Raw genomic sequence first — 72,089 nt, 5'->3', positions numbered from 1 at the left:
TGTTTTCATTTTTTACAGTAAAGTAAGAAATAAAATAAATGTGATGTTTCTTATTAGCCAATTTAGATGATATAGGAAAGTACAAAGAAAAAAGTAAAAGTTGTTGCTACCCAGTTTATCAGAGATTGCCTTTTATTATATTGGATGTATTGCCTTTCATAGTTCCATGAATATTTTTATGTGTGTGTGTGTGTGTGTGTGTATATTTCTCTTCTTTCCAAAAATTGGGTTTTATTTGGCAGTTGTGAGGTTCTAGTAAAGATCTTTCTATTCAGTAAACCCATCACTTTTAATGTCCTCATAGTATTCTGTCTCTAATATACTACCTAGAATCTAGCTAATCCCTAATTTTGAGTACCTGGGTTGCCACATTTTTATTCATTTTAACTGTGAAGAATGCAGTAGAGAATGTTCTTTGAAGCTGTCTTTGGGTGCCTCCATTTTTCTCTCCTTGGGGTAAATTTCAAGAAGTGGAATTGTTGCCTGATAGGAGCAGGGAAATGTTTGCCTTTTATGATATGAAGTATTTGGCTGGACATTTCAGGAAAGAAAGATGCCACCCAAGCGCATAGCTAAGAGAAGATCACCCCCAGAAGATGCCGCCCCCAAAAGCAAGAAAGTGAAGGGTAAGTTGGTTTTGACTATGACTGGGGCAGCTATGTGGGTACAAGTGGTTTCCTGGAACTCCAGTATATGGGACTGGGCTCCTTTATCTCTGATAATTGAAGCCTAGGGGTCTGGATGTCCAGAGACCTCACTCAGCTGAAGTATCTTATATAGCTCATAGACTTCCACCCTTTGGGAATCAAGCATCTAGGTAGTTAGTGTTGGAAAAACTAGATCCTTGGGCTCAGGGCCCAGGCAGTAATGCAAAATGGTTAGGACCAACCCGGCTCTTCCTGCCGCTTTTAGGCTGTGTGACTTTGGGCTAGTCAGTTAACTTTACTGAGCTTGGATTACCTCATTCATAAAATGGGAGAAGAGCACCAACTTCACTGGGGTGTTGTGAGGAGTAAATGAAATAATGCCTTGACAACATTTGGGAAATGGCTGGTTTCCCTACCCCCTGGGACCCAAAAGGTGGTAGGGAGGAAAGAATCCATCCCTAGCCCAGGGGAGGAGGGTTATGTGGGCCCGCTGCATGCTCAGACAGTGTCTGTCTTTTGCAGACCCTCGTAACCAGGCAGTGAGGGCCACCGCCTCCCACCGTGTTCCCGGCGCCCACTCCTGCCCAGGTGCCTGTGGGCCGAGCCCTCCTGACCAGAAAACCCGACCAGGTGGCTCCCTGCCCAGCGTAGTCTCTGCACAGCCGTGGCCAGACCCCCAGGGTGGGGCAGAGGGCTGGACGCCAATGGCTGTCCGGGGTTTTGGGCGGCTGGCTTCCATTGGCCAACAGCAGGTCCTGTGCCATCCTGCTTGTTCCGAACCTCTTCGCAAACGCATATTCCTCTTAATTACGCCTACCCTCTTCTCTCCAGCTTTCTGTCAGTTCAATGATTTAAACCCAGGAGTTTAAATCACAACCTGGGGGTGGGGGTAGGGTGGGAGGGCTAGGATAGAGGCTGAGGACTGTGCTCTGACCCATGCAATGTCCCTTGACTTTGGTGCAAGCACTACTACTTTTTATAGCTGAGTGATCCTGGGAAGAGCACAGCACTAAACAATAACGAACAACAAAGCCTCCTAAGGAGCTCTAGTAGCATAGTGGTTTGAGTCGACCTGCTAACCTCAAGGTCAGCAGTTTGCAATTACCAGCCATTCCGCCAGAGAAAGATGAGGCTTTCTGCACCTGTAAAGATTTATAGCCTCAGAAACCCTGTACAGAGTCCCTATGTGTTGGAACTGACTCTATGACACACCAGTACCACCGAAGTCACTTAACATTAGTGTAAGCTGTCAGTAAAGGGTTGACATTATATCTGAGCCCTGACTTGATGGCACCATGGCTCCTGACCAAAAACTTGAAAAAGTTAATCAGGTTTGGTCTGTGTTCTTGTGCCATTTTCCCTTCCCTCCAAGATTCAGTTCACAATTTTGTGTCTCCTCCGTATCATATTAAATAATGTGCTTAGTATTCATCTTCATAAAAGCCCTATGAGATAGGTACATTTTGCTCCTGGTGGTAGTGGTTATGTGCCGTGGAGTTGGTTTTGATTCATAGCAACCCTGTACAGGGTTTCCGAGGCTGTAAATCTTTATGGGAGCAGAAAGCCTCATCTTTCTCCTGCGGAACAGCTAGTAGTTTCGAACTGCTGATCTGGAGGTTTGCAGCCCAACTTGTAACCACTACACTACCAGAGTACTATGAAACAGGATCAGGGGCTTGAAACCCGGTCTCTATGACCCCAAAGCCCATGCAGTGATTTCTTTCCATCTGTCATCCCCTACACTCAGGTGTCTTTTTTTTTAACTCCTCAGTCTCTCATAGATCCCACAGCACAGAACCAGGCATGGTGCTGACACTGGGCCAGGGGGACGTGGGCCAGCTGGGGCTGGGTGAGAATGTGATGGAGAGGAAGAAGCCAGCCCTGGTACCCATTCCTGAGGATATTGTTCAGGCTGAGGCTGGGGGTATGCACACCGTGTGTCTAAGCAAGACTGGTCAGGTAGGTTGGGGTGGTGGGACAGTGGTGGACAGGGCTTGGGGTGGGCATGCTTGGGGCAGGAGCTTTGAGCCTCACACATTTCTCTTGAGATGGAGCTAGCTAGCCAAGCAGGTAATGACCTAAACAAGAAGGGACTGAGAGCTAGACCTTGTACTGATGTGTGCATTCTGGGCACAGGTCTACTCCTTCGGCTGCAATGATGAAGGTGCCCTGGGAAGGGACACATCATTGGAGGGCTCGGAGATGGTCCCTGGGAAAGTGGACCTGCAAGAGAAGGTAGTACAGGTATCAGCAGGAGACAGCCACACAGCAGCCCTCACTGAAGATGGCCGGGTCTTCCTCTGGGGCTCCTTCCGGGTAAGCCTGGTTTGGAAAATGGCATATGGGGCCTGTGGGCAGAATTCACTAGTGGGATGTAAAAGATGGTCTACCTCCATTCCCCCATGGTGCTGCTGGTGAGAAAATCAAGGCACATTTCTACCCACCTTGTCCACCCAATCTGACTGCTTTCTTGGCTCTGATGTTAGGAAGTGGGCATGTTAGATCCAGGGAGGCTGTTCCCTTCACCCATCTCTCTGCCTTTAGTCTGCCCCTCTCCTTTTCCAGCCCTTTGTCCCATCTCTCAAGAGGTATTGTCATATCTCAGAGTTTCTAAGGCAGAGTAGGTAATTTAAAAAACAGATTCCATATTAAAAATGCTTTGGCATTTAATTTATTTCAAAATATCAAAAATAAAGGTATCTAATGAGGTTCTGTTGTGGTGTGTTGTAGGATAAGCACTGGTCTGCTAATTAACTGCAAGATCAGCAGTTCCAACCCACCAACGACTCCTTAGAAACCGTATACAAGGTCACTATGAGTCAGAACTGACTCGATGGCAGTTAACAACAACAACAATGTGATTTTTCTATTGTGTAACAAATATCTATAGAGAATTTCAGACACATAAAAATGATCAGAATAATATATTGAACCCCCATCTACTTATCCACACAGATGGCAACAGTTATCTACTCATACCCAGACTTGTTTCATCTCTACTCACTTCTATTCCCCAACACCTTTGTTATTTTAATACAGCTCCAGACCATAAGTGCAGTTGATCCTTGAACAACATGGGGGTAGGTGGGCAGTGGGGGCTGCGCTAGGGACACTGATCTCCCTGGCAGCCAAAACTCCGCATATAACTTTAAACACTGCAAAAATTTAGCCACTGTTGATAGTAGGAAGGTTTCCCTTAACATAAACAATTGATTGATACATACCTTGTATGTGATATGTATGGGGAGGGCTGTGGCTTTGTAGGATAAGCACTGGACTGTGAATCACAAGATAAGTGGTTCAAACCCACCAGTCATTCCATAAGAGAAAGATATATGTTTCTTTTTTCTTTTTACAATAGTCCATAACAGTAGGTTACTTTATCAGATGACCCACAAATGCAAACCTCAGGCTGTGGTACATATCAAGCAATTCAACTTTTTCTTGTAATTCATGGCTTTTCTCTGCTGCTTGGTAGCATATTCAGCAATCACTAGTGGTACTTTGTAGGATCCCATGGTGTTATGCAAGGTTTTGCACTAAACACAATGAAAAATACTAAAGAACCTTGAGAGATTACTTTTTACTATCATTTGCAACTTACTGGAGAGATGAACTATTCACACAGAGATAATTAGCATCACATAGCATTCAAAAACCAAATTTGCATTTAAGTGGACTCACACAAAGTGAACCTGTGTTCAAAGGTTAACTGTGTATCGCATGTGGCTCCTGCTCACATCTCCATCCCTGTTCCACCATTGCCCTTCATGAGACACCTCTGTGGCTGCCTATATTCCTGAATTGGGCAGTCTAGGGGCAGGCAGTCAGGGCTGGCTGATAAATTCTTTGCCCCGTCTTCCAGGACAATAATGGAGTGATTGGGCTTTTGGAGCCCATGAAGAAGAGCATGGTACCTGTGCAAGTAGAGCTGGATGTGCCTATGGTGAAGGTAGCCTCAGGTGAGTCGGTACTTGCCCTGGACAGGAGCTGGGGAATTGGTCTGAGAATGGCCCAGTCATGAGCCTGTTAAACCTTGTACCCCTCACCTTCCTCTCATCCTCAGGGAATGACCACTTGGCGATGCTGACGGCTGATGGTGACCTCTACACCTTAGGATGTGGCGAGCAGGGCCAGTTAGGCCGTGTGCCTGAATTATTCTCTAACCGTGGTGGCCGGCAGGGTCTTGGTAGGCAGCTTCTGACAGGGTACCCCTAAGTCAGAGCCCAAGGCAGGACAGGAGAGATTCCCTCTGATGTCAGACAGACCTAGGGTCGTGGTTGAGAGCTCAGATTTTCAAACTAGTCCACCCTGGGCTTGAATACAATTCTGTTGCCTACTAACTTTGGAACTCTGGATACAGTCTCCTCATCTCCAAAATGTGGATAATATTAGTACCTACCTCATGTTGTTGTGAAATGTAAAAAGTTAGTATGAACGACGAGTGCCTGGTGCATGCTAAGCTGCATGTCAATGCTAGCTCGCTGGCTGTGGAAGGACGATGTTGAGCACTAAGGATAGCCATTCCAACCCACCATTGGATCTGTAGGAGAAAGATTTGACACTGCACTCCCATAACAATTTTAGCCTAGAATACCCTATGGGGCATTTTTTATCACTGTGAGCTGAAATGGACTATGGACTCATTGTCACCTAACAACAGCAATGGCTATGGATGTACTAGCAAGACACTTGTACTCTGTTGGCCTCAGTTTCCTCTTCTGTGAACAGGGATGAGTCTATGATTGATTCCCCTCCTTTGTTGTTATTAAGTGCCCTTGAGTCGGGTCCCACCCATAATGACCCTATATAGAGTTTCCAAGGAGCGGCTGATGAGCTTGAACCACCAATCTTGTAGTCCAGCGCGTTAGCCCACAATGCCACACCAGGACTCTGATTTCCCTCCTAGGACTTTTGTAATTGAGAGGAAAAAGGAACACAAAGGAAAAAGCACTGTGTGGGCCAGTCTGCCACTAACCCTAGCATGCTTTCTGACTATAGAACGACTCCTTGTCCCCAAGTGTGTGATGTTGAAATCCAGGGGAATGCGAGGCTATGTGAAGTTTCAGGATGTCTTCTGTGGTGCCTACTTCACCTTTGCTGTCTCCCATGAGGGCCATGTATATGGCTTTGGTCTCTCCAACTACCATCAGCTTGGTGAGTGGGGAGTTGGCTTCAGGCATCACCCAGAGCAACCTGGGTTCCACTCTAGCTCCTCACCTCCCTCATTGTGTACCTTTGGTGGGATTATATCGCCCCTCTTTTTGTCATCTGTAATGTAAGACTATTCACATCTGGTGGAAGGGTGGCCTCATTGGGGAGGGTTTGAGAAGGGTTGATCCTTGAATACCTTTACCCTGATGGTTCTTTCTTGGCCTTCTTCCGACTCTACCCCCCAGGAACCTCAGGCACAGAATCTTGCTTCGTACCTCAGAACCTGACATCTTTCAAGAACTCCACCAAGTCTTGGGTGGGCTTCTCTGGTGGTCAGCATCATACAGTCTGCATGGATTCAGAAGGTGGGACCTCCAGGTCTTTCCTAGGTTGAGGGTGGAGTGTTCTCTGGACCTGGACCTGGCTAGACACCAAGGGTTGGGCTAGATATAGGTCCCTGGGGCCACCTCCTTGCTCCCAGTGTCTGGGCTCTTCCAAGTGTGTACCCATTGGAGGCCTGTGTGTGGGCCTCCATGGAGGTTCTCCTAGACAGATCCCCCAAACTAGAAAGAGACTGAAGTTCTCTTTCTAACCACCCTGAAAGTGTAGGCCAAGCTCCCACAGACTTGAGAACTCACTTGGCCACATTGCCTAGTTTGCCTGTACCTTGCCTTGCACTAGTCTTCATCTCTCTCCTTCTTCCACAGGAAAAGCATACAGCCTGGGCCGGGCTGAATATGGGCGGCTGGGCCTCGGGGAGGGTGCTGAGGAAAAGAGCATACCCACCCTCATCCCCAGGCTGCCTGTCGTCTCCTCAGTGGCTTGTGGGGCCTCTGTGGGATATGCTGTGACCAAGGATGGTGAGTGGACTGCCCACAGTTGGTCTAAATCTGGGATTGGGGGTCATGATTCTTAACCAGACTCCCCAGCAGTCTCATGTCCACTATGAGATAGCACTGAGATGAGGAAAGCAGTGTTTGGGATCATGCTGTGTTCCTCCTGATTCTCAATTCTCGCTTTGAAGAACAGAAAACAAAACCGGTCACTTCAGTAAAAGTGATTTGTTCTATAAAGGAGAAAAAAGAGTAAATGGGGGCACATCTCACAGAGGCCACAGTGGTTGTGGGACTTGAACCCAGGTCTCCAGACTACTAATCCAGGCTTCTCTTTATATTGTCCACCATGGTTGCCTCTATATTTAGCAGTCTGTTTCAGGGAAATTTCCTTAGAATCTTATTAGGACAAAGAAGACTCAATGGTCAGGGTCCTGGCCAGCACAGCAGGGAGGGTGTGGACAAGTAGCCACTGGAGCCTGAGTATGTGCATGAGTGTGCCAGTGAGGGGGTTCCCTTAGTCTTGGTGGAGGGCTGCTTCCTAAGGAAGTGAGGATTCGATGGCATCTATGCACCTTGAAGGTTCATTCCATTATGAGAAACAAAGGAAAGCATCGTATCCAGAGCTATCTCAGAGGGAATGTGGGATAATGTTGGCAAGTGGTGGTGTTAAGTGCCATTGACTCAGTAGTGACCCTGTATAGGGTTTCTGAAGAGCAGCTGGTGAATTTGAACCCCCAGCCTTGCCATTCAAACCGACCTTGTGGTCCAGCGCCAAACCAAGACTCCTCTTGTTTATCTATCACATCCTTGGCCTCTTTCAGCTCTCCTGAACCCTTGGGGGCTGGGACCTTGCTGACTGACACAAGCTTAAGGCCAGAATTCACCGCCACACCTCAGACGTCTCACAGAAGAGTAGGCTAAGGTTCCTGGAGATAATTGCTCCTCATTTCTCTCTCTGCAGGTCGTGCTTTTGCCTGGGGCATGGGCACCAACTATCAACTGGGCACGGGGCAGGATGATGATGTCTGGACCCCTGTGGAGATGACAGGCAAACAGTTGGAGAATCGAGTGGTCTTATCTGTGTCCAGTGGAGGCCAGCACACAGTCTTATTAGTTAAGGACAAGGAACGGAGTTGATGAAGCCTCTGAGGACTTGGCTCCTGACCGCCTCTACCTCCCCTTGGATCAGGGAAGCAATGACAGCCTCAGATTCCAGCAGCCCTCCCCTCAACCCTGAGCATTCTGTCACTTCCTGTCATTTTTCTCATCAGCAGAACAGAATCCCTTTCTTCTTTTTATTTCTTCCTTTGGGGAATCATCCTGGGACCTACAGGATGAAGGGCCTGATGGAAGAGGGGATGGGGCTCATGCCAGAAGGAACATTGCTCAGTGAGCTATGTGGTTAGGCCTTTTTCACCACATCCCTACCTCTCATGGTCTTGGCTGGTCTTGACCTTGCCCACTAAAAAACAACCTTCCTCCCTTCGGGGTTTGGTGCCCATACTCTATAAACAGTTTGGGTTCTCTCAGGCTCCACCCCAGTCATGTGGTACTCTCCTTGTCCCTAACAGTGCACAGGCAGACACATGGTACAATCACCAGACCCAGCTGTCATGGCCCCATGCCTAGGGTCAACTGGACAAGGGGGCAGGGCTAACCAGCCGTGGGCTATATATACGCAGCCAAATATTTGGCTCTGAACAGGTGTCTGAGAACAAAAAGGATAATGATGGTTCACTAGACTGAGAACATACCAATTAATCATTCTCCCAGAAGCACAAAGCATTCTACCCCTTAGGCACTGCCTGCTTACCCAACCCATTGGACCTTCTTCGCCTGCAGCCAAAAGCCAGGAACACAGAGGGAAACTAGGCAGGGCAGGGCAAAGGGGAAAGGGGGTTGGAGGATTTTAAAAAGCAAACATATGGCAATATTGAGGATGGGGTGGAGCCAGGTAGGGGAAGAGGATTGGGAGGGGACAGGGAAGGGCTGGTCCCAAGAAAGGGAAGAAGTAGTAACTTGTACAAGTGACTGAGATCATAGAAAATAATTTTGACTTTTTTAAAATGTAAAATATTTTGGAGGTGAGTGAAATCTTTTAAAGCTTTGAATAAATGTAGAGTTTTATAAAAACAGACCCCTTGTTTTCTACATATTCCCTGCTTTTTAAAAGGAGTACCTATTGTGTGGAGCCCTCAAATGGTCTGTGGATTAAAGCACTGGACAGTCATTTGAACCACAAGAACCTCAATGGCACTTAACAACAACAACAACAACCCTATTGTGCGCTGGATGCTGGGAAGGCTAGGATAAATCCATGTCTTTGAACCTGATACCAAGACTAGGACTTCTGAGGTGGTGGTGTGTGCTGCTCAGCTGCTGATGTAACTGTGCCAAAGACTCCAAATGCACACAACTGAAGTTGATTGAGTTGTTTGATTATTTGTGTTTTAGGAATCACTGGTTTTGTTTTTTAACTGTGCTGCATAATCAAGAGAAATGGGATGGATCTTTTATTATTCCTAATTCCAAGATGAGATTCCTTTTTTAGTATTGTTCATCTCTAAAAATGCGTACTAAACGTGACGTTGTATCAACAGCTGATTCAAATTTAAAAACGATTACACACTTGTTCTTAAAAGACATCCTAGGTAATTTAATTTAGGCTGTTTTCACAAGCATTTGAGCACCCAAAGCATAGAGTTGACCTGTCCAATATGGTATCCGCTAGATACACGTGACTATAATTATGTACCATATAGCATCCATTTAGGCAACATCCAACTGCATATACGTCCATGATCCCATCAGTTACGAGTTTGGAAATCCTGATCAGAGGAATTGTGGGTATAAATTTGGTCATAGTAAATGTGCTTCTGGTACCTAACATAACACTTAAACCTTGCTTCTTGTATATAAAGTGATTTATGCTTCCTTCCCAGATTTGTAATGGTACAGTATATATATAACCTGTAAGTCTTAATGTCTATGCTATACGTCATGTATGTTACTGGTTTATGTATGTACTGTACTTGTTACTTCAATAGGAACTTTCACTACTTAAAAAGTGTATCATGTAACAGTATATGCTTCAACTTGAAGGCAGTAGCATCCAATCTTGTATCTTGGGTCTTGAGTGTTGTAGAGATATCTCTCTTTAATTTTCTTTAAAAAACACATGAAATGCATCATAACTCCCAAAAGCTGCAAAAACCAGTACTAGTAATAGCAACAGCAAGGGGCAAAAAAGTTTTTGGAAGTGAAACAATGTTATTAACATGAAGGTAGAAAATCAGTGACTATTATTGCTCACAATTAGGCTTGTTTATACATCCCAGTCACATCACATCCTATTTCACAGGACATACTGTGAATGATAAGCAATGAATGATTGTATTTAAATCCTTTAGAAATCGAAGGCTAACTCTTAGTTGCACTGTAGACATTTCAAGTGCACAGTTGTTAAGTGCCATTGAGTCGTTCCAACCCATAGCGACCCTGTAGAGGGTTTCTGAGAAGCAGCTGGTGAGCTTGAACCACCAACCTAGCAGTTCAAATGACTTTGCAGTCTGATGTATTAACACAAAGCGCCACACCAGGACTCCTGCAGCCACATGTAACTAGTGACTAGGGCATTGGGCTGTGTGAATATAGCACATTTACATCACTAGAAAGTTACTAGGGTCCATGCTGATGCAGAGGGGCTGGTTATCTACAATAGGAGGCTTATTAGTACCAGGAAGACTCTTAAAATATGAATATAATATAATTTAAATGCATTCTGTGATTTGTTTTTCTTGAACTAATGCAGGCATGAAACATTATCAATTGACCTAGGAAAAATCACTTTCATTATAGTCGCTTCTTTGTCTATTACCCACTTCTCCCACCCCTCAAATAGTCCATTTGGATTATATTTAATTCCTGGTGTTTTCCCTTCCCTTGTGACAATACCGTTGCTATTGACAATACAGAAGGTACATAAGTACTCTGATCTTAAGAGCACCATGTATTGAGCACTTAAAACAAGCATTGTACTGAATACTTTATATACATCAGTGTATCATCCCTGCAAAGTAGGAATTACTACTTGCATACACATAGAATCCCTAACAGTTGAAGTGACTTGCTTGAGGTCAAAAAGCTACTAAATTCACAAGCTAGGCTGAAATCTAAGTTGGCCTCCTGAACCTCAAACCTCAATTTCTTTTCTTTGCGTTGCATCTAAGAGTTTTATAAAACTAACTCTAGGTGCTTTTCATAGAACAGTGCCAGGCACCTAACAGATGCTCTTTACATCTATTAAGATTAATGGTTATGTGCCTTGGAGTCAGTTCTGTCTGATTCAGTGTTGCTGTATAGGGTTTCTTAGGAGCCGCTGGTGGGTTTGAACTGCTTTCCTTGTGGGTCAAAGTTCAGTGCTGATCCACAGCACCACATTGTTAAGTGCCGTTGAGTCGACTGACCAATCACGACCCTGTATAGGGTTTCCAAGGAGTAGCTGGTGAGCTTGAACCACCCACCCTGCAGTTCAAACAACTTTGCAGTCTGATGCATTAGCCCACAATGCCATGCCAGTGCTCCCAACACCACATTTGTTGTTAGGTGCCATCGAGTCAGTACTGACTCATAGCAACCCTATGCACAACAGTATGAAACACTACCCAGTCCTGGACCAACTTCACAATTGTTGCCAGGCTTGAGCCCATTTTGCCATTTTGCCACTTTGCCAATCCATCTCTTGGGGGTCTTTTTTTCTCTGACCCTCCACCTTACCACTACATTACCACCCACAAATTTGTAGTAAACCGCTTACAAATATTTACAAAGTCATAATTAAATTGAGGGGAAAGATGACTAAGGCTGAGCAATGGCTTCCCAGGGTCCCGGTGTTCTACAAAAGAATTGGTGAACGGTGGGGCTCCCAAAAGGGTGCTTTCCCATTTTAAAAATCAATGTGCTTATATTTGTAACTTAAAATACTATCATCAGCATTAGCCTAATTTATAACATGTTTGTAGTTAGCCTAACTCATGCCATGTTTGTCTTATTCCTTACCCTAGCTTCTGGAATTTTTATAGCTTTCTGTATTGTTCAAGGTTACATAGATGTGTCAACGGCAGTGGGTTTTACAATACTTAAGTTGTACTGTGGGGGCTTGTGAGTTGCTGTGATTCTGGAAGCTATGCCACAGGTATTTTAAATACCAGCAAGGTCACCCATGGTGGACAGGTTTCAGATGAAGACAGACTAGGACAAAGGAGTGATGAACTATTTCCGAATATTTAGTCACTGAAAACCTTATGAATCGCAGAAAAACACTGTCAGATAGAGTGCTGGAAAATGAGCTCCTCAGGTGAGAAGGCACTCAAAATGCAACGGGAAGAGCTGCCTCCTCAAAGTAGAGTTGGCCATGATGACATGAATGGAGTAAAGCCGGCGCGACCTTCATTTGCTGATGGGGCACAACTCAAAATGAAGAGAAACAGCTGTAAATAACCATTAATAGCAAAGTGGCAGCATTAATGGGCTCAAGCATGGCAACAATTATGTTGGCCCATGATCAGGCAGTGTCTCATTCTGTTGTACATAGGGTCGCTATGAGTCGGTACCGACTCGATGACACCTAACAACAAGAAGTCACAACATAATCATAAAATGTAAACGTCAATTATGACATTCAGATAAAACAGTAAGGGCAGCAACTTGCCAATCTTTGATGTCTTAAGACCCTCCAGACAAATGTCCAGATGGCTGCACATATATGCCCTTATATGTTGTTGTTAGGTGCTACTATATCGGTACCAACTCATAGCGACCCTAAACACTGCCCAGTCCTGCACCAACTTCACAATTGTTGCTACATTTGAGCCCATGCTGCTGCCACTGTATAAGGCAGTTCAAACCTACTTGATATAGTCTGAAAAAGCATGAGACTCCCCCAGACTGTGCATTCTAGGTTTTTGTTAACTGTTGTTGCAGTGGTTTCCACTTAAGTTGTTAGGTGCCATCGAGTCAGTACGGACTCGGCGACCCCATGCACAACAGAACCAAACACTGGTCCTGGGTCAACCTCACAGTTGCTACACTTCAGTCCATTGATGCTGCCACTTTGCTAATCCATCTCCTTGGGGGTCTTCCTCTTTTTCTCTGACCCGCCACCTTACCAAACATGATATCCTTCTCCAGTGACTGGTCCCTCCTGACAATATGTCTGAAGTGTGAGAGATGAAGTTGAATAAGGTTTCCAAGGAGCAGCTGGTGAGTTTGAATCGCCGACCTGTGGTTCAAACTGATTTTGTGGTCCAGTGCTTATCCTACAGCACCACACCAGGACTTAGCATTATAGTGTAAAAATACACAAACTATATTTTGGTCGCCAAGTGGGACTCCATTGCTGCTGTCGAAATCTCTGGGGGGCGGGGGATCACCTATAAAACTTCTTTTTCTAACTTGGTAAATTTGGCTCTGTTGTTACGGGCCCGAACCCTTAATAGGGTTAACAGTAGTTTTCTTACCAAGAGTACATTTTACTTTTGTAATTTTCGTATATACACTGTGCGTGTTTTAAATATACTTGTGTATATAAAGGCAGAAAAAGACCCGAGTAGGAAGTACTAGTGTGGTGCTGTAGAATAAGCACTGAACTGCAAACCACCAGGTTGGCGGTTCAAGCCCACCAGCCGCCTCTTAAGGAAACCTTATACAGGGTAGCTGTAAGTCGGAAACGACACTATGACACTTAACAAGGCCTGAGAAGTTCGACGTCGGCCCGCGCTGGATGGTCTCTGCCCAGCTCTTTCCGAGGACTCCAAATCGGTTTGCAATGCTCCAAGCTCAACAGGTTGCTAAAACATCTCCAAAAGGGAAGCTTGCAGGCCCGCCCCCGGCCGCTAGCCTTCTGAGTGTGCGCACAAAGCGTCGCAAGCGCATGCTCCGTGGCGGTCAGGTAGCGCGTACTGGCGCTGGCACCGCCTTCGCGGCCCGTGAGGTCCCGGCCCCTGTGCGGGCATGGCGGCAAGCCTTTGGATGGGGGACGTAAGTGAGGGCGACCGCCTGGGTTCGAGGAGAAGGAGTATCAGTATCGCGAGAGACAAGCGTTCTGAAGGGGAGGAGTCCTCAGATCCCAAAAGGGTAGAAGTGAATGGAGGTGAAGGAGTTTCTTTTGGCCACAGAGAAGCGAGTCCTAGCATCTAAGGGAAGAAGTCTGAGGGGAAAGGGTTCTGGAGCCCTACCTGCGCTCATGGAAGGAACAGGGAGGTTCCTTTGGGGGATAGAATGGTTGGAATATTAAGACTCGAGGAACGCTTTGGTTTTAGGTGGAGCCCTTGTGGTGCAGTGTGATAAGCATTGGACTGCTAACTGAAAGGTGGGCGGTTCGAACCTTCCAGCCACTCTGTGGGAGAAATACCAGGCAGTCAGCTTCCATAAAGATTTCCAGTCTCGGAAACCCAATGGAGCAGTTCTCTGTCCTGTAGGGTCCATATGAGTCGGAATCATTGGCAGTGGGTAGTGGGCGAGTGGTTCTAGGACTGGAGGGATGATGACCCCTCAGTTCAGAGAGGAAGCGCCTTATGGGAGCACATTTGAAGGGAAGGTGTTGTGGCCACTGGAGAGCTGAAAGCGCCTCCATCCCCACGGCCACCCCACAGCAGTGTATTACCAACCCGGGCTGAGGGCTGCTGGGTAGGGGAGTTGGGAATGGGGAGTCTTGATGTTGGCCTGAGCAGCTCAGCTCTTGTTGTCCCTCAGCTGGAGCCCTACATGGATGAGAACTTCATCTCCAGAGCCTTTGCCACCATGGGTGAGACTGTTGTGAGCGTCAAAATTATTCGAAACCGCCTCACTGGGTAAGTTCTCTCCTTCCGTTTTCTTTGTTTCCCATAGTGGCAGGCTTTCACCTCTCTTCTAGGATAAGCATTGGACTTCCAACACAAGGTTCGTGGTTCAAACTCACCAGCTGCTCCTCGGAAACCTAATCAGGGTCCCTGAGAGTCAGAACAGACTCGATGACATGTAACAACATTAACAATCATGGTCAGCTATAATGTTATAAAAACGACCATTTTGAGGGTTTATTGATAGGAACTATAGACTTTGGCTTAAGGATAGTACTCTAGAGCCAAGCTGAATTTGAAAGTTATTTCTACTGTGTGACCTTAGACAAGTTACTTAACTTCTTTGTCTTAGTCACCTTGATTGTAAAACTTGGGGTGCTGTTAAAACCTCAGTGAGTTAAACTACCAACTGAAAGATCCACTGCCAACAAATCAATTCCTACTCATAGTGGCCCCGTACAGAATTTTCAAGGCTATAAACCTATGGGAACAGAAAGCCGCCTCTTTCTACCTCTGAATGGCTGGTAGGTTTAAACTGTTGACCTTGAGGTTGACAACCCACTATGTATCTTATAGTTCCACCAGGACTCCAACTGGAAACCAGGTGCCTCAAATTCACCCAGAGGCCTGGCGATTTTACTCTGAAACTCATGGGATCATCGGGAGTCAGAATCAACCCCAGGGCAATTTATTTGGTTGTTTTTTTGTTATTATTACCTCACAGAGTTATGATGAACATTAAATGAATTAATTCATATTCAGCTTTTAGAGCTGTGCCTGGCATATGGCCTATTCTCAGAAAGTAGAAGCAGATTATGATCTGCTAGATAATAATCACTTTACCTTCATTATCTTTTAAAAATCATCACAGAAAATCTCTGTGCTAAGTATTATGACTAGATTTTAATAATACTGTTTTGGGGCAGAATAAAGCTATTAAATGATAAGCTAGAACTTGAACTCAAGTCTGTCCTTAAAGCTTAAGTACCCTTTGCTATTATGCTATATGACATTCATTTGAAGACAAAACAGTAGATTCACCACTACTTGCTAAAGAGCCCTTGTGGCGCAGCATTTAAGTGCTTGACTGCCAACTGCAAGGCTGGCTATTCAAACCTACCAGCAGCTCTAGTAGCTCCATAGAAGAAAAGACCTGGTGATCTGCTTCTGTAAAGATTGTTAAGTGCCTTCAACTTGATTCCCACTCAGCGACCGTATATAGGGTTTCTGAGGCTGGATATTTTGTGGGGGACTCCTGGTATGGTGCTATAGGATAGGTCAGTGGTTCAAACCCACCAACTGCTCCTCCAATAACCCTATATAGGATCGCTATGAGTTGGAACCTACTTGATGGCACTTAACAATAACAACATCTTGCAGGAGCATCTGGTGGGCTTGAACCACTAGTCTTATGGTTTGCAGCCCAATGTGTATAGCACAGAGCCACCGCACTCCCTTCGGTAAGAGTTACAGCCTGGGAAATCCTGTGGGACAGTTCTGTCCTGTCCTATAGGGTCGCTATGAGTCAGAATTGACTCAGCAGCACATGTCTACCACCTGCTACTATTTGAGGGTCCTGGGATTCGTGTCTGGAACAAGTCAGGCATAGTCTCAACTCTTAAAGAACTTACTACATTTTGGTGGGGGAGTCAGATAGTAAATAAATAAACAAAACAAAATGCAGAATATTTTCAGATGGTAGTGCTATTGCTCCCCAGCTTCTTTCTCTTTGAGATCTTAGTTTTCCTTAAGAGTTCTGGTTAAAAACGAGGGAATTCCTTTACCAGTTTGGTTTCTGTTTATTGAGTGAGAAGATTTGATGCATTTGAATTATAATGTTGGAGAAGAATATCGAGAGTACCATGGACTGCCAGGAGAACAACACATCTTTGTTGGAAAAAGTATATTTCGAATAATCTTTAGAAACCAGGATGGCCAGACTTTATCTTTTATACTTCAGACATGTTATTAGGAGGGATCAGTCCCTGGAAAAGGCCATCATGCTTGGTGAAGTGGAAGGTCCATAAAAAAGAGGAAGACCCATAACAAGATGGATTAGTGTAGTGGCAGCAGTAGTATGCTCAAACGTAACAATTGTGAAGATGGCAAAACACAACTGGGCAGTGTTTTGTTGTGTTGAACATAAGGTTGCTATGCATCTGAACTGACTCATAGCAACAACTATTCTGTGGCACCTAGCAACAACTATTCTGTGGCAGGTAGTCTACTGAATGCTGCTTGATAAAACATCAATGAGAGATGTGGTGTGTGGCCAACGCTTTGGTGAACAGTTAGGTACTTTTTGTATCAATACCCCAGGAACAGATTTTCTGACTGCTAGATCAGGCTGTCCTAAATGTCCTCGTGCTTTTGTAGACAGAAAGTCCCACATAATGAGCTGCTGTTGTTAAGTACCATCTACTTGGTCCTGACTCATAGGGACCCTTTATAGAGTTTCTGAGAAGCAGTTGGTGGGTTTGAACTGTGAACTCTGTGGTTAGCACTCTGGTGTTTATCCTGCAGTGCTACACCAGGACTTCCATAATGAGCTATTTGTATGAAACTCATTCTACTTTTTAAGACACTGACATAGATTCTCACACCTTAATCTTTAAACTGAGATTTAGAACTATCATTTAGACACAGGATGACTAAACTCTAGTTGTTTTTTGTAGCAATACCTACAGACGTATTATATTTACATCTTGCCTCATTCTACACAGACTTTGAAGTGGCTTACAAGAATACTACAAAATAAATAAATGTAAATAAAAAGTAAGAACAAGGAAAATAAGGGAAAAGATAAGACTCAAGGAAAAATAATATGCAAAACCAGCATAATGCTTAGGAATGCAGTCAAATGTGCAGCAGCCAGACTTTTCATTCATCGCTGATAGGCTTGTAAAACCATAAAACCAATGGAGAAAATGGTGGTTTCTCAGGAAACCAAGCATCAAACTATCCCACATCTCAGCAAATCCATACCAAAAGCTCATTACCATCAAGCTGATCCCAACTCCTATTGAGCCCTGTAAGATGAAGTGCAACTGCCCCACAGGGTTTCCAAGGCCGGAAGGCCGTCATCTTTACAGAAGAAGACTGATTGCCTCACCTTTCTCCTGCTGAGTGGCTGATGGGTTCAAACGGTAAACTTTACAGTTCATTATTGAGCACTTTAACCACTGTGCCACCAATACTCTCAGTTCAACAAGTTTAGTCCTAGGTATTTACCCCAGTGAAATAAAAATATGTCAGGGGAATAAAAGTCTTGGCAAACAATGTTTATAGGAACTTTATTTCCTAGAGCCAAAAAATTTAAAACAAACCAGGTATCCATGTGTAGGTGAATTGGTTGCTGTTGTTAAGTGCCATCAAACCCTGTATAGGGTTTCTGAGGAGCGGCTGGTAGATTTGAACCTCTGACCTTGAGGTTAGCAGTCCACTGCTTATGTATAGGTAAATGGTTAAATAGTAGTATATCAATACAATGGACTGCTATTCAGCTATAGAAAGGAACAGACTAATGATACAGCAACAACATGGCTGAATCTCATAAAACATTAGACTAAGTAAAAGAAGTCTTACTGTATGATTCCCACTTACAGGAAAGTCTAGAATAAATAAAACTAATCTATGGTGGTAATAACTCAGAACAGTAGTTGCCTCTAGAAGGATGTGGACAGGGATTTATTAGGAAGGAGCTTGCAGGTCCTTCGTAGGGCAGTGGTAGTGGTCTACATGTTGATAGAGGGTTGGGCTGCACAGGTCTGTTGGAACTTTTTACATGGCACACATAAGATTTGTACATTTATTGCACTTAAATTTTACCTCAAAAGATAAAACTTTTTCTTCATTGTAAGCAAATATTGAATATATGCCAAAGTAATTTAGGGAAGTATATTGTACTGATAACTATAACTTACTTTGAAATACATTTAAATAAAAAAAAAACAGGAATGATAGATGGATAAGTATGTAAGTATTTGGTATGGTTGTATGTCATCAAGATGGTACTGATTCATAGCAACCCTGTACAGGGTTTCTTAGAGCAGCTAGTGGAGTGGTTAGCATGGTTAGCAGTTCAGTGCTTAACCTACAGCATCACACTAGGACTCATGGATAACTGTAGTAACAGTTACTCTTAAGTGCCGTTGAGTCGTTTCCAACCCATAGCGATCTGCGTAGAGTTTCCAAGGAACTGCTGGTGAGTTTGGACCACCGACCTTGCTCAAACTGACCTTGCAATCCAGGGCATTAACCTACAGCACCACACTAGGACTCCATGGATAAGTATAGTAATATGTTAATTGTACACGGTGAGTATTTGAGTTGTTGCTGTTGTTAAATGCTGTCGAGTCGGTTCTGACCCATAGCAACCCTGAACAGGGTTTTCGAGCCTATAAATCTTTACGGGAGCAGAAAGCCTCATCTTTCTACCACGGAGCAGCTGGTAGTTTCGAACTGCTGACCTTGTGGTTCACAGCCCGATTCGTAACCACAACTATGCTACCAGAGCTCCTTGAGTATTTGAGTATTTACTGTAAATTCTTTATTATTTTGTCTAAGTTTGAAATTTTTCATAATAATAGAATGTTGATGGGACAGAAATGCAATTAGACTATCTTGCATTCAGATTCAACTGTTGACACATACCAGCTGTGTGATTTGAGGCATATTGTATGAGTATAATAATCCTGCTAAGACTCAGTCTGCTCATCTATCAAATTGAAATAATGAGATCCCGTTCATATCAGAGTTATTGTGAGGATGATGCACGTGAAGTGGCTGGAACAGAGCCTGGCCCATATAGTGAGTACTTGGAAATGTGGCTTTTCATGTCTGTGGTTTTTAAACATCTAGTATACATAGGACAGAAGGCATAAATCTGGCCCATCATCGCTCTTCCCATCAGCAAACATTTATGGAACACATAGGGTATGTTTTGTGATCCTGGGTTGGGCTCCTGATGTGGTGCTGTAGAATTAAAACTGGACTTCAAACTACAAGGTCGCAGTTCAAACCCACCAGCTGCTCCTTAGAAACTCTATACAGGGTTGTTAAGAGTCAGAACTGACTTGATGGCACTTAACAACAACAAAGGCTTAGGTTTTCCCCTTTCCCATCCATTTTTGCCTGTGTGTTCATCAAATTTGAAGTGAAGATCTAAAAGTAGTCTTTTAAGTACTAACTTATCTGGTGGTCTTAAGGTTACATGAACTGTTTTCAGTATACATCTCTTAAGTAGGAAGGGCTGTCAGAGGTTATAGTCACATCCTCCTACTTACCTTTGTGATGCTTTCAAAACTAGAATGCCAGACTATACACAATAGCCAAAAGGTGGAAACAACCTAAATGCCCATCAACAGATGAATGAATAAACAAAATGTGATACATACATACAATGGAGAAGTACCCAAAGAGTAGGAGAAATAAAGAGTTAGTACATGCTACGATACAGATGGAATTTGTAGACATGCTGAGTGAAATAAGTCAAATCACAAAAGAACAAGTATTGTATGATCTCACTTAAAGACTAATATTGAGACCAAAGTTTATTGATAGTTATCAGGGGTAGACAGGAGGGGAAAAGGAAGTACTCAATTTATGATGATGGAACATCCCAGTTAATGGCCTAATAATTGTGTTTGTTGTTGTCATTGTTAAATGCCATCTAGTGGGTTTTGACTAATAGCGACCCTGTTTAGGCTTTCTGAGGAGCGACTGGTAAGTTTGAGCTACAGACCTCACAGTTCAAACTGATCTTTTGGTCCAGTGTGTATCCTACAGTGTTTTACTTCCTACTTCATTACTTAGTTGCTGAGGTCTTAAAAGCTGGCAAATGACAATGCAATGTACAACAATTAGTCTGTATTCACTTGGCACAACAGAGAAAGGAGGAGAATCAAAAACGGAAGGATATGGAGTGTGTGGCTAACTGCTTCCTTTACCATGAGACCAGAATGGTACCTGGCTATCATTACTGAACATTTTGATCAAAGATTCTATAGAAGAATCCTGACCACAAGTGGGGGGAATACAGAACAGAATTTCAAATTCTCATGGAACCCAGATTTTTTGAGCCGTGAAGACTGGACAAACCACTAAAATTATTGCCTGGAGATAATCTTTAAACCTTTCCCCAAAATATTCCTTGAAGCCTTCTTACAACCAAACAATAGTATAGCTTGACTAGTAAATAGCATTTGTCTTGAATGTTATGCTTTTTTTTTTTAATGGTTTATTGTGAATTATGTGATCGTTTACATTGGAGAACATTAGCTTCACATTCATCCTATTGTATATCATTTAGAACATTATGCTTTTTAAAGAATTATCCACATGGGATCAAAGTGACAACAGCAGTTTGAAAGATTAGATCGGAACCTTATTGGACAGTGAGTTCATGATAATGAGGAGGAGCTACTCAGAAAAGGAGTGAGAGAATGGTTGTACAACTCAGAGAATGTCATCAATCTCACTGAAATGTACATGTAGAAACTTGAGTTGTACTTCTGCTGTGTATATTCTTAACAATTAAAAGTAAAATGAATCATTAAAAAATAACTGGGAATATCACAGACCTATCTCCCCTTCTACCCTGATTAGGTAGGGCCAATAAGTTTACTTTGTCTATCATATGAGATGACGAGTTTCTTGAGGACAGTAATTATTTCAATGATTGCAACCCCCTCAATGTAACATCACATAACCCACTTCCTGTGATTCTTGTTTCCATTCCTCCTTTTCCAACCCTTCCAAATGTTGTCTTTAGATAAATGCTGACCTTTTGATCATGAATGGTTGACATAGATAAGTATTTCTTGTGTCTAAACCATATCAAAGTAAATTATGACACTGCAGTGCTAAATATTTTAGTGTATATTATCAAAAATTGGGACATTGTTTTATATAACCCAAATGCCTATATCATACTTAACAAAATTAACAATAATTACCTAATACCATAAAATAAATAGCTAGTCTACATTTAAATTTTCATAATTTTCCTCAGAATATTTTATAGTGTTTGTTGTTTTTTCAACTAATCAGGACTTCTTTATTATATTTAGTTCTTCTGTTTTTCAAGATAGAAAGCCCACTTCTTCCTTTCCTAATAGCATTGACTTTTTGAAAGGGGAAGGAGGCTAGCTGTCTTACATAAGGTCCTACAATTCTTTATTTGTTTGTTTCCTCATCGTGATACTTTGCTTGTTCTTCCGTCCCTAGTTTTTCCTATAAGCTGAAAGTTAGGTGTAAAGGCTTAGTTGAATAGTGTTAAACATTTTTTCCCAAGAGTGCTTCATAAGTGATGCAGTACATAAATAAATGTTTGCTAAACGAGTCTGGGTCTGGCCCTTACTGGCAATTCTTAAACTCAGGTTTATAAGCTAGGTCTGACCTGGAATTTGACATGGAATGACTGATTAGAAAACCATTTTTCTCTCTCTTCAGGCCAAGACTCCATCCATCGTACAGATATCTTTAATCATTCTTTTTCTCTGTTCTATTTCTAGGATCCCAGCTGGCTACTGCTTTGTAGAATTTGCAGATTTGGCTACAGCTGAGAAGTGTTTGCATAAAATTAATGGGAAACCCCTTCCAGGAGCCACACCTGTAAGGACATTTAGATAATGATGATGTTACCATTTTGATTGTCATTAGTAACTGTCATCTATTGAATACCAAATGTATACTTATATCATTTTATGTAGCAACCCTGTACAGTAGGCATTGTTATCTTTACTTGACAGACCAGGAAAATGAAGCTCAGAGAAATGAAATAACTTGCCCAAAGGCCACACAGGTAGTAGTGGCAGAGCCAGAATTCAAACTGAAGAATGTCTGCCTCCAAAGTCCATACCCTTTCCACTCTGCATAACTGCCTCCCTTAATAGAATACTTGAAAACAGATTTCTTGCCTGCTTGAGAAAGTAGAACAGACTGGCAGCAGTGAGGACACGTTTCAAGAGAGTTACATTCTGCTCTTCCCACAGTTACTTAGCTTACTGCTGCACCAGGCTGGCACACCGGGCTCATAGAATCATGGAGCTGGCAGTGCCCTTAGCGGTCATCCGTGCAACCCCCTCATTTTAAACAGGAGAAAAAGCTGAGGCTTAGAGAGGGGGAGATGTTTTGGCCAAGGTAACTTATTTCAGTTTTTTTCAAATATTGTTTGACTCTTGAAACACTTTTCTCTGTTTTAGTTTGTTTATTTTTAAATTTCCAGGCAAAACGCTTTAAACTGAACTATGCCACTTATGGGAAACAACCAGATAATAGGTAAGTGCAAAGTAGCCCAGGGTAGCTTCAAGCCCCAGGAAAAGCAGAGACAAGATGTGTCACTGTACCAGTCTATAAAAAGGAGGGTGGGGACCTGAGTTTGACTCTCCTTTGCCTACCTCCTGAAAGAGTATACCCTCCCATATCCCAGTTGGTGGACTTTCCTGGCCTGCTTCATGTCAAGGCCCTGTCTTTTTCAGTCCCTGCCCCAGCCTTCTACCCTGTCACTTCCCTAGTGTAGCAGTTTTATCCAATAGAGTTGACCTGCTCACCAGTATAAATGGATTCAGTATTGTAGGGAACTGTTTGGCACTATGTATCAAAAACTTTAAGAAGATTTATGCTCATTCATTCTGTAATTTGACTTCTTAGAAGTCATTCATAGATGTGTGCAAAGATTAACCTCAAAAGGGTATAATAAAATACTACTTTATAATAGGAAAAGTTGAAGGAAATCCAGAATAATCTAATAATTTTTGTCCTTAATGCTGTTGAGTCAATTCTACTCATAGCAACCCTGAATAGAGTTTCTGGGGAGTGGCTGGTGAGTTTGAACCACTGACCTTGCAGTCCAGTACTTTTCCTACAGTGCCACACCAGGACTCCATAATCTGATAATAGGGGAACACTTAAATAAATTACAGTGTATTCATGAGATTGGTTGTTGTATATTCAGTAACATGTTTTGTTGTAGCAGAATACTGACATGTCAAGAGATTGGCAATATGTTGTTAAAGCGAAAAAATGCCAAACACAGATGCAAGGAATCTGGCTTTTTAAATTCAGAAGAACCATAGAAAAAAGTCTCTAGTGTATTTCAGATGTTCATAGTGATTGCCTTCAGGCAGTACAGTTTTTGGTAACTCTTTTTCTTTGTGCTTTTTGGTATTCTTGTTTTATTCAAAGAATGTGTTCCCTACTTAAAATAAGAAAATAATAACAGAAGTTTATTTATTTAGAAGTTTATTTTTTGAAGGGAGTCCTAGTGTGGTTATGTGGCTTAATAATGCTGGACTGCAGAGTTGGTTTGAACTGCAAGGTCGGTGGTTCAAGCTCACCAGTTGCTCTTCAGAAACCCTACATAGGGTCTCAACTGACTTGATGGCACTTAACAGCAACAAAATTTTTTGAAATTGACAAACTATAAACTGATTTGTAGCACTCACAAGCTAAAAGTGGTTTTGACCTTTTAAATGGTTATAAGAGCATAAATCATAAAAAGACCAGGCTTACTGGTCAGAGAGACTGGTGGAGCCCTGAATGTATGGCCCTTGATCACCCATGAGGTCTGGAACTTAACTCACCCTCATGGCTCAGTCTTCAGCTAAGCAATAGATGTATAGGGGGACAAAATTATTATGGAATGTCAACTATTAAAGATCCAAAGGACAACATTTACTCAAGGACAAAATTAAGGGTAGGGAGAGAGGGTGGAATGGAAACAGGAAACACAGGGAGGAAGTGGATTGTATTCATTGAGGGGATTGCAATCATTGAGATGAAGCGAAGTGTATGATTTGTTGAATGTGAAGCTGATTATCTGATCTGTAAACCGTCACTCAATTCACAATAAAAAGTTAAAATAAAAGATTGTCAAAACAAAACAAAAAGGCTATGTAAAAGTGACCATCTGTACCCCACAAAGCCTAAATATTTTCTCCTTGGTCCTGTATAGAAAAAGTTTACTGACCCCTGTTTGAGAATTTGAGATTTCATTTTAGCTGGGTTTTAAGTCCTTAAGAGATAGGCCCCAGTTCTCATTTTCTGTCTTTCAACATTTAGATATATAATGAATGCAGATTTTATTTTCAGAGACATACCTCTGACCCCATTCTCTCATCTGTGTTACTGGAATTCTTCACTCATCTGCTATTCACTTGAAGCTAAACAGGCCTTTTGTAGTGGATAAAGGATTTGTGGCTATAACACTTTCTACCAGGAATGCTGTAATGATACAGATGAGGACCTGGTTAAGGACATGTGAATGGCTCAGTAGAAGTTTACCTGGAATAGACTGAAAGAGCTCTGAGAGCAGAGGTTTACATCTTTGTCTCTGAATTTTCTTTTTCTTTCCTTTCAGCCCTGAATATTCCCTCTTTGTGGGGGATCTGACCCCAGATGTGGACGATGGCATGCTGTATGAATTTTTCGTCAAAGTCTATCCATCCTGTCGAGGAGGCAAGGTGGTTTTGGACCAGACAGGCGTGTCTAAGTAAGGCCTTACCTGTTATTGTTGCCTACCTTGTTGGTCTCAGCATCCTTCTCTCACTGATCGAAATGTTATGAAGAGGCTGTGGAGAAGGGTGGGTAAGAGCACAGGCTCTGGTTCTGAACTGCCTAGTTTAATTCCAGCTCTAATACCTACTAGGAGTAATGCAGTAGACAAGTTGCTTACCTCTCTCACCCTACTTCCTTTTGTAAAACAGGGCTATAAAAATGGTGTGCTGTCAGACCCCCTCTCTAACTTCATGAATGGGGAGGAGAGTCAGGTTAGCATCATCCCATAGCTGATTCCTATGAAGTTAAGGTCAAACATATCTCTACACTACAACCATTTTACCCATATTGATACCAAGTGTCCCTCCCGTGGCACTCTCACCTTCTCTGTTGAGTTTGATAATTCATTGCAGTGGCTATACAGAACTATGGTCATGTAGTCCTAGACCATACTTACAATTATGGGTTTTGTTAGGGAAGTAAGATTACTATTCAAGATCAGGATCAACTTGCAATAGAAACAATTCATGATACAATTCTTGGATCAGGACAGATTCTTTTTGGCCATGCCTTCATCCCTTGCTCTCCTGCTGCCCTCAAACTCCTCAGGCTGTGTTACAATCTCTTTAATTCCACCATTTAGGGCCCACAGACATCCCAATCTGTCCGGAAGCTGGCTCCCCAGAAGCACTCAGTTCTCTCTGTGTGGGTCAGCATGCCCACTGTGGCCACCTTGAACAGTTTGTGCCAGTCCTGGTTCTGCTGCTTCTATTTTTATGCCACTAGATTCTGCTATGCTGCTCCCATTTCTCACCATCTTACACCTTTTTCAATGTTACACATCTGTCTGCTGGGTCTTTCAGGCAGGGAACCAGATTCAGCTGGTCCACACTGCTCCAAGTGCTTCTTTATGGTAGTGAGATCCCCTCCACAGGCACACTTGGATTGGCTCCCTTTAAGCCTAGTGGGAAGGCAGAACTGACCAATCCCTTACAAAGGTTCTTTGTACCATGTTTGCATGATCTGTCCCCCACATGGATGGATTCCATGCATCTTATTTGCATTAGCAAAACTGTCTATTCCCTTGGTGAGTCACAAGAACTACATTTACATAGTCAAACCCATTTTTTTGTGTGGCAATTACAAGGCCATGACTTTACTAGGTGCCATTGAGTTGGTTCCAACTCATAGAAATGCTGCCAAGTTGTGTACCTTCGTCATAATCATTCCTATGTTTGAGCCCATGTTGCAGCCATGGTGTTAACCCTCTTGTTAAGGTTCTTCATTTTTTTCACTGACCTACTTTACACAGAATAATGCCTTTCACCAGTAACTAGTCCCTCCTGATAAAAAGGATTTTTGCAGAAAATTTACCCAAATGCTGTACATCATTTGGATTCTTGACTGCTGCTTCCATGATCATTCCTTGTGGTTCCAAGTACAATTACATCTTTACCAGTTATCAGTCTTCGTCTGCTTATCATGATGTTTATAGGTCTAGTTAGGATTTTTGTTCTCTTTACATTGAGTTGCCATCCATACTGAAGGCTATAGTCTCTGATCTTTATCAGTTAAGTGCTTCAGGTCCTCTTCACTTTAAGCAAGCAAGGTTGTGTCATCTGTATTTGAAAGGATGTTTATGAATCATTTTCCAATCCTGATGTCAAGACATCAAGATAGCATGGTGAATGCTAACTATCTTAGCACACACTTCTGATTTTATTTATTTTACTTTTTTATTGTGAATCGAGTGAAGGTTTACAGAGCAGATCATTAGTTTTACATTCAACAAATCATATACTTTGCTTCATTCCATGGTTGCAATCCCATCCATGTACCAACAGTTAACAGTATTTATCTCTGGTTTCCTTAATTATTGCATTCCTTCCTGTGTCACCCACTACCTTCATCTTTCCTCTGCTAACCTCCTTCTTATATATTGCCTGTCTTGTCACCCATGCTAACATGTGTCTATCCTCTGGCCTGTGAATAATCCTCCACTCACTGTAACCATGATAGATTGTTTCTTTTATCAAGAAAACTTTCTTTAAAAACTTTTTACAACATTGGTCTTATATGGTATTTGTCCTTTTGTGATTGACTAATTTTACTCAGTATAATGTCCTCCAAGTTCAACCATGTTGTGAGGTGTTTCACAGATTCATCATTACTCTCAACGTTTTATAGTATTTCATTGTATGTATGTACCAAAGTTTGTTTAACCATTCTTCTGTTGATGGGCATTTAGACTGTCTCCATCTTTCTGGCAAGTTTCTTATGGACACCATATTGAAGGATTCTGTTTTCTTATCCTTTATGCTCTCTGTGTCTCTTGACTGGTACATTTATTCCATTTACAGTCAGTATAATTATCAACAGATATAATTTGATTGCTGTCATTTTTCCATGTGGTTTTTTTTTTGTGTGTGTGATGCTGAATTCTTGGTTCCACGCAATTTTCTGCACTGAGTGCATTTTGTGAGTTTTTTTTTTCATTTTCATTTTTGTTGTGTTAATATTGACTAAATCTTTCTGATTTTCCTTTTTAATTATTTTGTATTATTTTTCTGTGAGACTACCCTATAATTTGTTCACTTTTTCCCTGCTTAAAACTATCTGTTTTTCTTGAAATATCCTTGATTTCTTTGCTATTTAGAAGTTCTGCACCTACACTATTCCCTCTTTTTGCTTTGTAGTTGACTTCATTATACATTGATATCTCTGGTTTCCTATTTTCAGTCTATATGTCTTATAGGTTTGTTTTACCTTATAAATACTTCTTTATCTGAATTGAGTTCTGGGTGATGTTGTCATGTATGGTAAAACTCAAGTTGTTGTCTGCTGTTGTTGATTCTCAGTCCAAAGAACACCCTGTAGTATTTTTTGTAAAGTTGCTCCGGTTATTACAAATTCTGTTAATTTTTGTTGTTCAGGAAATGTCCTACTTTTCAATTGTCTATGAGGGACAGCTTTGCTGGGTATATGGCTCTTGGTTGGCAGGTTTTTTTCTTTCAGGGTTTTGTATGTGTCATCCCTTTGCCTTCTATTTATTGGCATAGATCAGTGAGCATCTCTAGCACTGCATCTGTTTGTTGAAACATTTCAGTTAGTATCTGGTCAATTTTTGGAACCTTGTATTTGGCCAAATCCTCCAATTCAGCTTGGACTTATCCTTTCATTACCTTTGGTTCTTGAATATATGCTATCTTCTAAAATGGTTGAATGTCCACATTCTTTTTGGTACAGTAACTCTGTAATTTTTTTAAACTTTTTATTATGAATTGGATAAAGGTTTAGAGACAAGGTCATCAGCTCTGCATTCAGAAAACCATACACCTTGTTTCATCTCAATGATCACAGTTCCCTCCCTACAACAGCATTTATCCCACTTCCTCCCTGTGGCTCCCCATTTACATCTTATATTTCATGAATGAGCCAGGCAAACGTATTTGATGTACACTTAGAAAACAAAAAAAAAACTTACTTATTTAGATATCCAAAGGGCACATTCTGCCAGCCAGCCTCCTGCTTGCAGGCATACAGCCACCATTTTTGCTGTTTGCCACTTTTCAATGTAGGAATCTCACGCTCCACACACTCTTCCTTCATGATGGTTCTATGATTATCTAGTCCTGAAATGAAAGATTGTCCTTCTAATTATACATCTTCTGCAATTACAGTTATGACAATCGCAATTAATCCTGCTAACAGTTATTCACAATTGAGTCATAAAATCCTATCACCATCTTCCCCATCCCCTTTTACCAGATCTATTTGGGAGAGAGAAACTATTTATTGGGGAATTCTAATTTACCCTCCTCATTCTGCAATTAAGCACACTCATGAAAGCTTGTAAACCAGCCACTTCTGCATTTGTAGCTCCACCTCCATTTTTGAAAGCCAGTGTCTAAATTTTTCATCCCTATCAAGGAATCAAGGTTGCTCCTTGATAAAAAGAAGCCTTCCATTCAAATTGTAGCAATTTGCATTTGCTCTCATTATCAAACATCTTTAACTGCCTTGGTTCAAGTTCTGGTCAACTAGCCATCCAAGCTAGGTCGAATGGATACTAGCTGCAGGTCTGGGAGTTTGTGCACACCTCCCTGTGACTCTGTAATGGTTTAAAATTAGTTTATTAAGATATGTTTGTAAGAAGGCAACACTTTAGATTTAATTTTTAAAAAAGCTAAGTTTCTTCATGCTGTAAAATAAAGCTAAGAGGCTGTAGAGTTAGAAGTGTCTTTCTACTGGAATTATTTGATAGTATAGCACAGTATAGACTCCTGGTGTGGCAGTGTAGGAAAAGTACTGATATGCGAATCACAAGGTTGGCATCTCAAACCCACCAGCTGCTGCTCAGAAACACTATACAGGGTTGCTATGTGTAGGGATCAACTGGACTCTTAACAACAACAACGTAGCACAGTGTAGCCATCTTGGCATTGCTAGAATAAATTTTAAAAGTCTCCTCAATGGTAGGTATCTAAGCTTGGTGGTGATCACGTCGGTCTACTGGTGAGTGAAAGAAGAGGGGGAAAGACAGCAATGAAGATAATGGGCCGAGTTCGACCACTTTCCATAGACTAGCATTGGTTGACCTGGAGATGAGAAGGCTGGTTTGTCTGAAGTGTGGTGAGACCTGGGGACTCTTGATCCCATGGATAAGGACATAGCCATGAGAGCTACAGCTGAGAGCGAAGCGTCCAGTTGATAGGAAGTGAGGGGAGACACACAAGAACGGCCAAACTTGTAGATCATACCCATTTAATGGCTTGATGATCAGAACTCGACTAGAGGAAGATTAAAAAATATCATTTTTTTTTTTTGATAAAAGAAACAAGTATAAATTGCCACAGTTTGATGAAATTGACCTATACTTATGGATGTAGTAGCTCAAAATGCCAAGTGAGAGGAAAGGAGTCTTCATATCAAGGACCAATCCTATCCCCTTGGTATGTAGGGTTGAAAAAGACAGGCAGCTTAGACATTGGCTACCTAAAATTGGAGGGGAGAAGGGTATAAAGGCATGAAGTGACTGGCTTACAAGTTTTCAAGAAGTAGTTTAGTTTAAGAGTGTACGGGGAAAGGTAGAATCCCCACTGAATGGTATTCATCTTGTCTGAACGAGTCTGGTGAAAAGAGATGGGGATAAGATTTTATGGTTCAAAGTGAGTAATTGTTATCTTGACTAATTCCAACTGTCACAACTGTAAAGGTAAGTTTTGTGAGAAAAAGAAGGGAGTAATTAATATTACAATCCAGGAACAGAGGACCCTAGGACCATCAAGGGAGAAGAGCATGAGCAGAATGTGGGACCCTATCCAGAGAAGCAGAGATACCAGAGATGGAGACAGAGATGAGGGCATGGAGAAATAGAGGAGCTGAGGACTCTAGACTCATGGAAAGAGAAAGGCTGTGTGCTGGTAGTCAGGAGGCAGTCTTGCAGAATGTGCCCTTTGGTTGTTTAAATGATTATATATTCCTGAGTGTTTTTGTGTACATTCCTCCCGTCCCCACACACAAAAAACCCAGAGGGAATAGAAGCAAATACTGTTGAATCGTAATGCATGGAAGAGATTGCAATGAAACAATGAGTGTAAAACCAGTGTTTTCCCATGTAAACTATCACTCAATTCACAATAAAAACTTTTAAAAAAAGTCTCCTCAATGTTTCTCTTCAAAAAGTGATGAACAATAATAAGCCAATTTTACCCCTATTCATTCTGTAGTATCAGAGCTAGTATTTTTACTATCATATCCTACAGTTTTCACTTTATCCACTTTAATAAGCTCTGTCACCTCTTTGAATTCAACATCATTGAAAATAAAAGTCCATACATTATCATAGAATCTATCCGTGTTTAGAGAGCCCCTGAAATTGACTATTTCTGACCCTCTGAGCCAATCTGAATTTATAGCTGTACCAAACTGAAGTAGAACTTGAAGGGCAAGTTGAGGAGTGATCTGTTGTGTATGAGCTCATCTAGGCTTGTCTGAAGACTGTTTTCCAAAGGGGTATTCTGTATAACTGATATGCCATGACTTCTGTGGAAGACATTGTTTTTCTTATTCAAGCTTGCATTGATTTCTTGTGAGGAAAGTGCTTCCTGCTGCATAACAGACAGAAGCCCAACAGGACCTACAATCCGACCACCTCTTTAGCAACTGCAGTAACCATAGAATGCCCATGTTCTTTTGATGCTTCCCTTATTACTTAGTATTCTGCCCTTTAGAATTCTTCAATATTGCAGCTCCAAGCTGGAATTTTTTCTTCAGTTCTTTCAGCATTAGGAATGTTCTAAGTATTCTTACCTTTTGGTGTTCTAATTCCAGGTCTTTTCATATTTAATTATAATACTTTGTCTTCTTGAGTTGTCCTTTGTAATTTCATGTTCAGTAGTTTTACTACATCATTCCTTCTAGTCACTTTAGCTTCTCTGTATTCAAGAACAAGTTCATTCTCTAACATTTATATAGCTTGGTCTTTTCTAGTCTGTTAAATGACCTTTTTCTTTCATCACACACAATGGTCTTTTTTAATTTTTAATTTTTTTTTATTTTTCATGCATGATGTTCTTGATGTCATCCCACAATCCCTCTGGTCTTTGGTCATTAGTGTTCAGTGTGTCATTTATTTTTGAGATGGTCTATAAATTCAGATAGAATATTCTCAAGGTCATATTTTGGCCCTCATGGACTTGTTTTAATTTCCTTCAGCTTCAGTTTGAGCTTGCATATAAACAATTGATGGTCTGTTCCACCAGTTGGTCTTGACCTTGTTTTGGCTGATGATACTGAGCTGCTCCATCGTCTCTTTCCACAGATATAGTCCATTTGATAATTGTGTATTCCATCTGGTAAGGTCCACGTATATTTGTTGTTGTTGTTAGGTGCCTTCAAGTTGATACCAACTCATAGTGACCTTATGGACAGCAGAATGAAACACTGCCTGGTCCTGGACCAGCCTCACTATCGTTGCCACGGTTGAGCCCATTGATGCTGCCACTTTGCCAATCCATCTCGCTGGGGGTCTTCCTTTTTTTTCTGACCCTCCACCCTACCAAACATGATATCCTTCTCCAGTGACTGGTCCCTCCTGACAATATGTCCATGTGTATAGTCATCGTTTATGTTGCTGAAAAAGGTATTTATAATGAATAAGTTGTTGGTCTTGCAAAATTCTATCGTGTCAAAAAAAAAAAAAAAATTCTATCATGTCATCTCCAGTGTCATATCTGTCACCAAGGCTATATAACTACCAGTATTTCTTTGTTTCCAACATTCCCGTTCACATCACTGGCAATTATTTTGATTGTTTATGTATCAATTTCAGACTGCAGAACTTGTTAGAATTCCTAAGTTTTAGCTTATCATCTTTGGATTAGTGGTTTGTAAATTTGAATATTAGCTGGTCATCCTTGTAGGCATATAGATATTATCTTATTTGTAACATTATACTTCAGGACAGATCTTGAAGTATTGTTTTTGAATATGACACCATTCTTCTTCAGTTTGTCATTCTCAGCATAAGAGACTGTATGATTGTCCTATTCCAAGTGACCATTTCAGCTCACTAATGTATACAATATAATTTCTGACATCAGCTGGATCTTGACTGAAAGAGAGTACCAGAAAGATGTTTACCTGTGCTATATTGACTATGCAAGGGCTTTTGACTGTGTGGGTCATGACAAGCTATGGATAGCATTGCGAATAATGGGTATTCCAGAATACTTATGGTTCTCATGAAGAATCTGTACATAGTAGACCAAGAGGCAGTTGTTCGAACACAACAAGGAACATTGAGTGGTTTGAAAAATCCTGAAAGGTATGTGCGGGTTGTATTCTTTTACCATTCTTATTCAATCTGTATGCTGAGCAAATAATCCAAGAAGCTGGCTTATATGAAGAAGAGCTTGGCATCAAGATTGGAGGAAGACGTATTAACAACCTGCAATAGGTAGATGATACAACTTTGCTTGCTGAAAGTGAAGAGGACTTAAAATACTTAATGATGATCAGAGACTACAGTCTTCAGTATGGCTTGCACCTCAATATAAAGAAAACTAAAATTCTCACCATTGGACTGATAAGTAGCATTATAATAAATGGGAAAAGATTGAAGTTGTCAAAGACTTCATTTTGCTTGGATCTATCAATACTCTAGAAGCAGCAGACTAGAAACCAGATAATGTATAGTATTAGGCAAGTCTGCTGCAGAAGTGTTCAAGAGCAAAGATGTCAGTTTGAGGACTGTGGTATACCTGACCCAAACCACAGTATTTTCAGTAGCCTCATATGCATATGAAAGTTGGACAGTGAATAAGGAAGAAAAGAAGAATTGATACATTTGAGTTATGATGTTGGAGAAGAATATTAAAAGTGCCATGGACTGTCAGAAGAACACTTTATGTTTGAAGAAGTACAGCCAGAATGCTCCTGAGAAACCAGAGTGGTCAGACTTCGTCTCTCATTCTTTGGACATATTATCAAGAGGGACCAGTCCCTGGAGAAGGACATCATGCTTGATAAAGTGGTTGTTGTTGTTATGTGCCGTGGAGTCAGTTCCAACTCATAGCAACCCTGTACAGGGTTTCCAAGGCTATAAATCTTTATAGGAGCAGAAAGCCTCATCTTTCTCCTGTGGAACAGCTGGTAGTTTCGAACTGCTGACCTTATGGTTTACAGCCCGATTTGTAACCACTATGCTACCAGAGCTCCTTTGATACAGTAGAGGATTAGCAAAAAAGAGGAACACTCCCAAGGAGATGAGTTGGCACAGTGGCAGTAGCAATGGGCTCAAGTTTAACAACAATTGTAAGGATGGAACAGGACCAGGCAGTGTTTCATTCTGTTGTGCATAGGGTCACAATGAGTTGGAACCTACAGCACCTAACAACAACAACAATAATGCATAGGATATCTGCCTTTTTACAGTCCATTCATTTTTGATGACTTCCAATTTTCTTAGATTCATACTTTGTGTGTTCCATATTCCAATAATTAATGTTTGAAGCTGTTTCTTATATTGAGTGATGCCATATCAGCAAATGAAGGTCTAGAAAGTCCATTTATGTCATTAAGGTCAACTCTACTTTGAGAAGGCAGCTCTTCCTCACTCATAATTTGATTATCTCCAACCTGAGGAGCTCATCTTCTGACTATATCAAACAGTGTTCAATGGCTAACTTTCCAGAAGTGGTTCTGACTCTTCTTTCACTAGCCTGTCTTTGTGTGGAAACTGTTTGAGATACTAGTGACATAGCTTCTAGCATCATAGGAACTTGCAAGCCACCACATTTGACACACTGACAGATGAGTGGTAGAGACAATGACTTAGAATTCATTGCACCACAAGGACTGATTAATTTTATCTGATTATAGGATTAGTATAAGGATTAAATTATAGAAACACTTAGAAAATGCTTTAAAGTTACTTGTTATTTTCATTGTTGTTACAACCTTTTAGAGTAGTTAGAAGTTTCTGCTTCCAAGTGGAAAACTTCAAGAAAGTCTTTTTTTTTCTTTTTTTAATGAACATCAATGAAAAGAAAACAAAAATCCTCACAACTGGGCTAATAAATAACTTCAAGATACATAGAGGAAAGATTGAAGTTGTCAGACTTCGTTTGTCTTGGCTCGACAATCAACACTCACAGGAGCAGCAGTAAAGAAGTAAAAGGCGGAATGCATTAGGCAAATCTGCTGCAACAGGCGGCTTTAAAGTGTTCAAGAGCAAAGACATCAGTTTGAGGACTCAGGTGTGCCTGATTCAAGTCATAGTGTATTCAGTTGCCTCATATGCATGTTAAAGTTGGATAATGAGTAAGGAAGACCATAGAAGAAGTGATTCATATGAGTTATAGTATTGGAGAAGAGTATTAAAAGTACCATGAACTGCCAGAAGAATAAATAAATCTGTTTTTTTTAAGAAGTACATCTAGAGGATGGTGAGAATTCATCTCCTATATTATGGACATGTTATCCGGAGGTACCAGCCCCTGGAGAAGGACATCATGCTGGTAAGATGTAGGGTCATTGAAAATAAGGAAAGCCACTAATGAGATGTAGCGACCCAGTGGCAGCAGCAGTGGGCTCAAAGGTAACAACTCTGAAGATGGTTCAGGACCAGACAGAGTTTCGTTCTGTTGTGCTTAGGGCCACTATGAGTTGGAACTGACTCAGTGGCACCTAGCATCAAAAACAACAAACCTGCTGCTTATTTAGACAAACCATTAGGCTTCAGAGGAGGAGGTGCAGTAATCCTCCCCTGAGGTTGTGAACTCCAAAGATGCTAGTGATGGGGAGGATTGAGGAGTAATTATAGACACTTGAGCCTCTGAAGGACTGCCTCTTCTTAATCCTTATCCAGTACCCAGGATGGAGTTCTGGTGTGGTGCTGTGGGTTAATGCGCTGGACTGCAAAGTCGGTTGAAACTTCAAGGTCGGTGGTTCAAGCTCACCAACTGCTCCTGGGAAACCCTGTACAGGGTTGCTATGTGCCCGAACTGACTTGATGGCACTTAACAACAAAACCAGGGAAATTTAACTTCTCTAAATCTTACATTTTGTAATAATTTAATTTTGTTTGAATTAACACACTTTTACTATTTAAATTATTTACAAAGTACTGCCTAATCCCTGTGAGGATTCTAAAGATTTAAGAGGATACTTGACTTCTAGGATCTCTCTGTTTCATGGAAAGAAAGTCATTTTTGATAGATAATAATTTTAAGTTCAGACTTTGAAGTGTGACATACCTGAATTTAAATCCTGCTTCTACCATGTTGGGGCACATTATTAAATCATGTTGAACTTTGGTCTTCTCTTTAGTAAAATGTGGATATTCCCTTTATCAGATTGTTAGGCTGTTCAATGAGGCAACCTTGGTAAAATGCTCAGCACAGTACCTGGGATATAAAATGAGTCCTGGTATGGCACTGTGGGTTAATGTGCTGGAATGGAAAGTTGGTTTGAACTACAAGGTTGCCTGTTCAAGCTCACCAACTGCTCCTCAGAAACCTTACACATGGTCATTATGAATTGAAAGTGACTCAGTGGCACTTAGCAGCAACCAAACATTACTGTTTTATCTCCCAACTAGAATATGAGCTCAGGAGAAAGGAGCCTTGTATCTTTTGTGACTACTGAATCCCAGTACCTAATACAGTACCTGACATTCAAGGAGAATGTTATAAATGTTTGCTGACTGAACGTCTACAACTATTATTACAATAATGAGAATAATTCTTGTTCTTCAAGTAGGTTGGGCAGGAAGCTACTATTTGAAAAGAGATAAGAGTCCATCAGTGAGGTGCTAGGGAGAATGGTGAACCTCAGTGGGCATACCTATAGCTCTCCTGGTTGTGTAATGCTTGAATCTCCCACCATTGCTCAGTGTCTCATCCTCAGTGATGGGGTCATCTCTTCCCAGATAGTTTGATGGCCTCTCTCTTTCGCACTCTCTCCCTTCTCAGTACCTTCTCCTTTCAGCATTCTCTGCCCTCAATCAATTGTGATTGTAAAAATGGCATGGTGTCATCAGAGGTCCTTTAACTTCACATGGGGGAAGAATCCCCATCAACAGCATCAGCCCAAGGCTAATTCCTCTGAGACAAAGGTCAGACATGTGTCTTCTCAAACTTTTTTTTACCAGTTCTGACATGAGTCACCCACCCATGGCACTCTTTACCTCTCTGCTGGATTCGATCATTATTGTCATGGCCACATACAACTCAAAGACAATACTCTTGATAATAATGGGCTTTATTAGGGAAGTATCAAGTTATAATTCATATATCTTATTTACTTGGTCCCATCTACCAAGTGTGTGATGCACATTATTTGTATTATTATTAGCAAGTTACCCAACCAGATTGTTGGGCCACGAGCAACTTATTTGAATAGCTCCGCCCAAATTTGGCAGAAGTTACAAGATTATGACTAGAAGGGACATATTAAGTAATTCACTGCACTGCATCTAAATGACATTTTGTTGTTGTTTTTCTGCAGGGGCTATGGCTTTGTGAAATTCACAGATGAGCTGGAACAGAAGCGAGCCCTGACCGAGTGCCAAGGAGCAGTAGGACTGGGGTCTAAACCAGTGCGGCTAAGCGTGGCAATCCCTAAAGCGTAAGTCCTGGGCAAGTAGGGAAAGTAGAAGATCCTACTTGGATACTCCTCATTTGTTTGATGATTATTATGACACCCATTTGAAATGCTGGGCAGGAGGCTGCCAGGAGATTCAGTTCAAGTCACAGATGCTGAATGCCTATTATTTGCCATGTTGTGTGTTGGGTTGGAGATAAATTAGCAGCATGATTACATCCCTCTGAAAGCTTTTAGCTAGAGAGAGCTATTATTGGGGTAATGGATGCATTTAGACATTGCTGGTAGCACTGTAGTTTGGCAATATGAGGAAGCTTCAAAAAGTTCAGGGAAAAATTATAGTATTATCCCGTGAATTTTTTGAAACCCCATCGTACATCTGATGCTCCTGCTTTTTGTCCAGTAGTGTCACTGTTGGGAATTAACTCATGAATTTCAGAAGATGAGCAAAAGGATAAAAGTTATATTCAAGCTCAGTATTATCTTATACTAGTGAAACCTTTAAACCTTTTAAATATATTTTGCTTTTGGAAAAGAATACAAGTCATTGGTATCTATGATGCTAGGCAGCCAACCCTGTTTCCATTGCAACTCCATGCAAGTTGCTTACTCAGAAGTAAGACATTGCTCTGCATAGAAGTGGTTCTTCTGCTAAGATTCTCTACATAGAAGTGGCTCTATGCATAGTTGTGGTTCTCAGTTGGGGGCAAGTGTACCTTCCAGTGGATATTTGACAACATCTGGAGACATTTTTGATTGTCATGACTGACATCTAGTGAGTAGAGGCCAAGAATGCTTCTAAACTCTTACAATGCATAGAGCAGATCCCCACAACAAAGAATAATCTGTCCCTTTCCCCCTACATCAGTAGTACTAACACTGAGAAACTGCACAGAAGGACAAGAGTAGCTTAACTTCGACTGCAAAGTGTTCATATGGACATATTTCTTTTAAGCAGCAAAAGACTTAGATAGACTTTATCCTTTAAATGTGTTTAATACATAGACTGTTCTTGTTAGTGCCATGAAATCTGACTTATAGTGATCCTGTATAGTGTCTCTAAAGAGTTGCTGGTGGGTTTGAACTACTGGCCTTGTGGTTAACAGTGTAGTGATTATCCTGCAATGCCACACCAGGACTGTGATAAGTAAATTAGGCAGAGTGATTTTTTTTTTCTTCCCCCCAAAAATTTGTTATAATTTGTTATAAACTGTATTATATAAAAACATTAAACTAAATAGTTCAAAGAAATTTCTTCAGACCTGATATCATTTCTGGGTTCCCTTCTGGGCTTCTCCATATGCATCTGTCATTTTTATATATTTACTTCTTATGCATCAGTTTACAGGATTGATTTAGTCATTTTTAATTCCATACCACCACCACCCCCTCAGTTAACTCTGTATATATACACTGTCCATATAGTTACATAATCATCATCATAAAAGTTTTTTTTTTCAATAGCTGCAGAATATTCTTTTGAATGTATGTTCTGTCCAGCAATTCCTCCAAAGTTGACCATTTTGATTGTTTCTGATTAATTTACTATTTATTCAGCAAACAATTACTGAGTCCCTATAACAGTGGAGGTCTTGATTATGTGTGGAGATGCCACTATGAATAAGAGAAACTAGTCTCCTTCAAGGAGCTTATGTTCTGTTATATTTATTTCTCACGGAATGTTACTGTCAGTATTTGGTGCCTGCCTGTAAGAAGATGCTCTTAAGCCCTAAGATATGACAGAGAATGAGAGTTCCCTCTGAGACTGTGAGAGCCACATGTAGAGGAACAGAATAGAAATGTACAGTCACCTAGACTCAGACCACTGAGAGACTGTACCTTCAGTTACCTGAACATATCAGTAAGGACGGAGACCAGATATCCTTGGAAGCCTGGACAGGGAATCATGGAGGCAAACAGTAGTACTCAACTCATTGCTGGGGTTGGAACAGGGAACCAAGAGGTAAATGCATCAGGTTGTCTGAGACCACCAAACATTGAGTTCATCTAACTACTTTGGCTGAGTCCTGCTCAACAAGAACTTGGCCTTAGGGAGAGCTCATTCTTGGGGCATTGATAGTTCATGTGACAAGGATTTCTGGGGTAATCCATTTACAGTGTGATTGGGGTTTCCCTCTAGTTTGTCTATGGAGATCAAATTTACTAATCATGAGGACATTTCCATACCGTGTGACAGCTGTGATTCTCTTTTAAGTGAGCAGGCTGTCATCATGGTGGTGTCAGCCTCTGTCTCCACACAAGATCTGGCCCTTCAGAGTATAACTCTGGAAACACATCAAAGTGGTTTGAGCTTTGAGTTAAGTTGTTTTGATTCCTCGTAGCTGGGCTTACTTGTTGTATCCCAGGTCTTGTTGGATAAGCCTATTCATATGTGGTTTTTATGCTTTTGAAAGCAGTGGATCCTTAAGAGCAGCAGTGTATTCAGAAGAGAGCTTTCCACTGACCCTGGGCTCTAACCGCAGTTGGTGAGTGCAGGTATAAGAGACTGACAAGATGTCTTGCATGTGTCATGACAGGTGCTGAACACAGTGGTGTGGTGTTAGGACTGTGAGCCTTGGAGTGTTGTTTGGCTCCAGTCCTAGCTCTCTGGCCTTGGGCAAAACACAATCTTTTAGAGGCTTAGTGTTCTCATCTATGCAAGTCTTAGAATCTTACTCCTATATGAAGAAGAGGGGCACAAATCCTAAATTACCTACTTGCTAAATGGTGGCTGTGACTACAGTAATGACAGTAAGCTTACTGTAAGGGTAATTAGACATTGTACACTTTGAAATCATTTTAAATCCAGATTATCCTGGCTGGATTTACCCGAGTCTTTGGGTCTAGAGAAATAAGCCCCCAGAATCTTTACAAAAGAGGGAAGGAAAGTATGTTCTGACAGGGTTTGATAGAAGAGAAAAGCCTAGCCATTAGAAGCTCTTGTCTTAAAAGCATGGAGCCAAGTGGCTGGGTTTTGTTCTCTTATTAGCTGTGTGACCTTGGATAAATTATTTAACCTGTCTGTAAACAGGAATAGTGATGTACTTATCACATAGAGTTGTTTTGAGGATTAAATGAGCTAATCTGCATAAAGCACTGTCCCTGGCTACATAGTAAGTGCTGTGTAAAGGTTTGATTGTTTAATTTTTGTTTCTTCATTTTAGGAGCCGTGTGAAGCCAGTGGAATATAGCCAGATGTACAGTTACAGCTACAACCAGTATTACCAGCAATACCAGAACTATTATGCTCAGTGGGGATATGACCAGAACACGGGAAGCTACAGTTACAGTTACCCCCAGTATGGCTATACGCAGAGTACCATGCAAGTAAGTACCATGATCTAGAAGTCTGGTCCCCTTGGATTATGCCACCTTCTGTGGATATGGGTCATTCTCCAGAATGGGCTTGGTAAGGAGGGAAGCTGAGACTTAAGAAAATCTGGTTCCTCTTTTTAAAAATAAGCCTTCTGATCATGGGTCAGGATTTCCACCATGCACCTTACCCACTTCTCTGGTCTCTTGACAGACATATGAAGAAGTCGGAGATGATGCATTAGAAGGTAAGAAAGTATTTCATTTATTCATTCCTCTGTTACCCAATATCAAGTGAGTGCTTGGTGACTGGCATTATGCTAGAAGCTGAACGAATACCTCATGAATTCTGCCCTGCCCTGGAGGAGCTTACACTCTTAACGACAATTAAAGTAAAAAGTGACTGTTTATGGCCACAGAGGCTAAGTGCAGGTTGTGAGAAGGGAGCAACTCACACTGAAAGAGAAGCCCAGCACTCCCTAGACCTGGGTTGTTCTACCCTAGGATAATAATATGTAATCAGTTTAATCATTTATTGTCATTTTTATTGAATTTAGCAGAAGAAAACAAAAGAAAGTAAATGAAATTGGAGGAATTGCTATACTCCCCCCCCACACAAGAGATATTAATGATTTCTGAAAGATTCTCTGAGGTTTGAAAACAATACAAAAAGTGAATTTTTAAAATGTTCCACATTGTTTCTGAATATATATTAAATTTTTAAGACACAAAACTTAAAAAACATTTTTTTAAGTATAAAAAGACTCAAAGTTTAAAATTTGAGTCTATTGTAAAGATTATCCTTCATGAGAAAGTAATAGCTTTGTAAACAGAATGTTTTTTAAAGGAAACAGATCACCTTCAGGCAAAGAACAAACACTTCATTCATGCCATTATAAGCCCGTTCATGTCTGATTTGTAATTGTGACCTGTAGATTGGGCTGCACAGAACACAGAAGTTCTAACTGATAGAGGGGAACTTCGCAGCCCAGAAAACCTGAGTGATCTGAATTCTTGTCTCTCTATACTCAGTCTCTGGCTCTTTCCCCCAAGAAATTGCCTCTTTTTAGAGATAATTAAGCTAATTATATGTGGCACTATAGGATAAGCACTAGACGGCTAACACAAGACTTGTGCTACACACACACACACACACACACACACACATATACACACACACACAGAGACAGCCAAAGAACAAACAAATCTGTGTTTTTTTTAACAATACTCACAATTTTGGGTGTACTGGGGATGTGAACAGGGTACAATTCAGGATCAAAACCAACTCAAAACTCAGCAGTTCTCTAGTCAGGATCACCTCTTCTTTGCTTTACTGAAGGCAAGCCTTGCTGTTGTCGTTGACTTCTCATCCGTGTGGCCCCTTGACCTCTATCCCAGTCCATGGGACTAGATCCCATAGCTGCTCTGTCTCTCCATGCCATTGCCTCTGCCGATACCTATACTGTAACCGCTTTTCTAGGTTGGGATGTCATACTCTACACATGCTCATTCTTCTTGTTGGTCCTGGTGTCCCGCTTCTGAGATGCCTCCTTTTAAACTTAACTGGATGGCAAAATTATCCAGCCTTATAGTCCTCTATATACCTTATTTTATGGTCCTGCTCAGTCACTTAAGGAGTTCTGGTAGTGTAGTGGTTACAAGTTGGACTGCTAATCCCATGGAAAACTACCAGCAGTTCTGCGGGAGAACATTGATGCTTTCTGCCCCTATAAAGATTTACAGCCTCAGAAACCCTGTACAGGGTTCCTGTGAGTCAGAACCTATTCCATGGCACATCACCACCACCCAGTCACTTGGTAGAAATTAATACATTGGATAGAAAAGCCGTATCAAGTAAATTCACGTATAGCAAGAATCTAAGAGGGAGAGAGAAATAAGAGAAATAATGAACTCAGATCTTTCTAATTTGTATTTTGTTTTCATTACTCTATCAGTTATTCTGGATAAGATGACCATTGACTCATTAAAACCAGGTCTAATGAATATTTTTCAGTTCTCATTTCTTTTCAGTATAGTAACTATGTATAATTTCCATTTACTATTTTTTTAATTATTATTAAAGATTTTTATTGTGGATTGAGTTAAAGTTTACAGGGCATATCATCAGTTTTACATTCAACAAATCATCTACCTTGTTTCATTATATTGATTATAATCCCCCCCATGCACCATCAGTTAACAGTATTTCTCTCTATCCACTTTGCTTTTTAAAAAACACACGAACAACAACAAAAAAAAAACACTCAGGCATATATAATAATTTACACCTCCAAAGGGCACATTCTGCAAGTTTGCCTCCTGGCCACCAGCTCTTAGTCCCTCTCTTCTTAGTCCATGAATCTAGAGTCCTCAACCGCTTCCCCTCTCCATGCCCCCATCTCTGCCTCCATCTCTGGCACTGCTGCTTCTCTGGATAAGGTCCCACATTCTGCTTGTGCGTTCCTCTCTTGATGGTCCTAGGGTCCTCTGTTTCTGGACTGTAAGATTAACCACTCTCCTTTTTTTGTTACAAAATTTCTACCTTTACAATTGTGACAGTTGCGATTAGTCGTGGTAACAGTTATTCACTATTGAATCTTATGAATCTTATCCCCATCTCTTTTCAGCAGACCCATCTAGACAAGATGACAGCTATTCAGTGGGAACTTTTTCTTTCCCCCCCATACGCTTAAACTCCCTCTTGAAACCTTGTAAGCCAGTCACTTCGTGCCTTTATTGCCCCCTCATTTTAGGTAGCCAATGTCTAAGTTGCCCGTCCCTATCTACCCTGTGCACAGAGCGGATATTCCTTTATATGTAGTTCAGAGTTCTGGGATCATCCCCTGAGCCTGCTTGGTCAGGTATTCTGTGTTGTTGCTGGCAGAGCTCCTTTACTGCACTTCCACCCAATCCGCCATCTTGTTTGTTCTCTCTCCATTTACTTTTTAATGCTTTCTGCTTAATTCAATATTTTTTCCATAGAATCTTTCAATATTGCAACTTGAGGATTGAATTTTTTTCCTTGGTTCTCTCAGCTTGAGAAATGCTGAGCATGTTCTTCCCTTTTGATTTACTAACTCCAGATCTTTGCACAATTATAATACTCTGTCTTCTCGATTTTCCCTTTGAAATCTTCTAGTCAGCTCTTTTATTTCATAATTTCTTCCATTCTCTTGAGCATCTCTATGCTATAGAGCAAGTTTCAGAATCTCTTCTGACATTCATTTTTGTCTTTTCTTTCTATACTGTCTTATTTTTGTTGTTTTGTTTTTAACTTTTATTGTGAATAGAGTGAAGGGTAACAGACAAGGTCATCAGCTTTACATTCAACAAATTATACACTTTGTTTCATATCAATAATTACAATCCCCTCACCCCAATAACAGTTATCCTGCTTCCTCCCTGTGACTTTATTTTCACATCTTATATTTCACAAATGAACAAAGCAAAAATACTTGATGCACACATAACAAAACAAAAAATATATATTCATTTAAATGTCCTAAGAGCATATTCTGCCACCCAGCCTCCCTCTTGCAGGCAGACAGCCTTACTACTCAGTCCATGGGCCTAGAATCTGCAGCTCTCACTCCATGCCATCGCTTCTACCACCATCTCTGCTGTGGCTGGTTTTCTAGATAGAATTTCACGCTCCATTTATACTCTTTCTTCTTGATGGTTCTGTACTATCTTTTTAATGACCATTTTCTTTCTTTCTGTAAGATGTTCTTGCTAACACCCCACAGTTCTGGTCTTTGGTCTGATGTATCAAATCTGTTCTTGGGATGGTCTCTATATTCAGGTGTGGTAATTTCAAGGTTGTATTTTGGCTTTCATGGACTGTTTTCACTTTATTCAACTTCAGCCTGATCTTGCATATGAGCAATTGATGGTCTGTTCCTGGCTTTGTTTTGGCTGATGATATTGAGCTTTTTCTACAGTCTCTTCCCACAAATGTAGTCAATATGATTCCAGTGTATTCCTCTGGTAAGATCCATGTGTATAGTCTTTTATGTTGTTTTTTTAAAAGGTATTTGCAATAAAGAAGTCATTGGTTTTGCAAAATTCTGTCATGTGATTTCCAGCATCATTTCTATCACCAAGGCCATATTTTCCAACTGCTGTTTCTTCTTTGTTTCCAACCTTTGCATTCCAGTCAGCAATAATTATCAATACATCTTGATTGTGTGTTTGATCAATTTCAGACTGAAGGAGTTGACAGAATTCTTCAATTTCACCATCACTAACTTTTTTAGTGGTTGGAGCATAAATTTATATATAATAGTGGTATTAACTGGTTTTTCTTGTAGGCATATGGATGTTATCACAGATCTTGAAATGTTCTTTTTGACGATGAATGCTTTGTCATTCCTCTTGAATTTGTCATTCCTGGCATAGTAAACCACATGATTGTCACATTGAAAATGGCCAGTACCTGCCCGTATCAGCTCACTTATGCCTAGAATACCAGTCTTCAGGCATTCCATTTTGTTTTGATAGCTTCCAGTTTTCCTAGGTTCATACTTCATGCAGTCTATCTTCCAATTATTCATGGATATTTGCAGCTGTTCTGATTTTGAGTTGTGCCCCAACAGCCTAGGAAGGTCCCGAGGGTTTTACTCCGTTTGCGTTGTCATAATCAACTCTACATTGATTAGTACAAGAGGAGGCAGCTCTTCCCCAGGTGTATTTTGAGTGCCTTCCAACTGAGCAGCTCATCTTCTGACAATATTTTGGTGTTATTTGTAATGTTTTCATTTTCCAGCACTATATCCAACAATGTTCCACTGCTATTCTTAAGATTGTCAGTGGTTAAACATTCAGAGGTAGTTTGCCTCTCCTTCCTAGTCTGTCTTACTCTGGAAGTGCCACTGAAATATGTCTACCAATTGGTGACCTTACTGATACTTAAAATACCAGTGGTACAGCTTCCATCATCACAGCAACATGCAGTCTACTACAGTGCAGCAAACTGACAGATGTGTGGTTGAAATAGTAGATGCTTAGAATAGCTAGCAACTATTGACAGTTTGATGTGCCATGCTGTGTTTGTAGCACTTTAAATATGTTAACTCATTTAATGTTCACAACAGTTTTATGAAGTAAGTACCATAATTACTCTGATTCTGTTGATGATTAAACTAAAGCAAAGGAATCCTGATGGGCTGCTATAGGATAAACAGTGGACTGCTTAACCACAAGGTCAGTGGTTCAAATCCACCAGCCACTACTCAGTGTAGGAACTGACTCCATGGCACTTATCAACAATAACAACAATACACTAAGGCAATGTAGTTATTTACTGAAGGTTAGCATAGTTGTAAGTTGCAACATAGTAATAAGAGGTAGATCTCTTACAGGAGAGTCCAAGGTCCTATTTATTACTGTATAAGGCCTTCCCTTCTAACCTACTAACTACTCAGTGAGATGGATGCACCAGGGATTGGTATCCTTCATCAATTTGTTGGCTTCAGTAATTCTTTATCCAGGCTTACACTTGAGAGTAAGAAAGGTACATGTATCCATAGACAACAGCATACAGCTGTCCACCCTTGATCAAGCTCTGAAAACCATTTCTGCATCTGAGTGGAGTAAGCAAGCTGTTTCTGCTCCGTTTTTGGGTGGGAGAATCTGTAAATTTCCAACATTTACACTCACAATTTAGATTAAAATGACAAGTGAGAGAAAGATCCCTCTGGTTGTACAAATAGATAGTGTATGGTATGTTTGTAAATTTAGCACTGACAAGTTTGGACAAAGACTTAAAAGAGTAGGTGAGGAGGACACCCAGAATCTGATTTTTAGATATAATTCACATAACATAAAAGTCACTCTTTTAAAAGGATGCATTTCATTAGTATTAAATAGTTACAAAGAGGCAGTAGATGTTTCGATTGTAGACTTGTCACTTTACATAAGAGGTCCCAGGTTCGATTTCCACCCAGTCCTGGTGTGGCACTGTGGGTTAATGCACTAGACTGCATAGTCGGTTTGAACTGCAGGTTAGGCATTTCAGGCTCACCAGCCGTTCCTTGGGAATGCTATCCAGGGTTGCTGTGCATCAGAACCAACCTGACGGCACTTAACAACAACAACCTCAAACATAGCACCACCTGTCTCAGTGGAAGGCAGCCTGTTGGTATGATGCTAACAGGTCTGAGCAATTTCCAGACTAAGATGGACAAGAAAACAAGCCTTGGAAATTTCCTTCCAAAAATCATCCAGTGAAAACCTTAGCTCACAATGGTGCATGGTTCACCGTGAGTCAGGTAACACTCAGTGGTAGCTAGCACCAAGTGTAGACAGACTTCTACCATTATTACTGTTTTTATCATTAAGTTTTCCAACTCAGCAATCCTGTATAGGGTTTCTGAGGAGCGGTTGGTGAGTTTGAACTGCCAACCTTGATTTTAGCAGTTCAGTGCTTATACTACTGTGCTGTACCATTACTACCACTGTCTAATTCCAGAACACTTCTTACCCCTTAACCATTGACACTCATTCCTCACAGCCCCCTTCCCTAGTTTCTGGCAACCACTAACCTACTTTCTTTCCCTCTGGATTTGCCTAGTTGGACATTTTAAATAAATTGAGTATACTCTTTGGACTTCTGGTATAAAGCTGTAGGATCAGCACTGGACTGCACAACACAAGGTTAGCAGTTCAAACCCACCAGCTGCTCCTCAGAAACCCTATACAGGGTCAATATGAGTCAGAACCAACTCAAGTACTCTTTAGTGACTACTTTCAACGAGCATCCATGTTGTGTTTCATGTATCAGTATTCCTTTTTATGACAATGACATTCCATTGTATTGCTTTCCATTTGTTTGTCGGTTAGACGTTTGTATAGTTTCCGTTTTTTAGTTATTGTAATGCTGCTTTATTAGAATTGTTTTATTACTACTATTAGAATTTATTATTACTACTATGAACAGTCATGTAAAAATTTTTGTGTGGCTACATTTTTTATTTCTTTATTGAGTCCTGGTGTGGCACTGCAGAGTAAGCACTCAACTGCTAATCACAGGGTTGGCACAAGTTCTCAGAAACCCTATACTATAAGGATTTGTTTCTGGTTTGTGAGAGTTGAAACTGACTCGACAGCACCTAACAACCACCACCAGTATGCACATAAATACACACACATATATCCCTGTAAGTGGAATTTCTGAATCAAACTATTCTCTAAAGCAGCTCTGCAGCATTTCACATTCCCACCAACAATGTAAAAAGCTGCTCTATTTCTCAACATGCTCACCAAAACTTACCTTTGTCATCATAACCATTATAGGAGTTTATAGCATCTCATTGTGGGTTCGATTTGAAATGCACTCCTCGCTGATAATGTTGATCTCTTCATGTGCTTTTTGGCCATTTATACACTTTTGGAGAGATCTTGATTCAGATCTTTGCTCATTTTAAATTTTAATATTTGTCTTTTTATTACTAAGTTATAGGAATTCTTTATATATTCTGGGTGCCAGTGTATTTTCAGTATATGGTTTGTAAATATTTTCTCCCAGTCTTTTCACTTTGATAATATTCTCTTTAGGGCATTAAAGTGATAAATTTTATTTTTTCCTGTGGACTCTTGTATCTCAGAAACCACTGCCTCTTCTTTCTGACTTCTAAATGTTTTGTAGTTTTAGCGCTCTGATTTTGGTCGTTGATCCATTTCAGTTTTTGTATATAAGATAGGATGTCCAACTTCATTCTTTTGCATATGACTGTTCTTTCGTCCTAGCACCATTTTGTTGAAAAGACTGCTCTGCTCGTTGTTCACTGAGTTGTCTTGGCATCCTTGTCAAAAATCAATTTTGCTGCTATCAAAATCTTCAAAATATGTTGCTTTTAACTCAGCAATTATTTATTGACCAAATGAAAAATATGTAGAAACAAACAAAAACAAATGTACTATAATATTGTTTCTGGTCTCTCAGTTGTACTCTAGTCACTTATATACCCTCGGGGTCTTTATTACTGTAGCTTTGTAGTAAGTTTTGAAATTGTTAAGTACCATCGAGTTGGTTCAGACCCATCGCGACCCTGTGTAGGGTTTCCCAGGAGCAGCTGGTGAGCTTGAACTGCCTACAAGATTGGTCTGGGAACTCTGGATCCCTTGCTGGTCCATATGTAAATTTTAGCATTAACTAGTCAATTTCTGCTATAAGAAATATGCAACTAGAATTCTGATAGAGATTGAGTTGACTTTGTAGGTGAATTCTGAGAATGTTGTCATCTTAATATCTTAAGTCTTCTGATAACATATTTCCATTTGTGTCTTTAATTTCCTAATTTAAAAATGTGTTTTAGTGCATGGATGTGTTCATGTGTATTCATCTTAAACCCACACAAGGTTGAAAGGAAATTTACAATTAGAGTGGCTTAAGGATTTTTGTGTGAGTTAATAGTACAGAGAAGTATATAAAGCAACTATATAATTATAAAACATTTGCTTATGAATCCTTCATTCAGCTCAAGAAATGTTGAACATTACCTGACCCCTACAAACATCATCCCCTCTTTAGTCACAACTCCCTATACCACCCTACAAAGGAAAAAACCCCTGATGATTTTGGTCGTAGTCATTCCTTCTTTCTCTTTTAGTTTATTGCTAAGGCACTGTAGGATAGGTACTGACTGGGCTGCAAGGTTGGTTTGAACCGCAAGATAGCAGTTCAAACCCACCAGCCATTCCTCAGAAATCCTTTAATGGGGCGCTATGAGTTGGAATTGATTAGATGGCACATAACAACCAGTCAATATGGTTTTGTTTTTTTAATTTTATTAAGACTACACAGAGCAAAATACACACCCATTCAACATCAACATTTTCTACATGTACAATTTAGTGACATTGATTATATTCTTCGAATTGTACAAATCTCACCCACCTTTTCTGAGTATTCCTCCCTCATTAACATAAACTGTCTCCCCCCACCCCCCAGGGTTCTTATCTTTTGAGTTGTTGTCACCTTAAACAGTGTGGTTTAGTTTTGTCTGTTTTTCAACTTTACATATTGAATCACATTATACTTCGTCTTCTTTCAACACTACATTTGTTCAATTTATCCAAGTTGTGTGTTCTGGCTGTTCATTTTCAGTGGTATATAATTGCAGTTAATATATCGTACTTTAAGGTATTCTGCATTTTGTTGTGACTTCTAAAATGCAAGTACTACTTTTACATCAACAAAAGCAATTCAGTACAGAACTGGTGACTCTGCTTACATTTGACCATAGTTCTTTTTCTTAATGTTAGTTCTTAGAATGGTGCTTTCACTTAAGTAATTGTGATCAGATGTTCCAAACCCAAATTTGAAAGAACACATCTGAAAATCTCAGTGGCTAGAGATGTATAGCCTTTAGTAAATGTAGCTTGACAGCCACCATTTAAATACTACTTAATACACTAACATTTTTCTGTTTGGATGCTATAGGATACAGCACTGGACTGCAAAGTCTGTTTGAACTACAAAATTGGTGGTTCAAACTCATCGGCAGCCTTTTGGAAACCCTGTACAGGGTTGCTGAGTCAGAACCTACTCAATGGCACTTAACAAATTGTCATCGGAGTCCTGGTGTGGTGCTGCAGGATAATGCATTTGAACCAAGATTGCCAATTCAACGTCACCTGCTGCTCCTCAGAAGCCCTATGATTTGGAACTATAGCACTTATCTTCATTACCAGGGCAGTGCCTTCCTGTGAGGAAACCCGCAAAGGCATTGCCCCTGTAATGTGGAAACTTGATCCAGAGATCATAGGAAACTTGCCTAACAGACACAATGGAAGGCCTAGGTCCTGGGAGTTGATCCCATGCTTCATCCTGTGGTGTGGTATCCTGAACCTGTTCCTGCTTCTCTTCCAGACCCCACCCCACAGCTGGACGTGACTGAGGCGAACAAGGAGTTCATGGAGCAAAGTGAGGAGCTCTACGATGCACTAATGGACTGTCACTGGCAGCCCCTAGATACAGTGTCTTCAGAGATCCCTGCCATGATGTAACCAGTCAGGACAGGACAAGGCAGACTGGACTCCCTAAAAGATGACTTTTTTTAAAAATCAAAAACTTTTGGAAATGATTTTTTAAAAATTTTAATAATCATCTGTTTTCTGAGAATAAATATTCATGCAGTACAGCTGATAGTCTGTTAATCAGTTTAAAAACCAAGGGACCAATTGTTTTAAGATTTTCCTTTTCCATTCCTGAGCATCCTTTGAACAGGAATTATCCAATACCCTTGGCAAAACAGGTTAGAAAGTGTACACAGAAATGATTATAAAACATTTTACTAAACAGTTTACAAATGTCTCTCAACTTTTAGGTTAGGGTGAGACAATCAATGCATATTAGTAACACCATAGTCCCTGCTTGGTACAATGGTTAACCAAAAAGTTGGTTTGAACCCACCTGGAGGTCTATGGGATGGCTTATTAATATGCTTCCAAAAGCATCCCTAGCACAACTGCCTAGGATTTCCTAGGGAAATTTCCTTGTCCATGAAGCAAGTGTTGGGTTTGGAAGGTTTTGCCTGCACTCATGGAGTTGCCATTAATTCTGGTTAAATTAGCCATCCTGCACAGGGATTCTGGGGAACCCAGGTGTGGCAAACCTATACTGGGTCATCATGGGTAGGAACAGACTGTAAAGGCAGCAAGCATAAGGTTTCTGCTGTGGCTGGCACTATGGGCTAATACACTGGACTCATTTTGAACAGCAGGTGGGCAGTTGAAATTCAAGAGCCAACTCCTAGGAAACCCTATGAGTAGTAATCAACCAAACAGGAGCAACTAGTCAAATCCAGTGTATAACCTACAGCACCACAACAGGACTTCACTGTGAATCAGTCTGGCCAGTGCTTAAGAGCAACTGGTTTTATTTTTTCATACAGTGGCTAGATCACCCCCTCACACACTGCATTCTAGAACCAGATTTTCAGAGAAAAGTCTGAATGCAGGATCAGGTTTTAGGGACCTGCCCTATCCCCACTTGGGATAATGCTTGGGTATTATAAAAAGTATAATATACCCTGGTATTTTAAATGGCTTCATAAATGTATGTTGAAATTGGAACATAAAATACAAAAAATACATGGTACTAAATAAAGTACCATGCACTGCCAGAATGGTTCTTTGAAGTTGGGGCACAAAGCTCTGTAGAAGCAATCTTAAGATGACATAATAGGGTTAAACATAACAATTGTTAAGAAAGATTCAAGACAGCAGTGTTCACATAACTAGGTTATTAGGTAGTTTTCACAGATCCCATTCTTACAATTTTGTCTCCAGTACCTAGGTTACCATTCTTACACTTCCTAAAAGGTCTAGGCTAAAACTTTCATCAGTTCATCTCTGAAAACATTTAAGTAATTTGGGGGGAGGATAAAAACTGATGGTGAGATGCTATAGTGCTTTACAGTCTAGGTAATGTTATTGGGTATTACATGGGATTCAAACCTAGTGAAACCCTTGAGGATTTGGTTTTGGTCTACAAAATTGTTAGATAAATAACCAACAACTTAAGGAACACACATACACACACAAAGAGACATGCAAGCTTCACAATTTATTTGGGGACTGCACTTAATTGAAATGTCAGATACACAGGACAGGTGAAAAGAAGGTTTATCTGTTTGCAGAGCCATTTCCATTTCCATGACCTGCTTGGCATTTCTCCCTGTAGCACTTCCTCTGAAAAAGAAGTTTAAGCCATCATTATCAGCACTATTCTAACGAAACCTCACCAATTTTTTTTTTTGCTGAACTGGTCTCAGTCCCATATCCGCATTTATCATCCATAGATGTCCATTCAGATAAGGTTTCATCCTGGACCAGTCTCCCTTACAGTCAAACCACAATGAAAAACATTGTCAGTCCCTGGTTTAATTAATTCATAATTCAGACTACCTGTAATCCGAACATTTCATAGGCTTCATCCTATTTGCAATATTGCTTGAACACTACTTGAATCTATAGGAAAAGTGTGATAAATGTTCAACTTACCCAATTCTAAAACCAGAGTACTTGGCTTTAGAATCACAGATGGAGAGCATTCCACTACTGCTAACAGGCAATCTAAAAAGAGAATAATTTCATTAACTAACAAGAAAACCATACATTAGACTCCTAAGAACTTAGCTATTTATTGCATGCTTCATTTACTGTTCCCTTTACCATATTACACCTAGGAAACAAAGTATGGGAACTCAAATCTTGTTTGAAACCAGCCTGCATACTACAAAAGCATGAGGAGGTCAGTTTCAATGTTACTTTTCCTCCTTTTACGACCACCCAGACCAGTGATTAGATCCGATGGGAAAGGGAACTGGAGGATCAAGCCAGTGAATCTAACTTTACCTTATTCTAACAGCAGTTACAGCAACAAGCTGGCATCTTCAAATTTGTTAAAGCTGCCCGGAAACAAACTTCCTACATGGGAAAAAAAGTGAAAGTCCTGAACCAAAAATCAGCTTAGTACACACCTGACATATAAATTAATACAACTGAATTCAAGTGGAAGGCTGGTGATAATTATAGGAAAGGCGAGTGGCAGCTGCAGGTATTATGCTAACCTGAGCTGTCAAAGTCTTTCCAGCATTGCTCTTGCATGCAGTTGGAGATCAAGTGGCCACAACCAGCCACAGACCTTGGGAACATGCTGTCCCAACCCAGAGTGATTCCCCAACAAGGATCAAGAAACCTACCAGGTCCGAGGCCGTGGTTACACGTCCAGCTTTTATTCACCAGAAAGATGAGGTTTCTATGGTCCTGGAATCTCCATTACAGCTAGGATGAGAACACAATTGCCCAGGATGACCTTACTGTTCAGTTCCCTTCATTGCGTCCTCAGTAACACATTGGACAATACTTTCAGGTACACACATTATGTATTTCAGCTTTTAATAACCTCGACTTTTACTACATCTATGCCTTGGTCCTAATGCCGTAACTTTCAGGTCAGTGACCTCTGAAATATGCAACTGATTTTCCCCCACCCAACACGGTGGTCCAGGCACCTTGGCACGTGGCAAGGTACTTCTCACATGCTCATTCTGTCACCCCTCATCAGCAGTCCGCTGCTTTCAATAAATAGGAATTGTCTTTTCCCAAAATGTTGCAGATCGGTTACAGCAAACTGAACGGCGACCGTCAAGGAAAACTCTCACTTTGGGCTCTTTTTTGACCACAGCAGCTATGTGGAAGCAACTGCAGCTTCGATAAGGGCCACAGGACAACCTACGTCACAAAACCAAAGCCACTATCATCGAGTCGGAGTAGAACTGCGCCATTAGGGTTCCCTCCGCCATCTTGGCGTCGCTTAGATTCTACACATTGGCCTCATCTACCCGAACCTTCTCAAGACAAAAAAGCTTTGGTTTGTACCATGGACTTTACAAGTGTTTTGCAGTCTGTCTTTATTATGCCCGGAAGGGTACCCTCATAGAATGCCCATTCACCTCTAACTCAATTCTAGGTCTAATTTACCCACGCAACCTTTCCCCCACCGCTTCTCAGCACCCGGGAACCTTCTCCGCGTTACTTACTGATCAGATAGGAGCGCTGGGCAGCACATACGGAGGGGCAAAGACGTGGCCTAGTGTAGGCTCCATCCGCTGTAGCTGCGCGTGTGATCGACGTCCCTCCCACCAAGCCCGCAGACCCGTATCTGACTCGCGCTCAACATTCCGCACCCTAGCCAAGTAAGGTACAACAGCTCGAATTAGACCAGTGGAGCCACAGCTAGTCCGAGACGAGTAACAACGGCACACAACGCGGCAACTGGGCGAAAGGCTCGATGGACGCCGGAATAGGGTTTATATAGGGCCCTCCGCTCGACGCCGCGCCTGACAATTGGACCAGAGCGTCGCGCAGTCCACTGGGAGTTGTAGTTCCTCCGGCTTTCTGGCGCGGTCTGTACGTCACTGCATCGCCCTACGCGGTAGCGGAGGTCAGGTAGACAGTGTTAGAGGGCTTCTTGATGATCTGAAAAGGCTTTTCTATTTTTCTAAATTTCTATTTTTGTGCAGCACTCTGAGCTCCAACGTCCTATCCAAGACTCAGTGTTCACAAATAAATCAGATCCACCCTGCGTGTTTACGATGTAAAAACTGTGCTGGTTTCTCTCATCTAGTTTTCGCAATCGTCTTGTGAATACCCACAGCTAGCCAGTGGATTCCGACTCATAGCGACCCTATGTGGGCTTTTTCGAGACTGTAAATCATTACGGGAGCAAAAAGCTTCCTCTTCCGTGGAACCTTGAGAGTAGATTACACGGAATACTGAAACAGGAATGGATCACACAGCAAATAAGTGAAGTGAAGACTTGAAATGAGTCCACACCCAGAAACCACATTTATGCTCACTGTGCTTTGTTATTATTAAGTGCCGTGGAGTCGGTTCCTACTCATTGTGACCCTGTATACGGTTTCCGAGGAGCGGCTGGTGATTTTGAACCGGCGATCTTGCAGTTCGAACCGAACTTTAGGTCCAGTGCTTATCCTACAGCACCACACTAGGACTCCCACTGTGCCTTAGCGCCTCCTGTGTGTTGTCCGTTGAATGAATAAATATCGATATAAAGCGATAAAAACAGTTGTCAAGGATTAAGAACCTATTTTGTGCTTAATGTAATAGTTTTTATTCTTGCATATACTTTTTAAAGTAGGTACTATTGAAACAATAGAGCGCCTTAAGAACTCAGAATTTCTAAAGCCAGCATAGTTCCCCTGGCCTTGAGGCAGATAGGGCAGAAACAAGCCTCACAGGTGGTGTTTACTGTATGGTATTGTTATTTGAACTCATGTGGTCACACTTACCCTGTTAATTGTTATCTAGTGTTCCTGTGAGCTGACTAATCGGCTGTTTTTGCTTCTGTACTGCCTGCTTCAGCCAATTCCTTTAGATAAGCCCCTACACCCCTCAGCCAAGAATTTAGCATACATTAACTAGCAGCCATTTCCCTACCGCACTGCACAGCAGGCCTGGGAGAATTCATTGTCTCCTGCCATCTGGCTGTAGCTATCTGTTGTGCCAATACTATTCTCTAAATTGGACATTATAGTGGTCATCAGACTTCTTTGGGATTTGAACCCGTAACACTATTATTATTCCCCTCTTAGGGAGAAGGGAGTAGACTCTGAAAGGGTTAAGAAACTATCTCTAATCCCACCCCTACTGAGCTCTAGATTCCTGCTACCTCATTAATCTCTCAAGTTAAGTGTCTAACAGACTTCTCAGAACTCAACTTTTCTTTATCCAAAACCTCTTTTCCATCTCAGTAAACCCTTGAAGTGACCTACTAAGATCCTACTTCCAATTCATCAGCAAATCCTGTGGGCTGTACCTTTAAATTTAATGGGGAGTCTGACCATGGTGGTGCTGTGGGTTCACGTGCTAAGACTTTAAGGTCAGTTTGAACTGCAAGGTCAGAAGTTCAAGCTAATGAGCCAGTCCTCGGAAACCCTATTCAGGATTGCTATGAATTGGAACTAACTTGACAACACTTAACAGCAACGACAAACAAAAAGAATAGTAGTGTTGTTGTTATGTGGAGTGGGTTCCAACTCATAGAGACCCTGTATAGGATTTCAGAAGAACGGCTGGTGGGTTTGAACTGAAGACCTTTCAATTAGAAGTCCAGTTAGAGCCTGTTTAACTTCAGGAGGGATCATGGAAACCAGGATCAGCCCAAGACTAATTCTTGTGAGACCTCCAACCTTTTTATCAATTCTGACACTAGCCATCTTCCCCAGAGCACTCTCTACTTCTCTGCTGTGTTCCATAATTCATTGAAACAGTTATACAGAACTCACAGAACATATTTACAGTTAAGTAATTTCTTAAGGGAGAAAAAAACAAGGTACCACTTGGGATCAGGATTAATGGGCTACAATTTAGCCAAAGTCTGGAAGGCTCTATTGAAGTACAGAGCACATCCCTCCCTTCTCCAGTGCAAGACAGCTTTCTCAGCAACTCAGGCTGTGAAACAAGCACACCCTTTCTCTGCTCTCTGCCTGTCCACAGCTAACCAACACTCCTCCCTGTCAGCTCCTCTCCTGAGTAGCAGTTTTGTTCAGCTCTCTGAGCTGCATTCCTAGCAGCAGGTTTCTGCTGTCACTACTGTTTCTGCAGTTGGACCCCTCCTGGGACTTTCGTGTCTTCAATGTTACACCCCTCGACTGTAAGGACCAAACTGATTTTACCTGATTTTGCCTACCTAGAAACTGCTTGACTAAACTCTAGTCAGGCTCAGGAAAGCATTTTAAATAGACAAGGCCTCAGTTATTAGTTCCCTCCAGAGGCAAGGTCAATCTCCATTCTGTACATTAGCCTGAACACGTACTCTAGCTCCAAGAAAATGATATATGTATAAATAGCCAGGCAGCTCAAGGCCAGAGGCCAGATGTTTTCCTTTACCCTAGCCTAAGAACAAAGACCACCAGTCCTGACCAATTAAACTGTAACATCTCATAGTTTGCCAATTGTTAACCAATCCAAAGATTGTAAAGCTGAGAAACCTGAGCTGTTTGAAAATTCTATAAAAACCCTGCAGACAATGAATTCGGGGCTCTTTCCCTATTCCGAAATGTCGGATAAGGTTAGAGACCTGGCTTGAGCTTGATTAAACAACCCTTATGTATTTGCATCGGTACATGGCTCCTGGGTGGTCTTTGGGGACCCTGAATTCTGGGCATAACACGACCACGTTATAGTTCTTTTGGGAAGTTCCTGGCATCCTCTCTTCTTTCTTCCTTTTGCTTCTGTCTGCCTTCCTCTGTGGGGTTGGCTGCATATAGAACAAACTCTAACTCAATCTCAAGGCATAGTTCTCCCACCAGGGTCACAAACTGACCAATCCTCTTTCAGTAGGCCCCAGACACTTGAATTGCATAGTAGGCTATGTTGTTGTTGTTAAGTGCCTTCGAGTCGGAGTCGACCCATAGCGACCCTGTACAGGGTTTCCGAGGGTGTAAATCCTTACGGGAGTAGAAAGCCTCATCTTTCTCCCGCGGAGCGGCTGGTAGTTTCGAACCACTGACCTTAAAGTTCGCAGCCCGATTCGTAACCACTACGCTACCAGAGCTCCTATAGTAGGCTATAGTCACTTCATTTGCCTAGTATATTGACTGATCACTGCAAGGTGCATGCCAATCTATATAGGGCAAGCTGCAGCAAAGGACCAGATAAAATGTTTCAATTGCATGTTATTTAGGTTTACTCAGGAAATGTCAAACAACCCAGACAAAAGTAACAAACTCTCTGGGGTAGAAAACTAAGACAAAGGTACTTCCTCAGGGTTTACAGGAAAATTTTCTCAAGCTTTCTTTCCAAAGAATCAAGGCGCAAAAGGACACATAAAAATTCATTTCACCACAAGTGTAGATATGTTGTAAACCTACTCACTTCTGAGTTACAAGGAACAAACATGTTGTTGTTAGGTGCTGTCTAGTAAAGCTGGACTCAGAGCAACCCACAGGACAGAGGAGAACAGCCCCATAATCTTTATCTAGGTTCTACCAAACTCACCAAGGAGCTCTGGTAGAGTAGTGGTATGAATCGGGCTCCTAACCTCAGGGTCAGCAGTTCAAAACTACCAGCTGTTCCACGGGACAGAGCTGAGGCTTTCTGCTCCCGTAAAGATGTACAGCCTCGGAAACCCTGTACAGGGTCACTATGAGTCGGAACCAACTCCACGGCACATAACAACAACAACAATCAAACTCACCAGTCATTATGAGTCGGAATTGATTTGACGGCACTTAACTACAACAACATTTATGGGAAGAAGCCTTGGTGGTGCAGTGTTAAGCACTTGACTTTCAACCAAAGGATGGACAGTTTGAACCTACCAGCACTTTCTGGTAAACAAATGTGGCAGTCAACTCCCTTAAACATTAGAATCTTGGAAACCTTATGTCGCTGTTGTTAAGTGCTGTTGAGTTGGTTCCAACTCATAGCTAGTCTGTATAGCATTTCCAAGGAACAACTGGTGGATTTGAACCACTGGCCTTATGGTTAGCAGTCCAGTGCTCATCCTATAGCGCCATCCCAGGACTCCGGAAACCTACAGTGAAGTTCTATTTTGCCCTATAGAGACGGTTGCTTTGAGTCAGAATCAACTCCATGGTAAGTGGTTTGGTTTTTGAATCTTTATAAGAGCAGATCACCAGGTCTTTCTCCCTCGGAGCCCCTAAATGGGCTTGAACGACTTACCTTCCAATTAGCAGCTGGATGTAACAGTTGTGACATCAGGGCTCCCTAGAAGCAGCAGATATATAGAGAAAAAGCAAGCACAAACTGAGAGGGTGGGCAGAGACAGATACCCCATGAAGGAAGCCATGGAGATGAGGAACGCCAGGGCCTCCTATAGCAGAAAAGTAAGCAGGATTTAAGGTGGGACTTGCCTCTGGGTCATACAGTGAGTCTATGGGAAGAATCAGCTGACATCAAGATTTGGGTGTCAGGTGCAGTCTGAGGCAGGCACATGATCCCAGCTACTGAGCCAGGAGCGTCTAGGAGCGGGAGGAAGTATGGGGAGGCTGATGCTGACAGTGCACTACTTATGTGCTGACCAGAGAGGCTTCTGGGAGGGCTGAATTCAAACTGCATTTCAAGCTCTTTCATGCCTCTTGCCTTTGCCCAGCTATTCCTGTCAGTGCCTTTCTTGCCTCACCTCCCCAGCTCCCACTTAGAGACCCAGCTTTCGCATCATCTCTTCCAAGATGTCTTTTGTGCCCAGTGGCTCCCTGAGTCCAGCTGTATTGTATTAAATTGACTGACTGACTGAATTAATGAATGGATAGCATTTATCCACTTTCATTCATCCATTCAACCACAAATATTTACTGAGTTCCTACTTTGTGCTAGGCATTCTATGAGGTGGAATACAACCATTGGGTCCTGTGCTCAGGAGCTTGCAGCCTAGGAGAATGACAGATATCACAGCAAAATGGCATGTGACATCATGGGGCAGTCAGTGAGGGTCTTAGGATGGGGGAATCTAAAGTGAAGCCTAAAGTCGGGGTTAGTCAGCCTTCGAAGGGCAGAGGGCAGAGGAGACAGGGGCTTTGGCACTGCTGACACTCCAGAGCACCCAGTGGAAGGTAAGAGAAGGGGTTGGGGCATCCCCAGGTCCAGGAGTGATATGAGGCAACAAGCAACAAATATTTTCCCAGCAGAACCAAAACGAGTAGGGAGAACATTCTAGTGGAAGAAGTGCTGAGCTCTGGCCCAGCAGGTAAGAGTGGGGCAGAATCTCTAGATTTGGACAGAACTGGCAAGAGAGACATACACCCCTTTTCTAAGGTCCTTCAAAGTTGCTCCATTATCATTCTCCTCTCTCTTTTACTCCTGAAAGTAGGATGAAGAACAGAGACTTCTGTCAGTGACCAGTGGCAGGAAGTACTTGCAGACCTGACAGAATGGCTTCCCATGAATTTCTTTAGAATTAGCCAGAAGAAAAACTGTTCTAGATCCTTAACCTGTGCTGTCAGAAGAGAAAAATAACAAACTAACTAACCTGGTGGTTAGTCCTGGCCTTATAACTTCCTTGCTAAGTGATCTTGGGCTAGTTATTTAACTTCTTTGAGTCTTGGTTTCTTCATCTATAAAAATGGCAGAATAACAATACCGGCTAATGAAGTTGAGTGAGTCAAAAATGTGATGTTATGGTTTGCAGCAGATTGTTAAAATTCCCTGGAAGTGGGACAGTGAGAATGATCAGGGAGCAAATGAAGAGACTTAAGCTATTTGGAACCAGTCAGAACTCTAGTCTAGAAGCCCTGGGTTTACAACATGTCAGTCCAGAGTGCTCCAGTGGATCTTGGAAGCAGACACACCAACCTTACCCTCACCCCTGTCAAATAACAGACTCAGACTTTGTTCAGAAAGAAAAGGGGGAAATGGAGAGGAAGGAAGATACTATAATAGGAAAATACTACAATCAGCAAGTATCTCAGAATTAGAGAATACACATTTCTTTTATGGAGACTGAGAATAAATAAGGCTAGTGTGGGGCAGAGGGGTGAGAAGGTGACATCATCGTAATGTAAACCAGAAAGTTTATGCTGAGATCAGCTTACTCTCTGGGAGGGGCCCTTAGAGAGGCCTTGATGCTCAGCTGCTGAGGGTGAGCCAAAGTTCAGGGACTTGGAGGAGAAGTTATCAATACTTTGTTTCTGATTTATCAGTGGACATACGCAAGATGAGAGGAAGGGGAATTCAGAGTGTCTGTGTCTGGCCTAAAGGAGTTCTGATGGTGCTATAGGATAAGCACTGGACTGCTAACATCAGTTCAAACCCAGAAGCTGCTCCTTGGAAGAAAAATGAGGTTTTTCTGTTTTCATAAAGATATACAGCCTTGGAAAGCTTGTATGAGGTCGCTGTGAGTCAGAACCAACTTGATGGCACTGGGTTTGGTTTTGGTTTTGGTATCAGTCCTTTCCATGGTGAACAAGGGGGCATCAGTAAGTGTTCTTTGCAGTCAGCTAGTTTCCTGAACACAAAGGGTGGGGAGATTTCTTTAGCCATTGCTCTTTTCCTGCATTACAGGGTTTTCTGGTAGAATTCAACATTTACCCAAATTGCCACCAATAGTTCCACAGGAGAAAAGACCTAGTTACTGTAAAGAGTGTTGTTGTTGCTAAGTGTTGAAGACTTAGTTCTGACTAAACCGTGTATAGAATTTCTGAGGAGCAGCTGGTGGGTTTGAACCACCGACCTTGCACTTAATAATCCGGTGGTTATCCTACATCACTACATCAGGACTGTGCCATAAAGAGTACCGTCTAGGAAACCATATAGGGTCACAAAGAGTTGGAACACACTTGAGAGACCACAACAACAGACCAAATTAGAACTGACCACTGTGTCTTGATTCTCTTGGGACCTCCCTTGCAGGCCCTTCTGCGACAGCCAGGGAGTAATGAAGAATGTGAGTTTCAGCTTTGCTGTGTGACCTGGGACAAGCCAACCTTTTGAATATCAGTCTCCTTAACTCTAAAATGGGCACTCTACCCCACCAGCTGCCCCTCAGAAACCCTATACAGGGAAACTATGATGGTGCTGTAGGATAAGAAGCACTGGACTGCTAACTGCAAAACTGGTGATCCAACTCCATCCTTCTCTGAAAACCTATGCAGGGCTGTAGGGCTGATATGAATTGAAACCAACTTAATGGTTAACAACAAAACAACATGGCACTCTCAAAGGAGCCTTGGTGGTAATACTGCGCAGCAGGAGAAAGATGAGGCTTTCTCTCCTGTAAAGATTTGTAGCCTTGGAAACCCTACACGGGGTCACTATGAGACAGAACCATTTCAATGGCACGTAACCCCCACCACCTCAAAGGGTTACTGCTCAAAAAGCACAAGGAACAGGCCATCTGGTCTCATAAATGTTACCTGTCAAATCCACTGGCCAACCAGTCCCTCCTTGGGATTGTAGTTGTTTATGTCTGTCCTGCCTCCTCTACCAGACTATGTCTGCATTCTTTGTCCAGGTCCTTCTCTGAGACCCTAATGCCCACACACACTGGCAGAAGGGATCTGTGGAGGCTGTTGAACACTGAACCAGAGGCCGCAGGTTAAAGCCAGTGAGTCTCCAGGAAACAGAGAAGCAACACACACTTGGGTGGTGTTGGGGAAATGTATTAAAAACAAAATCAGAGTTATTCCTACCCAGAAAAACCCTCCACAAAAAAAAAAAACAGAAGAGAAAGCAAACAGTTTTCTTACTGAATAAGCATTAAAGTAAAATGTGGTGACCCATTACCATCATGTTTTCATGATAAAAGTGTCAAATCCCTAATTTCTTTATGGCTGGAGTGAGGTTTGCAACTAGAGCCCAAATTCACTTAAAGTGATGGGATTTTCCTCCTGGAAACTGGAATTTAGGGAGTGATCTCTCTTGATGATTTCAAAAGAGATAGTCCAGGTCCTAGAGGAAATTTTCTAGGTAGCCCAGTAGGTTAAAGCACTGGACCACAAGGTCAGTTTGAACTACAAGGTTGGTGGTTCAAACTCAGCAGCTGCTCCTTGGGAACCCTATATAAGGTTACTAGGAGTAGGAACCAACTTGATGGCACTTAAAAAACATTTTTTAAGGAGATAAAAAATTTGCAAGTTTTCTGAAGATAATTCTGAAAGAAAAGAGGGACTCCCCTTATTTTCAACAGAGAATTAAACCTCTTTTATTTGACAGAGGGGAAGAAACCATCTACTTTTCATTTAGCATCTACAGGCCCAGCAACAGGGGCCAAACTGGAGAACCAATCCGGTGCTGGAGAGAGAAATGAACTAAGAATGAATGTAATGAATGCAGTATTAGTCTCATAGGAATGCTTGCTTAGATAACCTTTCTCCCATTGTTGTTAGTGCCCTCGAGTCGGTTCCAGCTCATAGCGACTCTGTATAGGGTGTTCGAGGAGCGGGTGGTGGGTTTGAACCGCCTATCTTGTAAGGAATCCAGAATTTATCCTTCTGGATTACTTTCATCCCCATTTACCGCGAACAGCGAGGCTCAGAGCCAGGAAGTGATTACGCTCAGGAGCTTCCACCTTGTCCGGTTTCCCCGAGATTTGGTCCTCCGGCTCTGGGTGCTGGGTCCTCCGTGGGGTTGGGAGGTCGCGCTTGGGCCTGCGCTGAGCCCGCGTCCCCGGAGGAGGGCCCTCGCCGGGCAGGGGCGGGGCGGAACAAACAGCTGCGGGCTGGCGGGGTACCGACGAGCGGACCATGGCGGCTGGAGGCTACCACTGCCAGTTTCGGATCGCGCTGCTGGGGGACGCAGCCGTCGGCAAGACATCGCTGCTGAGGCGCTACGTGGCAGGCGCGCCGGGGTCCTGCGAGCCGGAGCCAGAGCCGGACACGGCGCCTACGGTGGGCGTCGAGTTCTACAGCCGCGCGCTGCAGCTACGGACCGGGCCGCGTGTTAAGCTGCAACTCTGGGACACGGCGGGCCAGGAGCGCTTCAGGTGCGGGCTGGGGCTGCAGGGAGAGGGAGCCGGGCAGAAAAGGTATGTTCGGCTCGGAGGTGGGGGCTGGGGCAGTCTCTGCCCCAGAGCTCAGGAAGTCCCAGACCCTCCCTTGCTCCACTGATTCATCCTACAAACACCCTTGGATCATGCTGGGTAGCCCAGATACTTCACACTGGTGAGAGCCCTGAGAGAACATTCAGACTTTGAGAGGAGATGGACTCAGACTTTGGAACATGGAGGTTTGAATGACCTGGGTGCTGAGCGTCTGCAGGAGTGCAGGGAGGAGGGAGGTGTCAGGAGATGTTAAAGTTGGGTCTTGAGGTTGAGTAGATGAACCAGTAGACAGGGGTCTAAAATCTGAATCGAGAGAATAGTATGTGAATCAAACTTGATCCTGCCTGATCTGGGGAGAACCCAGTCTCCTGGGAGAGACAGAGATAAGGAACAGAGATCACAGGGCAATGTGGACTGAGCTATAATGAAGGCATGGGAGGATTTGGTGGTTCTCAGGAGAGGAGGTTCTGACCCTGGGGCTGCTCCAATTTACCTCCTTCTCTCACCAGGTGCATTACCAGATCCTTTTACCGAAACATGGTGGGTGTCCTGCTGGTCTTTGACATGACAAACAGAAAGTCCTTCGAACACATTCCAGACTGGTATCAGGAGGTCATGGCCACCCAAGGCCCTGACAAGGCAGTTTTCTTGCTAGTTGGCCACAAGAGTGACCTGCAGAGCATCCGTTGTGTCTCAGCTCAGGAGGCAGAGGAGCTGGCCACTTCCCTAGGCATGTCCTTTGTGGAGACCTCAGCCAGAAACAACAGCAATGTGGACCTGGCCTTTGACACCCTCGCCGACGCCATCCAGCAAGCTCTGCAGCAGGGGGACATCAAACTGGAGGAAGACTGGGGGGGTGTTCGCTTAATTTACAAGACCCAGAGCCCTGGAGCCCCCAGCAGGAAGCAGCACCCGGGCTCATGCCAATGTTGACTTGGGGAGGGAAATGATTAAGACAATGCCAATTCAGACTCCCCTGGTAGGTTGGGGAGTGTTAGGACCTCTCTGGGGGGCAGGTGGCACTGTGTCCAGCTTAGCCCTTTCTAAGGAAATGTCTGAGACCAGCCTTCATTTCCTCCATCTGTGAAATGGGACTAATGAAAGAAAGACTCACCTAACACAGAGGCCATGGGCACAAATAAACAAAAATACAAAACAAACCCACTGCCGTTGAACTCAATTCCAAGACTGTAAATCTTTACAGGGCACACAGTCTCATCTTCATCCCAAGAGGCAGCTGGGTGAGTTTGAGCTGTCAATCTTGCAGCTGTAACAGCCCAATGCTTATTAACCCATAGCATGGACATGAATGTTGTTGTTAAGTGCCATCAAGTCAGTTCCAACTTATAGCTATCCTGTATAGGATTTCCAAGGAGGGACTGGTGGGTTTGAACTGCTAACCTAGTGGTTGACAGCCCAAGTGCTTATCCTACAGTCCACACCAGAACACCTTGGTATGAAATGTTGCTGTTGTTAAGTTCCGTGAGTCAGTTCCGACTCATAGCGACCCTGTATAGGGTTTCTGAGGAGCGGCTGGTGAGTTTAAACCACTGACCTTGTGGTTCAAACTGACCTGGTGGTTCATTGCCACAACAAGACTCCTGAGTATGAATACCAGATAGGATATGCGCCGCTAGAGCCTTCTACACTGTGAGAGCTCAATGACAAGAGCTGTCATCATCACTTCTTTGTCTCTTGGCTGAGATGTGACCATTTCTGGCAGTGTTCCTGGTATTGGACGCTGCATTCAGCGTCTGGATGCTGCACTGACCAGGCCAACTGCGGGGAACTCCGGTGGGAGGGTGACTTGGAACCTTCTTAGATCCTCAGAGTACAAGACTGGGCCTGGAATTGAGGCGTGGCCTCAAACCTAGGTGTTAAAGATTGAATTGTGTCTCCCAAAAGAATTTTTAAAAAATCTTTATTGTGAATTGAGTGATAGTTTACATGGGAGAACATTGGTTTTACAGTCATCATTTTATTCCAATGACTACAGTCTCCTCCGTACATCATTATTCAACAGTATCTCCCCAAAGAATTTTAACCCCTGTTATCAACAAGGTGAAAATCACCTTGTTTGGAAATGTTAACATGAGGTCACACTAGAGAAGGGTGGGTCCTAATCCCATCTGAGTAGTGATTGTAACAAGGAGAGGAGATACACAGCAAGGACAGCTATGTGAAGATACATCTACAAGGCAAGGAGCACCAGGGGCTATCAGCAGCTAGGGCAACAAGAAAGTCTCCTTTCCCTAGAAACTCTAGAGGGAGCATGACCTGGCCAACACACTGATTTGGATTTCTAGTCCCAGAACTGAGGCAATACATTGCTACAGCGACCCTAGGAAACTAATACACTAGGGAAGCTCTTCAGTGCCTCTACCCCAGGCCCAGGGACTGGATCTGGGAGGAAAAGATGAACATAAATGAGCAGCTCTTACGGTGGCACATGGTAGACACTGTGATAAGCCACCGAGATCCTCCTTCAGGGCTGAAGGACCCTTTCCCCCAGCTGCCAGATGATGGACATTAGCTTGCAGCACTCAAGGAACTGCCCTTGGCATGGGGAAGCCTTCTCACCCATGGCCATACCCCTTCTCAGGAGCCCCCCACATCAAATGTTGATCTGGGAGTAGAGGGGAGAACGCGATTTGAAGGCCTGCCCCTCTTGTTCCAACTCTGGACAGCTCTGAAGTCAAAGCCCACTTTATCACTATGGGGTCAGCTGAGGCAACTGTGACAATATCACAGCCCAAATTCTACCTCTGCTCAATCCTACTTCCTTCCCTTCTTCCAACCAGGGATCCATCTCAAGAATGTTGTTTGTTGTTAAGTGTTGTCCAGTTGGTTTGGACTCATAGCAACCCTGTGAAGGGTTTCTGAGGCTTTTAATTGTTGAGGGATCAGAAAGCTTCACCTTTCTCCAACAGAACAGCTGGTGGGCTGGAACCTCAGACCTTGTGGTTTGCAGTCCAGTGCTTATCGCCTTTATTTAACATTCTGCACACTTCGCACCATTTCAGAGTCCTGAGGAACCTAACCTGAAACAGTAACTGTAGGTAGAGAGTATCTTGGGGAGCTGAGGATACTCCAAGAAAGAGGTAGTGCTTACGTTGGACAGAATCTCAGCAGGTGCAGAAGGTACCTGCCTAGGGATTGTCCTGCCAGTGGACACAAGTAGGACATAGACATATGTCAAAGCAGAGAGGGCCCAACCATGTAATTCACCTTGTGACCCTGGGCCAGTTTCTCCCTCTCTGAGTCTCCATCTTCTTTGCAAAATGTGGCTAATTTTACATAATTTTTAAATAAGGGGGCACAGTTATAGAGCCTTCCTAGATATATCTGAAAAACTCACAGGATTGGTTTTCTAGGCTAAAAAGTTTAGGACCATAATCTCAGGGGATAATTTAGTCAATTGGCATAACATAGTTGATAAAGATATAGTTCTACATCCTACTTTAGTGAGTAGTATCTGGGTCTTATGAGCTTGTGGGTTACTGGGACCTCCTAAAAATTAGACACTCGGGTGCAGCAAAAAATTCACCAAAACAGAACCCACAGATTGGGAAAAAAATGTTTGGCAAAGACATATCAGACAAGGGACTACTCTCTAACATTTACAGAAAAACTCCAACACCCTAACAAGAAAAAGACAAATAATTCATTTAAAAAATGGGCAGAGGACTCAGACAGACACTTCACCAAAGAAAATGTTCAGGCAGCCAACAGCCAACAAGCATATGAAGAAATGCTTGCTATCATTACCCGTTTTGTTGTGTGCCATTGAGTCAGTTCCATCTCAGGACTTTACGGGGTATCTGAGAGTGCTTGGTGAGTTTGAACTGACTACCTTGTGGTTGGAGTCCTGATGCAGTGCTGTGGGTTAATGCACCAGAGTGCAAAGCCATTTGAACTGCAAGGTCAGCAGTTCAAGCTCACCAGTTGCTCCTCAGAAACCCTATAAAGTAAGCTATGGGCCGGAACCGACTTGAAGGCACTTAACAACAACAACAACCTTATGGTTACTGCTCAAGTGTTTACCCTAAAGTGTCATACTAGGGCTCTTGTTGTTGTTAAGTGCCATCGAGTCGGTACTGACACATAGTGACCTTATGCACAGCAGAATAAAACACTGCCCGATCCTGAGCCAACCTCACTACTGTTGCCATGCTTGAGTCCATTGATGCTGCCACTTGGCCAATCCATCTCGTTTGGGGTCTTCCTCTTTTTCTCTGACTCTCTACCTTACCAAACATGATATCCTTCTCCAGTGACTGGTCCCTCCTGACAATATGTCCAAAGCATGAGAGATGAAGTTTGGCCATCTTGGCTTCCAAGGAGCACTCTGCTGCACTTCTTCCAAAACAGATCTATTGGTTCTTTTGGCAGCCCATGGCGCTTTCAATATTCTCCTCCAACACCATAACTCAAAAGCATCAATTCTTCTACAGTCTTCCTTATTTACTGTCCAACTTTTGCATGCTTATGAGGTTATTGAAAATACCATGGCTTGGGTCAGGCACACCTTAGTCCTCAACGTAACATCTTTCCTCTGCAACGTAAAAAGGTCTTTTGCAGCAGATTTGCCTAATGCAATACGTCATTTGATTTCTTGACTGCTGCTTCCATGAATGTTGATATTTGATCCAAGAAGAATGAAGTCCTTGGCAACTTCAATCTTTTCTCCATTGATAAGAATGTTGATTATTGGTCCAATGGTGAGGATTTTTGTTTTCTTTACATTGAGATGTAATCCATACCAAAGGCTGTGCTCTTTGATCTTCATCAGTAAATATTTTAAATCCTTTTCACTTTCAGCAAGCAAGGTTGTACCATCTGCATATTGCAGGTTGTTAATGAGTCTTCCTCCAATCCTGATGCCACTTTCTTTCTTCATAGTACCCAGCTTCTCAGATTATTTGCTCAGCATACAGGCTGAATAAGTATGGTGAAAGAATACAATCTTGTCACACACCTTTTTAAATTTTAAACCATACAGTGTTCCTATGCTCTGTTCGAACAACTGATTCTTGGTCCAGGTACTGATTCCTCATGAGCACAGATAAGTGTTCCGGAATACTCATACTTCGCAATGTTGTCCATAGCTTGTCATGATCCACACAATCGAAAGCTTTTGTGTACTCAATAAAGCACAGATAAACATCTTTCTGATATTCTCTTTCAGCCAAGATGCATCAGACATCAGCAATGATATCCCTTGTTCCATGGCCTCTTCTGAATCCGGCTTGTACCTCTGGAAGTTCTCTGTCAGTGTATGCTTGCAGCCTATTTCCAATCAGCAGCTGACTCATCAAGTTGCTGTGCATAGCAGTGGAACACTGTTAGATAGCACCAGAATATTGAATATTGAAACATGAATTGTTGTTGTTGTTGTTAAGTGCCATCGAGTCGGTTCCGACCCATAGTGACCCTGGATAGGGTTTCTGAAGGGTAGCTGGTGAGCTTGAACCACCATTCTTGCAGTTCAAACGGCTTTGTAGTCTGGCGCATTAATCCACAGCACCACATCAGAATATTGTCAGATATGGTGCTGGAAGATGAGCCCCTCAGGTTGGAAGGCACTCAACATATGACTGGGGAAGAGCTGCTGCCTCAACATAGAAGTGAACATGATAATGCGAATGGAGTAAAGCTTTCGGCCTTTCATTTGCTGATGGGGACACAACTAATATTGAGGAGAAACAGCTGTAAGAATCCATTAATAACTGGCACATGGAATGTACAAAATATGAATCTAGGAAATTAGGAAGTTGTCAAAAATGAAATGGAATGCATAAACATCGATATCCTAGGCACCAGTGAGCTGAAATGGACTGGTGTTGGCCATGTGAGTCTGACAGTTATGTGGTTTACTATCCCAGGAATGACAATTTGAAGAGGAATGGCATTACATTCATCATCAAAAAGAACATTTCAAGATCTATGCTGAAGTATAAAACTGTGCGTCCATGCACCTACAAGGAAGACCAGCTAATAACACTATTGTTCAATTTTATGCACCAACCACTAAACCCATTGATGATGAAATTGAAGAAGTCTCCCAACTTCTTCAGTCTGAAATTGATCAAACATGCAATCAAGATGCAGTGATCATTACTGGTGATTGGAATGCAAAGATTGGAAACAAAGAAGACGGATCAGTAGTTGGAAAAGATGGCACTGGTGATAATAATGATCAAGATCCCCATGGTAGAATTTTGCAAGACAAATGACTTATTCATTACAAATACATTTTACAAGCAACATGAAAGACGACTATACACATGGACCTCACCAAATAGAATACACAGAAATCAAATTGACAACATCTGTGGAAAGAGACAGATGTAAAACTCCGTATCATCAGCCAAAACAAGGCCAGGGGCAGATTGTGGAAACAGACCATCAATTGCTCATATGCAAGTTCAGACTGAAGCTGAAGAAAAAACAAGCCTATGAGAGCCCAAACATAACCTTGAATGTATACCACTTGAATTTAGAGATCATCTCAAGAGCATTAGATACATTTTACTAGAAAAGTTGTGGGATGACATCAAGAACATCATACAGGAAGAAAGCAAAAGGCCATTAAGAAGACAAGAAAGAAAGAAAAGACCAAATGGATGTCAGAATAAACTCTGAAACTTGCTTTCCAGTGTAAAGATGCTAAAGCACATGGAAGACATGAGGAGGTAAAAGAGCTAAATAGAAAATTTCAAAAGGCAGCTGAAGGAAACACAGCCAAGTATTACAATGAAATGTGCAGACCTAGAGTTAGAAAACCAAAAGGGAAGAGCACACTCAGCATTTCTCAAACTGAAAGAACTTAAAAAAAAATGTAAGCCTTGATTTGTAATATTGAAGGATTCTATGGGCAAATCAGTTTGAACCACAAAGTGGGCGTTTCAACCTTAACTAATCACTCCTCAAAAACCCTTGTAAGAGGTTGCTATGAGTCAGAAGCAGTTCAACAGCACTTAACAACAATAACAATGATCAAAATATTGAACTATGCAAAAAGCATCAAAATAAGAAGGAATACATAGAGTCATTGTATCCAAAAGAAATGTTAATGTTGTTCAATCACTTCATGAGATACCATATGATCAAGAGCCAATGGTACTTAAAGGAAGAAGTTCAAGGTGCAATGACAGCAATGGCAAAGACCAAGGCTCCAGGAATTGATGGAAAACAAATTGAAATCTTTCAACAAACTGATGCAACATTAGAGGAGCTCACTCATCTATGCCAAGAATTTGGAAGATAGCTACCTGGCCAACTGATTGGAAAAGATCCTATTTGTGCCCATTCCAAAGAGCGTGACCCAACGAATGCAGATAGCATCGAACATCATCATATCACATGCAAGTAAAATTTTGCTAAAGATGACTCAAAACCAGTTGCAACAGTATATTAACAAAGAAATGCCAGAGATTTAAGAGGAGGTAGAGTGAGACGAAGGATATCATTGCTGACATCAGATGGATTTTGACTGAAAGCAGAAAATACAAGAAAGATGTTTACCTGTGCTCTATTGACCATGCAAAGGCTTTCTTCTGTGTGGATTATGACAAGCTATGGATAACATTGCAAAGAATAGGCATTCCAGAATACTTAATTGTGCTCACAAAGAACCTGTACATAGACTAAGAGGCAGTCATTCGAATAAGGGTACACCAAGATCAAAGACCACAGCCTTCGGTATGGACTGCACCTCAGTGTAAAGAAAACAAAAATCCCCACTACTGGACCAAGAAACAACATTCTTATCAACGGAGAAAAGACTGAAGTTGTCAAGGACTTCATTCTTCTTGGATCAACCATCAACACTCATGGAAGCAGCAGTTAAGAAATCGAACGACGTATTGCACTAGGCAAATCTGCAGTACAAGACCTTTTTAAAGTGTTGAAGAGCAAAGATGCCAACTTAAGGACTAAGGTGCACCTGACCCAAGCCATGGTATTTTCAATAACCTCATATGGATGTGAAAGCTGGACAGTGAATAAGGAAGAATGTAGAAGAATTGATGCTTTTGAGTTATGGTGTTGTAAATACTGAAAGTGCCATGGTCTGCCTCAAGAACAAACAGGTCTGTGTTGGAAGAAGTGCAGCCAGAGTGCTTCTTGGTGGCCAGGATGGCCAAACTTTGTCTCTCATGCTTCAGACATATTGTCATGAGGGACCAGTCACTGGAGAAGGATATCATGTTTGGTAGGGTGGAGAGTCAGAGAAAAAGAGGAAGACCCCCAGCGAGATGGATTGTCAAAGTGGCAGCAACAATGGGCTAAAGTGTGGCAATGATAGTGAGGTTGGCCCAGGATCGGACAGTTGTTTTATTCTGCAGTGCAGAAGGTCGTTATGCGTCGGTACTGACTCGTTGGCACCTAACAACAAATTATTTCAAATCAGGTGAGGTACGTCCCAGGCTGTATTCTTTCAATATATTTCTTCAATATGTATGTTGAGCAAATTATCTGAGAATTAAAATTATATGAAGACTGGCATCAGGATTGGAGGAAGACTCACTAACAACCTGTGATATACAGATGATACAGCTTTGATTGCTCAAAGTGAAGAGGGCTTAAAATACTGATGAAGATCAAAGACCACAGCCTTCAGTATACTTGTAAAGAAAACAAAAATCTCCACCACTGGACCAATAAA

At 42.0% G+C, this 72,089-nt stretch overlaps 3 protein-coding genes across 4 annotated transcripts in view; all 3 read left to right on the top strand.

The window, feature by feature from the left end:
• Positions 1 to 7,995, top strand: part of RCC1 (regulator of chromosome condensation 1) — a 21,943-nt gene extending 13,948 nt beyond the window's left edge. Inside the window, exons 1-10 of one of the 2 annotated variants that reach the window (XM_006862216.1) lie at positions 554 to 626; positions 1,170 to 1,277; positions 2,419 to 2,606; positions 2,784 to 2,963; positions 4,513 to 4,609; positions 4,714 to 4,836; positions 5,649 to 5,804; positions 6,047 to 6,166; positions 6,509 to 6,661; positions 7,599 to 7,774. In XM_006862216.1, the coding sequence (XP_006862278.1) occupies positions 554 to 626; positions 1,170 to 1,277; positions 2,419 to 2,606; positions 2,784 to 2,963; positions 4,513 to 4,609; positions 4,714 to 4,836; positions 5,649 to 5,804; positions 6,047 to 6,166; positions 6,509 to 6,661; positions 7,599 to 7,774 (1,374 nt within the window). Of the gene's footprint in view, positions 1 to 544; positions 627 to 1,169; positions 1,278 to 2,418; positions 2,607 to 2,783; positions 2,964 to 4,512; positions 4,610 to 4,713; positions 4,837 to 5,648; positions 5,805 to 6,046; positions 6,167 to 6,508; positions 6,662 to 7,598 lie in introns of those variants that run through there. The other variant, XM_006862217.1, reaches the window with a different exon arrangement.
• A 5,644-nt stretch (positions 7,996 to 13,639) lies between these two features.
• Positions 13,640 to 50,400, top strand: TRNAU1AP (tRNA selenocysteine 1 associated protein 1). Its single transcript, XM_006862215.1, has 9 exons — positions 13,640 to 13,675; positions 14,390 to 14,487; positions 21,990 to 22,089; positions 22,703 to 22,755; positions 24,836 to 24,967; positions 36,985 to 37,104; positions 40,245 to 40,407; positions 40,607 to 40,640; positions 50,264 to 50,400. The coding sequence occupies exons 1-9, from the start codon at positions 13,649 to 13,651 to the stop codon at positions 50,398 to 50,400; spliced, it is 864 nt and encodes a 287-aa protein (XP_006862277.1). The 5' UTR covers positions 13,640 to 13,648.
• Positions 50,401 to 63,125: 12,725 nt separating this feature from the next.
• Positions 63,126 to 64,354, top strand: RAB42 (RAB42, member RAS oncogene family). The gene is made up of 2 exons (XM_006862372.1): positions 63,126 to 63,364; positions 63,931 to 64,354. The coding sequence occupies exons 1-2, from the start codon at positions 63,126 to 63,128 to the stop codon at positions 64,352 to 64,354; spliced, it is 663 nt and encodes a 220-aa protein (XP_006862434.1).
• The last annotated feature ends 7,735 nt before the right edge of the window (positions 64,355 to 72,089 follow it).

Source organism: Chrysochloris asiatica, unplaced genomic scaffold, assembly GCF_000296735.1.
Source record: "Chrysochloris asiatica unplaced genomic scaffold, ChrAsi1.0 scaffold00047, whole genome shotgun sequence".
Classification (NCBI taxonomy): domain Eukaryota; kingdom Metazoa; phylum Chordata; class Mammalia; order Afrosoricida; family Chrysochloridae; genus Chrysochloris; species Chrysochloris asiatica.
This window is presented reverse-complemented; position numbering and strand designations above follow the sequence as displayed.

Coding starts and splice junctions, on each gene's coding strand:
- TRNAU1AP (XM_006862215.1), top strand. CDS start 13,649: ATGGCGGCAAGCCTTTGGATGGGGGAC. Junction 14,488..21,989: donor ATTCGAAACCGCCTCACTGG/GTAAGTTCTCTC, acceptor TTCTATTTCTAG/GATCCCAGCTGGCTACTGCT. Junction 37,105..40,244: donor AGCGTGGCAATCCCTAAAGC/GTAAGTCCTGGG, acceptor TCTTCATTTTAG/GAGCCGTGTGAAGCCAGTGG.
- RAB42 (XM_006862372.1), top strand. CDS start 63,126: ATGGCGGCTGGAGGCTACCACTGCCAGTTTCGGATCGCGCTGCTGGGG. Junction 63,365..63,930: donor GCGGGCCAGGAGCGCTTCAG/GTGCGGGCTGGG, acceptor TTCTCTCACCAG/GTGCATTACCAGATCCTTTT.